Raw genomic sequence first — 60,948 nt, forward strand, 5'->3', positions numbered from 1 at the left:
TTCACTTTCATATCGATACTTATGCCAGGAAGGGGAAATTATTAACAAGGTCTACCACAGAATAGATGCCTCTAAGACGCCGCAGCCTATAGATGTCTATACCGCTTTGAATGTGCATATGTACAGCAATGCCATGCTGTATTCTATTTAGTTAATTTTAATGTGTTCAGTAATAACTCATAATTTATATATTTTTTCAAAATATTTTATTTAAAACGCTCTGTCAACTGTTGTGGTGCGTGTTTAAATGCTTTCATTTGCCATATATTTTTCAATTAATATTGAGAATGTTGATATTATACTGTAGTAGTGAATCAAGGTTTTAATAAACCATGATAAACTTGTTTGGTTGTAATTTATTTCCATCAACTTTTCTGTAACCAATGCTTATGGTAAGGGTTAGGTAACCCTTTTTTTTATTGGTGTCATTTGTTTCATGCATGAATCAGATGTGATTTCCAGATCACTATTATTTGTATGTTATTTGAAATATAAACTATAAATTGTAAAATTCTGAATCCAAAATGCCATCGAAGACACGAAATGTTTACATGCAAAGTGCACACAGCATCAGATAAGGCGATTAGGAGCTAGAGAAGTCGAAGTTGACGTTGCTTTTGGCTTTCAATTAGGCTGAGAGGATGTAGCACTAGAGCGTTTTCCCGGTCTAACTTGTTCGGTCTCTTACTTCCAATGATCTTTGCGTATCAGATAGCAGATCCCGGAGCGAAAATTTCACGAAAAATGTGACGGAAACGGACCCCCTCTGTCGGAAGTACCTCGCGCTCTCGCTCTCTCGCTCTCTCTCTCTTTCGCTCTCTTTCTCTCTCTCTCTCTCTCTCTCTCTCTCTCTCTCTCTCTCTCTCTCTCTCTCTCTCTCTCTCTCTCTTGCTGTCGCTATCTCTCGCTCCCTCTCGTTAATAACGCCAATGTGGAGCACCCCGTCCCATTGGTTCTCCGTGGGTCGGGGACGCGGTTCTCTCTGAGGCCCCGCCCCTGAGTGAATCACCAGGAGGAACCCTTCAGCTGCTCACATGTTGCCTATCACAGTCACAACTACACTGCAGCGGACACTGGGAAGTTCATCACATTTTGAGCGAGAGAATACTTACTCAGTTATTTGTCTGCACTTGGCATCTTTAATAGTGGAGCACAACAATGACTTTCAGGAGGCTGAAGAAGGTCAATTCCAACAATCCTCAGGGTGGATTATCAATTCAGGATAATGACATTTATTTCCCTTCATCAAAGTCAGATAGTTGCAAAACGGTGGAGTTGCGACCAAATTCCTCGGAGGTTTACAACTACAAAACTTTAGCGTACTCCGGCGGGACATTGCCCCGGACCTTCAACAGGGTGAGTAGTTCCCCGGATCCTGGGACCAAACTTTCTCTGTAGCTGTGAAGTAAGGGCAGGAGTGTGGTGGCCCCCATCACCATGTTAAAAAGTGCATTTGCAATCAGGTGTTTCCTTTTGGACCGACTTGACACGATTTTTTATTTTATGAATTATGCATAAGCTTAATAATTATGTTAAATGTTGCAAGCATCAACACGTTAAAATTGTCAAAACACGCAGGTGAAGAAAAGATAGATGCGCATGAGGAGCAACAGAATATCACTTGACACGTGATGCACTTGTAGCGACCATCGGGAGGCATCCTAACCAAACCACTGTATGTTGGGTGTCCACATCACTATGTGGACCCCCAACATACAGTGACGGCGGGGTAGGACCGCCAACATACAGGGATGTGGACCCCCAACATACAGTGATGGGGTAGGACCGCCAACATACAGGGATGTGGACCACCAACATACAGTGATGTTCTTAGACCCCCAACACACAGTGGAGTCAGTCAGTGTGTCAAATGCAGTTTGATAAGCATCTGCTAAGGATGATGTTCAGAGCCATCCAGTCCCCCATGTTGTACAGTCTGTTTGCGCAGACATTTAAAACAAAAACGAGTTTATTCGTCAACATATTTGAACAACTGAAGAGTTAATTTGCTCACATTCGACTTGGAAGTAAACGGAATTGCCTGAGGACAGACCTAACAAACCTTTGGTGAATTAATTTAAATGAAATTAACGTATCCGTTGTGGGTAAGTTAAGTGTAATGTTTTTCTATTGAGCATATTAACTGTCTTCTAAACTCAAGTATCTTGTGAAGAAAATATCTTATTTATTCACGCAAAGTTCATGCAGGCAGATGTATCCTAAACTTTTAGTGTATATTTTTTTGTTTCTCAACCCATAAATGGATGAGAATCCCCTACTATGCGTAAGTGTGTGTGTGTGTGTGTGTGTGTGTGTGTGTGTGTGTGTGTGTGTGTGTGTGTGTGTGTGTGTGTGTGTGTGTGTGTGTGTGTGTGTGTGTGTGTGTGTGTGTGTGTGTGTGTGTGTGTGTGTGTGTGTGTGTGTTTTGGGGTGGGGGGGGCGGTGTTTAGGTGTTCTCGGGCCCAAGGGCTCATTGACTTGGGATCCAGTCTCCGGCAACAACACTGTGCATTGTGTTCAGGGACCGGGAGTCCACTGTGCTCTCATTGGTCTCTTGGGGTGGGGGGGGGTAAATGCACGCATTGAGAAGGGCTTGGGACAATTCTGTAAGTGTTGGGGAAATAAAGAGAGCAACATTTACAGCCCAGCCAGCAGCTGCCCCACAAAGCGGCCTTTCATATGAGCAGCGGTAGAGGACATGGAGGTGGAACAGAGGTGAATGGACCGGACTGATTAGGCGCAGCTCAGCTGAAGAGATATCCCTCGTATTTACAGTAGGGTGGGGCGGGGGGGACCCCTGCCCTCGCACGTTATTTCCCCTGGGTTCCCCCTCAATGTGGCAATTGTGGGTATAGGCCACGTCTACTAGTGCTAGACCTATGTCAATGGTGTAGCTTTATGAAGCTGGATAAAGATGTATTTTCTACACAGAATATATCAGTTTTAATAACAGGCCTATGGCAAAAGCTCCATGAGGTCATCGTGTTTGATGTAATCGCTCTAAATAGCTCCTCCTCCATGGACTGTGTTGTTTACCAACAGGTGTGTAAGGTCAACAAAGATTTGCCCGACTGGTAGTTCTGGTTTGAGGGCCTTTTTAATTGTGCCGCTCAGACACAGCCCCATGGCACGTGTACACAGGCGTCCTGTTCAAAGACAGGGCGTGCAGACGTAGGTATACGTCCACGAAAGCGGAGAGGAAAGCCCCGGTAAGTCTGACGCGGATGGCGTCTAAGCCCTCGGAGGAGGTGTGGTGTTGTGGTAACTTACGCACGTTTCCTTCCCCCTCTCCGTTCTCACAGGGAGGCGGACTGCAGAAATGGAAACCGCTGGCGCAGTCCCCCGAACCTCAAAGGTACGCCCCCCCCCCCCCCCCCCCCCCCCCACCTCCTGCTCTCTCCCGTGTCTAATCTTCCCTCACTCCCACACCGGATCTCCTGGTGCCGTGTTCATCCATACTTCTTTTTAATAATCATTTACATTCACATTCAGGGCATTTAGCACACACTTTTGTCCATAGGGACTTACAATAAGTGCATTTGTCAGAAGAAGGTGAAACAATATATCGCTGTCGGTACAGTAAGGATGTTCATAGAACCAAGTGCCAAGCACTAACAATCGCTAGGTTGACCCATTCCCTGTATACAACAAAGATGGCTTGGATAAGATGCTACACAACTAACCCTTTTTTTGAGTAGCAGGACGTACGACATACAATAAGTGTGTACATTAAGTATAATCACTCCCTTCTGCTACCTAATCATAGCCTGTGATGGTAAAAGTTGTGTTTCTTAATATCAGAGAATAAGCAGGCTGTCTGGTGTAAAGAGAGTCGTTGTTGTGGCTTGCAGACATCCATAAGGCCTCTTGACTCTCATGGCTAGAGTCAGTAGCCGACTCTCATCACAACACTAATCTCTTCGTCTCCCTGGTCATTACTATGTATGATATTCTGCCCCAGAGCTGGGATAAATTGTGACGACCACGGAGACGGTGGCAGCCCTGTACAGTTACAATCGTGACGTCCACACGCTACGGGCTACAAGGGAACTCTTGTCCACTTCTGTCGCTGCACTGGGATTTGCATAAAGTTGCACTCGACCATGACGCTCGCTTATCTGCTGTTTTTCCGGGTCTTCCAGCAGACCTTATGCTCTGTGTTATTGTATCACAGTATCACTCTGGTTCATCTTCGCCTAATCTCTCCTCACTAGGGGTTTAAAGGCCCACGGATGGATCCAATCTCTGTTCATATTACCAGTCTCCAGAATGGCTTTCAAGGCTGCGTCTCGCATATTTTAAATCCCTTGGCTGATAACCCTGAAAAAGGTTTTTAAACCCAGAAGGATCACAGCAAGGTTCCTCATCGCTTCCTCCACTTTAGCTGACGATCCTGTTATCAGTCGTTCTGTGAATGTAGAGATTGGCCCTGGGTCGATGAGGCAACAAAGGGCGGAGTTCTCATAATGAAAATGCAGAACTATGTATCAAGTTCGCTGTTTTCCAGCCTTGTCAGTAAGCCATCACTTGAGGTCAAAATTGAAAAAATGAAATGATGAAACAAAATGAGACTAGATAAAGCGTTAGAAAAGGCTATAAATTGAGCAAGTGGATGTGAGGGAACATTGAAATGATGATGACATGCTGTATTCATGTGTGGTGTCTTGTCGTGTCTCCAGGAAGGTGGTCGTCCTGGAGAAAACGGAGGAGGAGTCCTTTGGTTTTGAGATCCAGGTAAGAGGACCGATACGGAGTGCGCTGGTGGAGGTTTTACCTGTTGCTCTCCTAGAGACGTCAAATGGGACTTCTGCAGACGAGTTGGCCTTCCTCATGACACCCCCCCCCCCCCCTCCTGATACTCTCCCTCTGATGGGTGTCTGGGCCGTTGGTCACGCATCGGTCCCACCCCCGTCGCAGCGCTCCCACGCCGCCACCCAGTCCTCCTCTATTTCGAGCCCTGGTTCCGGTACTTTGTCTGCTTCTCATGGAATACCTGTGTGTTTCTTGTTGCCGTCGTGCCCTCGAGACGCTCTCAGCAGACATAACTTTGTTTGTCGTTTGCACATTCGACCTCGACAAGCGTGTCCTCTCCTCCGCGGCCCCGGGCCCTTCAGGGCCGCCGCACAATCTCCCCAGTGTGGAGCTGAGGTCGGCGCATTCCTGCCGGAACAGCCGGAACACGGACCGCGGTGGGGCCGGGCCTCGGGCGCCCGTCTGAAGCCCTGGCGGTGCGCAGTCACGGCCCGCTCTGTGGTCGGCCCTCTGCTGCTGTTCACAGAGGTCTGGTGTCGCTCGGCCCCCAGAGAGAAAACATTTTTGCGGTCTAGACCGGTCCAAACTGAAATATTGTTCTATTTATTGCGCGGCTGGATGTTCCCCGCCCTTCCTGTCGTGTCGCGGCCGACAGGAAGTGAGGCAGTCAGAGATGAGATGGATGACTGCAAAGCGTCGCTGCGTGCCGTGGGCTCTCGTGGTGTGACGTCACCGTGTTGGCATCGTGTTTACCGCCATGTCCTCCATGGTTCAAGTAATCAAATTCATAGAATAGTTTGCATGCAGTGTTGCCTCACTGCCCCACCGCTCAGAACAAGAAGCTTGCGTTGAAACTAACTGGCTAGTGTAAACCATCATCCTAAATACTACGGCGCTTGTATAGAGATATGTTTTCCTTTTCAAGGATGAAGTGTCCTCTATAAGCATGAGACATATTCTATATTTTGACAACAAAATGAACCAGATGGTATTCATAGGTCTATTATTTATAATCTGATGTGTGCGTAACTTTGTCAAAGTGCACAAAAGTATTTTCCTCTCAAGGAAGCATGTTTTCCTGTCACCATGGTTACAGAGGAAGGCGGTAGGCCCGCTGATACCAGTTGACTGACTGTTGTAGCTGCTGGGATGAGGGTGGGTTTTACACGCCTGTTCCGTGCTCATAGAGGAACAGAAACTGCGAATGATTACTTGGCAGCGCATGGTTACCAAAAACAATAACCAAAGGTTAAGGTCGGACATGTTTTTTTCAACTACACACCATTTTATAAAGACTGGTGAACCGTCTGCCAGATGAGGGAACTGAAAGACTTGCTTTGCATATCAGCAATGTCTGGTTGCTAATTATCAGTATTATATGTTTGTCTACGCCTTTGCATCGACTATCGGCGTCTGTTTCAGTGGTTTATTGGGGAACCATGCATGTTTTTCCAAATGGTTGCATATCCTTAAACATTGTGGCACCCACCAGTAGCTGCCGAGTGTTAATGGCGTCCTGTGTTTGTGTTCCTCCAGACCTATGGGCTGCACCACCAGGACCAGAACTCGGTGGAGATGTGCACGTTTGTGTGCAAGGTGCACGACGATAGCCCCGCCCAGCAAGCAGGACTCAAAGTTGGTGAGTGTTGACCTTTTAGATTTGGCCATCTAAAGCAGAATTGAAAATCGATCTCTATTTTAGATTCTTCCTGCCAAGCTCCCGATCTTCCCTTTTTTGTGCACACACACTCTGGTTTCAGCCTGCTTTAAGGAAGTACAAATATAACAATGCGTCAACTAATTTTCCTGTCAGCAAACACTAAAAGAGAGGCTAATTTAGTCGACAAACGCTAAAAGAGAGGCTGAAAGAGGGCCATCCAACAGGAGTCTGCTAGCTCTCACTAACGTGCCAGACTGGACTAGTAAAAACACTTTTTTTTATTGCAGTGTTACTTTCTTATGGCACACATTTGTTCTTCTAACTCAGAGTTGGATGGAAATGGCCTGCTTATGAAACAGTACTGCACTGATAAGTTTAAGGATTCATATGATGGCAGATGCTGTAAACGTTTCTGGTTAGTTGTTGGGAACAATGCCACGAGCGTCACGCGCTGCTGTCCCCATCTGTCATGCAGATCATGTGACTTCTTCCTCAGTCCAACCTGCACATGTCATTCCAGTTTCACTTCCCTCATTCCTCGCATGCCCTCCTTCGCGGCTTTCCTCACTCAGCGTGACGTCAACAGACGACAATGATGAGCCAGTGTCTGTTGACTCTAAAAATATCACCAATGAGAAAATGTCTGCCTCTCAAAGATAATGTTTGAACCTCGTCTAATTGTTCTATTTATTTGTTTTGGATAAAGTACAAGAGCAGTTGGGTCATTGTGATATGAATGTCTCACAATTTTATAAAGACAAAAAAACATTCTCAACTTTAAAGGGTGAATAGTGGCTCTGATTCGGCTATTGAGAGGCCTTATAACAAGAGTTGGGTCGAATATACATAGAAACAAATAAAAACAAATGGTTTTAATTAATGAGTGCAAGGAGCGGTCAAATGCCACGAGTGCACATTCGTAGTGAAACATTTGTATCGCATGTGGAGGGGAAACGCTTGGTTCCGGCCAACTCTCATTTGGACTTGGCCTCGTAGGCCTGAACACCAGCCACAGAGGAGCACATCTGATGGTGGTTGGTTCACAGATGTATTTTTTGCTCACGCAGGGGACACCATCTCCAGCGTCAACGAGGCCGCCGTTGACGGCTTCCGCCACAAGGAGATCGTCCAGCTCATCAGGGCCTGCGGCAACTCCATCAGGTGTGTGTGTGTGTGTGTGTGTGTGTGTGTGTGTGTGTGTGTGTGTGTGTGTGTGTGTGTGTGTGTGTGTGTGTGTGTGTGTGTGTGTGTGTGTGTGTGTGTGTGTGTGTGTGTGTGTGTGTGTGTGTGTTTGATCTATCATCATAATGGGATGATTGTTGGTTTCGGTGTCGTGACAAAGTGAATTGTATCAGAAGTGCATCTTTTCTAAGGAAACAGGGGTTGAGTTATGCCAACTCATGCTACATGTCTCGGTTTGGTTGTTTTGGCGATGAAAGGAGCTCAAATTACATGCTTTTGTTATACATTTTGGTCAGTTCCTCTAAGTATGTCACACAGTGCTTAAGTATTTCACAAAATATGTATCTATATAGATATATCTATAAAGATCTATTTTTCTTTTTCTTTTCCTTTTTCTAAGTTATAAATGTAAGGAAGGTTGTGATGTTTTGTAAGACTGGGATGTGTTAGCCGAAGTGGAAGCAATTAAGGCCTTTCAACACCCGGTCTTCTAATTAGTCCAGCCCTCGGGTGGGTGTTCAACTGCATTCTGACTCTTATCTCATAAAGACGGACCGACCAATTAGTCCAACATCCTCCTCATGCTGGCTTTTTGAAGACGGGCTGTGAACCACATGAGAATCATCAGAACGTTTTATTGGAGCAATCGGGCGTCCGTATTAGCTAGAGTTTAACTAGGCATTGAAGTTGAAAGCTGCTCTATAAAATAGGAAGACCTCAACTGTGATCTAAAAGACACTCGACACCAAAGTGTGTTGGTAGAAACATCTGTTTTTTGTATTTCTTTCCTTGTGAAGTCACTCTTAAGACTAGAGACTCAATTTTGGGTCCATTTCCCGTGTCTCGTGAAGCAGTGTTTTAACATGGCTCAAACTAGCGTTTCCCTTTTTTAATGGGCCTATTCCATGTGGAACCTTGTAGCATTTACTGCCTTCGTTCCAGCATTGCAACTAATCTGACTGCTTTGTTGTTCTGCTGCAGGCTGGAGACGGTGTACAGCGACTCCATACGGAAGGCAGAGCTAGAGGCTCGCCTGCAGTACCTGAAGGTAACACACACACGCACGCACGCGCGCGCACAGCTAGCACGCACAGCTAGCTAGCTCCCTCAGAGTTCAGAATGTATGCACGGCCAGCACTTTAAACTGCCAAGAGAACACGGATTCCCCACCACCACCGTGCTTGCACGCTGGATATAGAACCCGGGACCAACCCCCCGCCCCACCTGTTATTGACAACCCCACGCCTCAACCCCCCCTGGCTACAACGCTCCCACCTGTCACAAGGCAGCGGCTGTAGCTTCTTGCGGCGCGCTAGCGGCCGTGCGTGTGCGCGGGGTCTGAGCGGTGGACACGGCTGCATTCTGTCGCACGGAGCAGCCTGTCCAGGGCGTCCCGGGAGAGGCAGCCCCCCCCCCCCCCCCCCCCCTCAAAATTAGCCCATCTGCTCCGGGCTTAGCCCATGTGCGCCCGGTGTCGGACAAGCTTTTGTTTTGAGATGCATACCCACGCAAACGCGGCCATACGACTTTAAGTAGATGTGTGATGTCTTCTCAATTTGTGTAGAAGAATTAACGCCGTGTTTGAACTTGGACTTTCAGCAAACTCTGCATGAAAAGTGGGACGAGTTTCGATCACTGATGGTGCAGGAGCAGCGGCTGGTTCACGGTAGGTCCTGAGACGTTCCACATAGTTCTATAGATATAGCTGGATAGATATATTACTGCTAGAGAATGTCGACAAATTATTCCACTGCATCTTCAGTGCTACATCCAGACAGCCCTCTTCCAGGCGTCCAACTTCAGTAGCTCGTCACCACGTCTCTGTGCGCGACATGTCCCCCCGTCCCCGTCCCCCAACAGTGTCTGAACCTCTCCCCCCCCCCCCCCCCCCCCCCCCCCCCCCCTCCCCTGCTGCAGGCATCGTGCTGAGCGACGCGGCCGTCTACGAGTCCCTGGAGTCGGCGGGGATCTATGGCAGCCTGGGCGCGCCCAGCCCGGCCGTGCTGCGCGCCGCGCGCTGCACGGGCGGCGGCGGCGGCGGCGGCAGCACCAGCAGCAGCGCCAGCGCCCTCAGCACCGCCACCGCCGGCGAGGAGGACCCCCTCTACCAGACCTGCCTCTACCAGGCGGAGCGCACCGGCACCGCTAACGGAACAGGCAACGGCAAGGTGTGCGGCGAGGAGCAGCAGCAGCAAAAGAAGAAGACGGAGGCCCCGACGCCGCAGAGGAAGTTGCGTCTGCGGCCGGCCAGCGAGCTGTTCTCCACGGCCAAGACGCAGCTCACGCGCAGCGCCAGCACGCGCAGCTACGTGCGGGAACCCTCGTCGACCACCGCGTCGACGACCATTTCCTCGGGCGAGAGGCCGAGCGTCTTGGGGCGAGGCCCGCTGCCCCAGAGGAAGCCCAAGCAGAAGAGCTTCCGCAGGCGGCTGCTCAAGTTCATCCCGGGGCTGAACCTTCCCCTGGAGGAAGAGGAGAGCAAGCTCTGAGCTCCGAGCCCCATCGCCCCGTCGCCTCGGCCGGAACGGTGTGAACGCGCTCAGAACTGCGTTGCAAAACCGTCCGACTGGACGCCAAAGACTTGCCAAAGAATAGCCATTACAAAACCCTGCCAAAGACTAGAGGCGGAAAGGAAATGAGACCAAAGTCTTGATTGTTCATCTCAATTGCACCTTATTTTCCTACACGTGCCTCTGGAGGGTGGGGGCGGGGCTTCGTTCCGGATGGGGGGGGGGGCCTTTACACCTGTATATTTTGACATTGTACGTTTTTTGGTTGTTTTAAGTTATTTATTTATTTTACTTAATTGTTTTGATTGCATGCACCAAGTTTTATTTAGTCCTTTTGAATGAATGGTGCCTTGTTAAAGTCAGTTTTCAAGACGGAATTTTGTATAAAACATTTTTGGCTGGTTCAGTTTTGTCCTGATTTATCACCAAAGTCCATTTTTTTAAATAAATATGTTGCATTTTGGTTACGACTTGCTTGTTTGTATCCCTGTAGAACTTGTAAGAATGAGTCTTTTGTTCGAGACATTCACAGCGGTTCACTAAAACTAAAACCAACTCCTTCCCTTCTTCGCGTAAACAGTTTTGGTAGAGTCACAGTGGAGATTCCCTCACATTCCAGTTAAAGACTAGTGCCCTTCAGCTGCGATGGTGAACTCTCTGTGGCTGCAGAAATGTTGTTGGCTACGCGTGATTTCAAGGCTTTTATGTGCGGAGGCTCTTGTGCTGCGCCTGAACAGAGATGATTGTTGGGAGAATGCAGAGGAATGTGTGGAGAAAGGCTGATGCCTGTATCCCATACAACACCGCCTTCTTAATGTCGCTGCTGCATGCTGACACTGCCTAGCCCTTCACTTTCAAGCAACCATGTTCCCATGGGTGGCTCGGATGACCACTGGGTCTGTGTGTGTGTGTGTGTGTGTGTGTGTGTGTGTTGAGAGGGTGGTGGAGGAGAAAATGGGGGGTTGGGGTCATCTTTTCACTTCAGGGTCACAGCTGACCCTTGAGGTCACCCGTGGTCACTTGCTCACTTTTCTTGTTTGTCTGCTCCACGATCCCCACATTGTCCTCCGTCACTCATTCACGCTCGCGTCAGGCGTGCTGATGATTGGGGGAGGGGGGGGGGGGGGGGGGGGCTGGAATGTGAGCCATGTGCTGGAGTTCAGCCGTGTTGTGTTGTCCTGGGTGGGGAGGAGACTGCTGGGGGTGGGAGAGGAATCTGACGTAAGGGTTTGTCATTCACATTAGTCGTTGCTTAAAACATGGTCTGGTAACAAATGGGGCTTTCAGGGCCAAGGCATAACGACGGGCTAACCAGGCGCGATGATTGTCTTCTAAAATCAACGTGTGAAAGGGCCATTTAATGGAGGTCTGAGACAAAGGCTTTGCACTGAGCATTTGGCAATTCTTACAATGGCAGATTAGAAGAGTGGGAGGGCGGCCAACAGGGCTTTAAGCACCAGCCCGCAGTAAAACGCCACTGTTTGTCCACAGCTATAGGGATGCGTTTGTTCTGTCTTTGCTCCAACAGGATAGGCCCGCACTGTCTACAACCGCTGCGATGAGTCCAAACAGTCACTCCTTTTGTAAATATACTCGTGAGTACAAATCGCGACTCACTTATCGTAACTCCTTACATTTTCAGTTATTAGCACAACCATAGACTTTAATCGTTTTAGTAAAAAAACTGGGATATTGTATTTTGGATCATATCAAAGCCAGGAGATTTCAGGACTGACCCCCTCCCCCCCCCTCCCCGCTGTGGTCCATTTGCTTCTCATTTGCATTTCAGGTGTATGGAAGTAGGAACTGTCGAATCTAATTTGACATGCTCCACCAGTGCTGGCTGCTCCTCTGCTCAGCGGAGGGGATTCTTGTTGGGGCAATCGTATCCCAGGCACACCATAATACAGGCCTTTAGATCCAAGGACCGGGCTCACGTGGGCTGAATGTGGGTGGCTGTGCGTGCGTTGATGTGTCTGAAGATATCACGAACAACGTTAGCGCAGGATGTGGGCAGAGCTGTGAGGTCATATACCAGACGCTCAATTTTCAGAATGAAAGATCAACTAAAATAGACGTCTGTCTACTTGTGTGTGTGTGTGTCTGTGTGTGTCTGTGTGTGTGTGTTTATGTTAAAGAAACACTTCACTTCACATGATTTGTGCCAACAGCCAACGCAATACAAGGGACACCTGGCGGAGCGACAGGTGTGAGGACAGGCTGTGGGTGAGGGTGGACTTGGAGCAGCGTGTAAAAACACTCGGTCTCGTTCAATCTCTTAACCCCTCGCAATCGATCCGCTCACTCGTGAACATTGTTCAAATGTTTCGTTGTGGATCACCATGGGTGCAGTTCCCGTTCATCCTTCTGATTAAAGGGAAGGCCTTGAATGAGACTGACAGCAAACTGCCAACAAGCTCAGAGATATGGACCGTGTGTTTGTGTGTGTGTGTGTGTGTGTGTGCTTGTGCACACATGCAGTTGTGTGTATGGATGCCTGTGTGTGTGTGTGTGTATGTGGGGGTGTGTTGGCAGAGGCAATAACTGTAGGTAAAGATGTTTGCCAAGATAGCAAGCATGAAAGATAATGAAAGACTTTCTTTCTGCTGCAGCGGTTGAATTGTGCTCAAATTACCACCACCAACACACACACACACACACACACACACACACACACACACTGGCACACACACACTGGCACACACACACTGACACACATACACCAGCTTCCTGCTCAACGAAGTGACAGGTGGGGCTGGCTGTTAACGGACATGGTTTTATTTCAGTGTACAGATGGGCAGGTTCCTTCAGCCTCTGACCACAACAGCTGGCAAGGAGCAAATCTCAACAAACCCAACTCTGTTTAGGCCCAACATGAAGAAAAGGATCAATCATTAAATGATGTGCACATGAATATTTCAGAATCACCTACCCCACATTAATCATGGACCATTCAGGACCATTTTTGAATTAAACTTCTAATATATATATTTATCTATCCTGTGAATCATTTAGTTTCCCTCTATTACACTGAGGAAGTTAGGGTCAATACACAGACCACAGCTGGCGCATTAAGAAGGCTTGTTGCTTATCGGACCAGTTCCTCTTTTATACCTGCTTTTATGATGCGTGCGTACACAACTTTGTTAGATAGGGAAGCTGTGGGGTGACGCTTTTCATTTCCTCTGTCACACATTTAAACAGCAGACATGATTAAATACCATATATCTGTATAGCAGCGCTAATAATACTACAACTACACCTTCTAAAAATAAGTCAGTTGGTGGGGGCTTTCATCCAAAACGTCACGTAACGCCGTTACATCCTAACCCCAAGCCGTTGGACATCGTTAATGCTCAGTATTCAAGAAAAGAAGAATAAAAAAGGAACAAGATAATGAAACTAACAACACAACATGCAAAGATTGGAGAATATTCAGGTAATCAGTAATGGTTGCGACGTGCGTGTGAGACAACACAGAGAGAGAAGTCCTCCTGGACACAGGTGTCACTCATTACTCAAACGATGCGGCGGCCCCCTTCATGACGTTATCCGCAAATGAGAAGACGGAACAGAATGACAGAACAGAACTCCGGGACCGGGCAGCGGTTGGAGAAGCCTTGAGGCCGGGCTGCCCCTGGGTTAACCCCGTCCCTCAAACGCTGTCCCTCCTGCCCACCGGGACAGCCAGCCGGCCAGTCGGAGCGGGAGGTCGTCACAGGACGTTGTGTAACACAGAGCTGGCATGGAGTGGGGCTGAGGACAGCGTGTCTCTACTCTAGGAACACTACAAAGAAAGAAAAAGCTGGAGGAAACAATAGAAGGAAATGACTGAATGACTCAAATTATACGCCTCAACCCGATCTTAAAGCAACAACAATGTTTATGTAATTCCCCACCAATGACCTTGTTGGTTTCCCTACATGGCCCTGAGTGATTAGTCACCAGCTAACCAATTCTAGTATTTCTACCACTCATATTCACTCGTGTAGAATTGACGTATGAGTTGGTATCTACGCCTCGCCTGCACGAAAGATAACAACACGCAGAACCTCTTCCGGTTTCCAAACAGAGGAAGTGGTCGGGATCAGGCTGTAGCAGGCAACTGGCGTTTTCCGGAGCTGTTAAAGCAACAAAACACAGGGTTTACTCTAGTATAGGATAGGCTACAGTGGGCTCTCCTAAGCCCCCACCAATATACACCCCATCAGGGTGGCCTGATGAAGTTGATTCTCAATGAAACCATGATTACTCACATATATGACAACATGAGGCGAGTCTTGGACTCACCGTTCTTCATTTCTAAGAACTCGGCCCTGGAGAGTAGAAAGGAGGCAGCAGGACGAGATACTGTTCTGAGTTCCAAGAAAACTAGACAATGGCACTGCAAACGCACACTCTGAGTACTGGGTCGGCTTAGCTCAGGAGATAGAGCAGTTGTCTTGTAACCAGTTGTCTTGTTGCTAGTTCGATCCCCAGCTCCTCCTAGCTGAGTGTTGATGTGTCCCTGAGCAAGATCACTTAACCCTAACTGCTCCTGACGAGCTGGCTGCCTTGCATGGTTGACTCTTCCGTCAATGTGTGTATTAACTGATTTAAGTCGCTTTGGATAAAAGCGTCTGCTAAATGTAAATCTACTGGGAACCAGAAGAAAGAATGCACCCACACAACGCCTTTGAAACCTTATTCATATTATATTAGCATTATGTTCTATATTATTATTTGAGGCTTGACGACTCCAGTTTCAGCCTGACTTTGGGTTCTGGTTGATTCGGTGTAGTTCATAATACACACACATGGTCTGTACTGTAATTAGTTTAAACTATTCAAACCACTCATGTTGTACGGCCCCTCTCCTCTCCACACACAGAGGAGGTTTGATTGAAAGATGCCATGGGGTATAATCACATTATTGGTCGCTATAATCTTAAAGAATGTCAACTACTTCAGGGAGATTCTGAAGCATGTCGTAGGTATTGGAATGAGAAAGAGAGCGGGGATGACAAGCAACGTCAAGGCTTCTGAAGGGCTGAACCAGCGTGAAAACAGACCAGCAAAGGAAGGGAAAAGAGGAAGCCTACGTGTGGTTTAGCTCTGTCTCACACAGGCATCCTGCTCTGGTGTCATTGTCTGTGTTTCCACTGCGTTCGGATCTCACGATCTCTACGTTATCTCGAGTAAGGTGGTTGTGAAGAAATGCAAAGTGCACGTATCAGGGACCTCCTTTCATATGGTTCCCCGGCATCATTAAACACAATACCCTAGTCGGTTTGAGCTTGGGCATTGATCTTTGAAAATTAACACCAGAGGGGAACTCTCTCTCTCTCTCACTCTCACTCTCTCTTTCTCTCTCCCTCACTCTCGCTAGCTCTCTTACTCTCTTTGCCTCTGTATTTCTCTCTGTCCCTTTCCCTCTCTTCGTCCCTCTCTCTATCTCTCTTTCTCTCTCTCTCTCTCTCTCTCTCTCTCTCTCTCTCACACCACACACACTCACACACACACAAATACACACACACACACACACACACACACACACACACACACATAGACAGTGTATACAGTTCCCTACTCGCTGTTAAACATCAGCCCTTGACCTTGGGCCGGTCCAGGAAACTTTGAGACAATAACACACTGCTATTTCATCTGCGAGCTGTATCTGGAAAAAACAAGAGGAAATTCATCCAACACTAAGAGAAAGAGAAGAAAAAAAAGGATAAGAAAAAGAAGCGAGGCCAAACACAGCGGAGAGCCAACATGTGTGTGAGTCACCGATGGCCAGAGTCCCAGACCTGGAAGAGAATCAAAACACAAGCATGCCATGATCGGCCCACAAGCAGCTCCACTGCTGGGCCCTTCCAGAGAGAGAGCGAGAGCGAGAGCGAGAGAGAGAGAGAGAGAGAGAGAGAGAGAGAGAGAGAGAGAGAGAGAGAGAGAGAGAGAGAGAGAGAGAGAGAGAGAGAGAGAGAGAGAGAGAGAGAGAGAGAGAGAGAGAGAGAGAGAGAGAGAGAGAGAGAGAGAGAGAGAGAGAGAGAGAGAGAGAGAGAGAGAGAGAGAGAGAGAGAGAGAGAGAGAGAGAGAGAGAGAGAGAGAGAGAGAGAGAGAGAGAGAGGTTGTTGGAATAGCTCCAATGCTAACCTTTCCTGAGTTGACCAAGTATTTGGGCCTCTCATGATGCTTCCTGACTCTGTTCCTGTGGGACCTCTGGGAAAACAGCCCATCAGAACACTTTCCAACCCTGGGGCCCTCACCTTCTCTGCTGCTCACCGGCCCCCAGTTCCGTGGAGTTCATCCACAGGACTTCTTCATCCAGCGGCCATCTTGGCTCTAAACGCTTTTCAGTTCAGCGAGCATTCAGAACAAAGATTTAATGCATTCATTTTATATGTATACAGTGTTTTGATCTCCCTGGTATCAAATCCGTTAATCTCAATCCCATTATAATGCTCCCGGCAGATATATATATATAAATACATAAATTATTATGTATATATGATTAATATTTTTCAGCCATATATTTCCTGTGTTGATCACATGATGTCCCATCTGATAACTATATAGGATTTATTATAGTCCTTCTTTGTTCCCGTGAAGAATAACTCTCCCATGCTATAAACATGCAGACCAGTCCTTCAAGACGCAAAGTGTGGGTCTCACACACGCACCCCACGTCCCAGTGTGGGCGGCCCTCTGTTTATGGTCAAGGGATGGAGGAGGAATGTGTGAGTGGGTTGTCTCAAAGGCGACATTCTCGTGACCTTCACTACAATGACAGTAAAGAGTGTGTGTTCCCCGAGGGACAAAGCCCAGCGTCACCATTCCCCAATGGCGGATGTGGGGCATTATATGTCGACCACATGTGCATAGTGAGAAGGTCCTCTTCCAGTGTAATGTATTGCACCCCTTAATATATATATATGTGTGTGTGTGAAAGAGAGAGAGAGAGACAGAGACAGAGAGAGAGAGAGAGAGAGAGAGAGAGAGAGAGAGAGAGAGAGAGAGAGAGAGAGAGAGAGAGAGAGAGAGAGAGAGAGAGAGTGTGTGTGTGTGTGTGTGTGTGTGTGTGTGTGTGTGTGTGTGTGTGTGTGTGTGCGTATGTGTGCGCGTGTGTGTGCGTATGTGTGCGTATGTGTGTGTATATCGTGATGTTGTATTGTATTATAGCTTAGTAGTATGACTCCATCAAGGATATCAGTTTCATACCTTGAACTAACCAATGCACCTTTGTGACCTTTGTTATATGACCTAATAGTGCTTGTGATCATTCATTAACGTAATGTCTTCATTGCTACAGAATCATGAACAATTTGTAGCCAGTTTTATTAGCGCCTGTGCTGGTAGTTTTGTCAGCAGGTTAGTTTTATATGCTGCGATGCTGCCATCTGGTGGTATACAGAGCAAACTAGTTTAGTTGATATTTGCTTGAAATGTCGGGAGCCCCTCCTGATCTCGGAGCTAGGGCTAGGGCCAGATAGCGAGGGCCAGGCTAGGCTAACCAGCAGTTAGCCCCAGCCCTAGTCCTAGTCCCGGCCCCAGTCCCAGTCCAAGCCATTCCGCCACTAGCTAGCCCTGATTTACTAGTGGCTCTATCTATGGCCACTAGTAAATCAGGCTCTTATAAGTGCCAAAAAAATAGTGTGAATGTGTGAACAGCCTTTTGGCTGATATTGATACAGGTAAGGATATGCACAGTTCTTAACTTTTGTAGTTGTAAAAGGCGTATGAATTTCAATCCTCACAGGCCTTCATGATGGTGATAATATGCGATAATATGTGCAGCTATAGCTTAGCACAACTCTATTCAAATATGACTTTTCCTATCGTGGTTAGCTTAAACAGTGACCTGACCTGCTCTACTTCTCCTGGATGTCCATTCACCTGGATTTGAGGAAAACATTGCGGGAGGAAGCAACACACAACACAAGGGTACCTGTTGGGAGCCGCAGGCATCTCTACCTTACCTCAGATGGACAGACGTCATGGAGCTCACTCTGATTGTTGTGTGGTTTAGCTCGCTCACTCGAACTGCAACACTGGGTATTTAGTTCATCTCAAGCAGGAAGTTTACAATTTAAGAGAGCCATAATAATGAACTATTTTACAAAACATGTCTAATTGTCTCAACAGTTTTTAGGCTATATTGATTCTGTATGTTATCCATAGGCTTATATCTGTCTGTATGTTATCTATAGGCTTATATCTCATGGCAAAAAAAAAAAAAAGCCTCCTGAATATAATGGAATGCTGCTGTCTGGGGGCATCGCACGTGCGGGCAACTGCGTCCGCTCTGCAGGGGGCCTCACTCTGCTGGCTGTGATGTGATGCAGTCACGAGTGAACTCTGGTAAATGGAAATGCCTGACATCTCTTAGTCAATAAAGTGAGCCATTTGTTGTGAGATGTCTAGCGTTTCATTGTGTAGTAAGATTAGGGATTGAGCTAATTAAGTGAACGTCTAGACTCTCTAGACATGCAAATGCAAAAGACCCGCTTGAAATGCGTAGGCTATAGCCTAATAATAATAATAATAAATGAAATTTATATAGCGCTTAATATGGTACACCTAAGACGCTTTACATATTGCCCTATCTACAAAACTCCTATAACAAATTAAAAATATAGATATTATGATAAACTAAACGTCGGAAGCCTTAACTGCCTGGCTTCAACTTTCAATGATAAAAATCCTTTGCCGACTAAAATAACCCAAATCATATAAATTAAAAGCTGACTGATTTGTATAAGACATTTAAAAAATAGCAGTCGTCTCCTCTTTCAAGTTTGTTCTATGAAAGTGAAACGTGATCTAAGGACAGGGGCGCTGACCGGGGTGCACATAATGTCCGCCAGTCTTCTGTGAAGTTGTAAAGAACCGCATCATAAATGTCACGTTCGCCAGAGCTATTTTCGTAACTTTTTTAGGCGGTTATGGATCCCATTGTGATCAACCAGTCACATTGCAATGGCTCGTCAATGGAACACAATGCACGAAGCTGATTGACATATCGACGATTTCATTGGATCGCTATCAGTTTGGACGAGGCTCGGTTCCAATTGGCTAAGAATTTGCCAACAAGTACAGTCCCAATAATCCTCCTCGACCAACTTTATTCTATCAACAATAGGGATTCATTAAGAGGCTTGCCGTGCGCGATCGATTGTGCACGTGCAGTGCAAAGTGCACGTTTACGTGCAGTGCAAAGTGCAAGTGCACATGCACTTTAAAGGCAGGCTAAGCCTTTGAATGAGTCCTAATAAATCCTTTAAATGAATCCTAACACACCCCTCCTGATCAGAACCGCGCGCTACGAATGGTCCGCGCTGAGCAGCAGCAGCAGCCCACCGGCAGACAGCTGTTCACACAAATATAGACGAGGGACAGGTGGCGGTGCAGCTCGACACGGAGACACGTGAGGCAATACGGAACGTGCGGGCTTGAACCCGCGGTTTTCTGGCGTACGTGCTCGCGTGAGAGCGCGCCGAGCTGGGTGTACGTCTTCGAGGCTAGACTTGCGATACAGAGGATGGTTTGGTGGAGTCTGAAGGCCATAAAGGCCCTGTGAAAATATGTAAATTCTGTTTTAACCTTCACAATATGCGTGTGGATCTCAAAATAATGTATATATTATTTAGCAATACAGCGAAACAGACACTTGGGGTATGTGCATTCTGATTGTGATCTACTTCAGAACATAAAGTTGTAGGGGTAAGGTATATGCTGTCTGGGTAGGCCCACGGTATAAGTGTGACATCACTAGGGGTGCCGTGACATCACATGCATCCCTCAGTGGAATAAAGTTTAAACAAAGAAGGAGGGCACCTCACGCACAATAAGAGAGAATGTCCCTTTTAACAAGAAGGCAATCTCATTTGGTTATTTGACTCTGTGTGACCGAATGTGAAACCATGTTCCGCTTCGTTCGAATGGCTGATATGCAAACACCAAAGCCCACTTCCTCCATGTGCACTGTGCAGAGGTTCAGTTCTTCTTCATATCAGCTCCCCGTGAGCCAGTAGGGAAGAGGAGATTTCGTATGTGTAAGTTAAAAAGGTGGTTTATAGCCGTTTTAGGAACCTGCATTTATTTGACTGACAATGGTAATCATATTAATATTAATAATAATAATTATAAGTATTATTATAAAATATCGTTATAATTATGCATTGTTTCAATAATATAATAATATTCATCGTCCTTATAATAAACATGTTTTTTTTATTGTACACAAATAAGGTTTAGTACAGCAGATAAATTACACACTTCAAAACTTCTTGTAAAGCTGTTGCACACAAATGATTGAGTGACAGTTGTGTCATTTTATGGTAATTTACACAGTAAATGCATGAGTTCGCCAGACAGGAAGTATTCGTGTTATATGTCGAAACATAGCCTAAAGTAGCCTAATGTATTTGCTACTTTAAGCGACATTGCAAAGTAACTCCTCCTTCCGCTTGAACATCCGTAACGCCTCCTCAGTCATAATTATTAGCGTGTGTGTGTGTGTGTGTGTGTGTGTGTGTGTGTGTGTGTGTGTGTGTGTGTGTGTGTGTGTGTGTGTGTGTGTGTGTGTGTGTGTGTGTGTGTGTGTGTGTGTGTGTGTGTGTGTGTGTGTGTGTAGAGGGAAGACAATGCTGCGGTTCTTTGCAGTCTGCGCGTCATCGGAATCCCGCTAGTGCGTCATCAGGCGGGTATTCTTTAAACTCGCAACACGATTGGCCACGTTGTGGAAAGCTCCCCACCCCTGCGCCGCCTTGTATGGAACATCCTTCTGACGTAATGGTACAACTCAACTGATACCGTCTATAAATGTCTTAGGGCGTTCAGAACAGAGGGATAGCACCTCATTTCAAAAGAGCAGCGATGAGGACAACTTCTCTCTTTGGATTATAAACTGTTTCAAACTCTGAGAAACAACATTACAGGTAAGAACTTTATTATTGTTTATATTTAAAAGTTATATAATTATATTGGCATGCACACACATACTAATGCAATCATTTTAAATATAAACGATTTTTACATGAAAATATCAGCGCACAGTTAACTTTTGATGCACAGGTGTAAACAATATCCTGTACCAGATATTGTCTATGTTGTTAATGACATTCACACCTGCTCAATACAGAGCAATCCATCCAATCAAAACACCTGCCTGCAAAATGCATGAAAAAACAAGTATAATTTTGAATATTTTAACTAGTCAGTGTTATATTTCTATCTCTAACATGCACACCTTTGAATGACAGGAAGTACTCCAAGACGAATCAAAGAGAGTCAACTGAGATCCCCCCCCGGAGACACTTCAGGCTATCTCTCTGACCCAGCCATGACCTGCGTCCACCCCCAGCACGCCACCCTGCCTTACCCTGACAACTCCTTCTGCATCCCAGAGTTTGAGAGTTTGGACTTCAGCTCCCGACTGTCCATGGACATGAGGTGCCATCCCTCCCCACCACCCCAACCGGGACTGGGCTTCCTGGCAGGGCCCTTCTCGGGTGACCTCGATGCCTACTCATGCCAGATCACCACCGCCGCCCCCGCAGCGGCCCCCGCCGACCAGGAGTCCCCTTTCCGACTGGACGACCTGCAGGTGTACGGCTGCTACCCCGGCTCCTTCGAGGTGAGCTACCTGGACGAGGCCCCCTCCCCCGGGGGCTCAGAGTACTTCGGGAGCCCGGCCTCCGTCCCGTCGCCTTCCACCCCGGGGCTGTATGCACAGCCCCCCTCAGCTTGGGATTCCTCGGCCTTCGGTCCTTACACCCCCTCCCCTGGATACTGGGCCGCCGAGGAACCACAAGCGCCCCACTGTGCCCCGTTGTACTTCACTTTCGGCCCGGAGGCAACGGAGGACCTGTCGCGCTTTGCTGCCTTGCAGCCCCGGTTAGGGGAGCAGGAGTCCTTCACCCAGCAGCAGCAGCAGCAGCAGCAGCAGCAGCGGCAGCAGCAGCGGCAGCAGCAGCAGCAGCAGCAGCAGCAGCAGCAGCAGCCGCACCCTTCTGCCTTGCCCTACCCGCCCATGGCCTACCAGCAGCCCAGGCCCCTAGGAGTGAGCAGTGACCCGCTGGAAGACAACCTGTCGCACAAGGCTGGAAGCAACAGCGGGAATGAGGGGCAGTGCGCCGTGTGCGGCGACCACGCCTCCTGCCAGCATTACGGCGTCCGCACCTGTGAGGGATGCAAGGGCTTCTTCAAGGTAACTGCCTCCTTACATTACTGGCCTACTGCTGCTCAAAACGGGATGGGGCATGTTCAGAAATTAATCCTATTCATTTGAATCATAATAATAATAGTGGTAATAACATTTGGATCTGTTTATGCAGCGCACTGTACAAAAGAACTCCAAGTACGTCTGTCTGGCGAACAAGGACTGTCCAGTGGATAAGAGGCGGAGAAATCGTTGCCAATTCTGTCGTTTCCAAAAATGCTTGGCGGTTGGCATGGTGAAAGAAGGTATGTTTCCATCTCTGCTCTTTCATTTCACTATTCATTCATTATTCTGGTGGCTGTGCATAGATGTAACTGTGTACCTGTGGTGGCTGGGGATTGCATTACAAATCAATTTGTGATAATTGGGACATTAAGTAGGAAAGTAGTTCTTTTAAATGTTAAAAGTTCTGAACTTTTAAGTGTAACTTTTAATGTCTCTGTTTTCTCAGTGGTGAGAACAGACAGCCTTAAAGGACGAAGAGGCAGACTGCCTTCGAAGCCTAAAGCCACATTGGACGTCTCAAACACTGAAGCTCCGGTTAAAATGATTGCTTCTCTTGTCAAAGCACACGTAGACTCAAATCCAGGCATCGGAAACCTGGATTACTCCAAGGTGAGAAGAACAGTATATTCTTACTCAACATAGGTCAAATACATTTCATGATATGTGTGTGTGTGTGTTTGCGTGCACTTTCACATATACTGACCGATCCTCCCGTGTCTGTTCCATTAGTACCAGGACGAGGTAGTCACTCAATCCCAGAAGGAAGATGCTAGTGACATCCGACAGTTCTATGAGCTGCTGACGGCGTCCATGGAGGTCATCAGGAGGTGGGCGGAGACCATCCCGGGCTTCTCTGCCTTCTGCCCCGAGGACCGGGAGCTGCTGCTGGAGTCGGCCTTCGTCGAGCTCTTCATCCTACGGCTGGCCTACCGGTGGGTGGGCTGTGATGTGCAATTGGAAATCTAACGTTTAACATTCATCTATATCTTTAATTATTGAATGCGTCGTCATTAATAAATGAATGCTGATCTTTGGATCTTTTGGTTGACAGATCTAACCCAGACACCGAAGAACTTGTCTTCTGCAATGGCCGTGTGCTGCACAAGAAACAGTGTGTAGCAGGATTTGGGGATTGGATTGACTCCATCTTGGGGTTTTCTCAAAGCCTCCATCGCATGAATCTGGACGTTTCCTCCTTCTCCTGCCTTACGACGTTGGTTATAATAAGTGGTAAGCTTTTGGACTATCATTATAGATGATCAAGTAGAGATCCTATCATGCATTAGCCTTCAATCTGATAGATCGTGTTATATTAGCCTTCATCAGCGACAATGGGGTTTACTGTAGAATCTTCTTTAACATTGCTCATGTTTTAGACAGTGATCGGACCGTGCGTTGAATGTGAACATGAGCTCACGGGCACACCACTCGTTCTTCCCTCTCGACAGACCGGCACGGCCTGAAGGAGCCGTCGCGCGTGGAGGGCTTGCAGAATCAGCTGATCGCCTGCCTGAGGGATCACGTCTCTGCCTGCACCTCTGATTCATTCCCGCCCAACTTCTTGTCGAGGCTCCTTGGCAAGCTTCCAGAGCTTCGGACTCTGTGCACGCAGGGCCTCCAGCGCATTTTCTACCTCAAGCTAGAAAATCTCGTGGCACCACCGCCTCTAGTGGAAAAGATCTTCATGGAAACCTTTCCGTTTTGAAAAATTGTTCTGTGCCGAAAAACCTTACCGTCTGCTAGGCTGTGATTTCCTTCCAAATTTGACAATCGAGAGGAAGAAAAAGAAACTGGACCTATTTAGCACACATGGAGATGGTCTATTTGGGTCATAAATATCTGTGTTAAACATTTTTGTTCTTTTCAATCCCATGAACACGTGTGCAACATACAATTGGTGCATGCACATTTAAAAAATGCTGTCTCATGGGTAAAATTGTCAAAGACACAAAATGATATGTTTTCAGATATAATTATTACTGATAAATGCTGCAGTTGTCAAGTTGTAGCGGCAGACTGACCCCCATGTGGACCAAAGGGAGAGCATTTACGTTTGCAGCACAAAGTGATAGGAGTGGAAGCTGGAAAGGGAGAAATAAGCTTAACTGTTACGAGTTTATAGTACAACAGATAGAAATACATATGTACTGCTCCATTCTCTCTAAGGTGTCTGAACACAAGGTTCTCCCAGCTTTACTGGGACTCTGGGTACGGACATTATGAGGAGCACATGACTCAGCTGTTTTCTATTTGGGAAAGGTGGTTTAGATTCTCTGGTAAACACCCTGGCGAAGCGGCCCTTGCCGACAAGGGCTCTTTTTGTGAGCCAAGTTTATGACGAGAAATGTTTGTTGAGTGGTGATTAAGAAATCAGGATGGTACTCTATTGGCAGTCATCAGTAGTACATGATGCAAACGTTTGACAGGTTTTCAAGAAGCAGCTATGCATACAGTTTTGAATATAAAGTCTTACGCACAGTCCTCCATTTAAAATTGGAAGGCTATATCTGTTAGCAGTGCACATTGCTGTTATGTTTTGATTCAACTTTGTCTTGGGCATTTTATTTGTACATTCTAGAGACATGTTATGTTACATTTGTATTTTAGAATAAATAAATAATTTTACTTAACTTGGTACTGTTAGTATATATTTTATTTATGAACACGTGACATGCGCAAGCGCATACAATATGGCCGGATTGAAACAGTTTGAAATAATACACTTTTATTGCTTTATGTATTTCGGCACTAGTAGTAATTCATTAAGTAGTGTTCATCATCATTGTGGTGTTTCCAGACCAAAAGTATACCAAAGAAGCCTGATCCATGGACTGTTGAGTTGTTGGACGTAATACCCAACATAGATGGCCTCATGTGAGACCACACTATTCACTCCTCCAGCCCCCCCTGCCACTACCATCCAGCTATGCACTGCACTCTTTTTAGACGCCTATGGAATTCCCTTTGCAGTCTCATGTAACACAGACTACTTCGTCATTGTATTGTATTCCCCCATCACGCGCTGGTGTATGACAAAATGCAAGCAGCAAATCTCACACTGCGTGAACATTATAAGGAGGGCTCTATAAGTCAAGGCTGTAAAAGAGTATTTATAGATTGTACAAACAGGTGCACATGCTGACATGGAGACTGGTTATTTCTATGGGAGCCATTTTTCTTCTGAAACTGATCATCTATCCCCCAATTCAGTATTTGTTTATGATTATAAAGCAGGTGTGTTTATGATGTAGGCCTACATGGACTTTGAGGATAAAAAATATTGTATTCATGCTACAAATAGAGATATGCGTTAACTAATTACTAACTACATTTAAAAGCAATATTTTGTCTGCACAGGTAAACCTTTATTATGGATATAATACAACAATTCAAGGAAATAATACATTCCTAGATTTTGGCTTGAATACCACTTTTTGAGTGGACTGATTTATTTGTTTACTCATCGTGATATTTAAAAAGATCCTTGTAAAAGGATATGTGTAAATATTAAGTGAAGAGGTGAAAAGTATGATATGTTTTGTATCTAAACTGATACAACGCGTACCAGCCTAGTGACAACACATTATATCTTATTATAGCTTTAACTTCAAGTATAGACTTACAATCCCTGTTAATTGATTACATACTGTACGAGCAGCTAGTTATTTAAACTAAAAGACAAAATTGTTCATCAATATCACCCAAAACAACCTATATGAGCGTTTCATGTAGAGCGCCCCCTATCGACTGGTCAAAGAAAGCAGCTGCCTGAACTCTGTGGAAAATGTAACATTTAACGACAATTTCGGCATTAAAATACGTTTTGATAACATTTTCTGGCGAGCTGCTCCGGCGGGGGGAGCTCGGCGGCAGTCCGGCAGCTCAGCTCCGGGAGTGCAATCCCTTTCTCCTCCATGTCGCGGTTCAATATGGACTTCAGAGAGTCCAGGCCAAAGTTCCTTTCCCCCAATTCTTCTCAACCATGGCCGAGATAACCCCCACTACGAGTCTTTACTTGTTGTGGGAGTACCAGACGTCAGACGTAGGCTTTATGATTCATAATATCATCCAAGGCGTAAATATCTTCTGGCCGTGATATTAGATATATTATATAAATACATATATATTATTATGTTATATATATAGGGATCTGGGAGTCAGAAAACGGCAACAATCACTTCCGCTCCATTGTGTGGTTCACTCTGACAGCTCAATCGGCAGCAGCTCATTTGCAATAAAGCTACAGACACCAGAAACAGCGCATTCTGAAGGGACTGAATCAGAGGGGAAATGGGGAATAACATGTTTTCTGGAACTTATAAACTATGTTAACTTGTTGGGAAAACACCATAATATGCCTCCTTTAAAGCAACGCATCATTCGGGAACGAATAAACTGAACACATCAGTTCACTCAATTTAGATTATGAAAATGAAATGCATATTTCTAGTACCAGTTAACACCCATATGGGTCGTAATGGCTACTGACAACACCATATTCTGTAGTTCAGATGGGAGATAACTGTACCTCTGTGCAACAGTGATTGATGGGGTACCCCACAACAGACAGGGTACCCTACCACAAACAGGGAACCCTGCCACAGCCAGGGGACCCCTCAACAGACAGGGGACCTGGGTTCAGTTTGGGGGTAGGGCCACAAGAATAATCCGGTGGCCTTGGGCCAAACACTGAGCTATAGAGACGGAGGACATAGCAACTTATTACACTGAGATACAGATAGAGTAACCGGATAAAGTCACCGTCACTCTGATTACAAAAGTTTTGTAGGCTGAGGTCAGATCAGAATGCGTTTGAAGTGTATCCATTCAATCTGAGACAAGAATAGCGGTTCGGGTGTGGATTCCTGCAAGGAGTTCAACTTACATTTAATATAAATACATCTTTATTGATGGACGATTGCTGAAACCTAATAAAATGCGATAACAGGTGACTATCATCTGAGAGATCGCCACAGCACCCAAAATGTCTGCTTGGCATCAATGGCTGTGAGAATATGTTACAATTATACAAGTGACAGGAAGCTTTGGTTTCATTCAGGCAAAGGGCCTCAGAATGCCTTCCTGGAGCTGGCGGTGTGTCTCACTACCAGCGTGACAGGGAGCCTTACCACGGATCACAACACAGCACACAAAGTCCCTGCAGTTGTTGCTAAATGTAGGCCTAACTTATCTTTTAAGTTAGCATAACTAACACGAATTGATTGTGCATTATGTATTTTTATTTGCATGCGCGAGGACATTAAAATATGCATCAATATATTTAACTTGAGATTTCTTTATTTGAAAATGCATACATTTATTTCACCAAGAATGATAAAATCAGAAAATGGACTCCATAGAACAGTCCTGTCTTGGTGATGTAGACCTATGGTATAATGTATATTAAACGTACATCATAAATAATTAAAATAACAACTTCCTAAAACAAACTATAGTTGGCAAATAATTATCGTTTTTACAGATACGTGTGTGTAAAATTGGGCCATCAAAACATTGGACCATAAGCAAACAATTTGCCTTAGATGGGTTATGGCCACCAAGCTTAAATCAGATTAAGTCCACTTAAACTCAATACAATTTAATCACGTGAAATCTATGGTAGTGAGGGAAGACGTGTTGCCATGTTATAAGGCGTCATCTTTCAGAACTCAAAAAAAGTTGGCAAGATACGTCCCAGATTCATGTCACCAAGTTGGATCTTAAAACCTTTGTTGAAATTAATCAAAACCCCACTGACATTGACCTTGGTAACTGCACTGGAAACTAACAAAAACAATAAACACTGCCCCCAAGTGGTGCACAGCAAACGGTTTTCCTTCAATACTAAAATAGCATGAGGTTCCACTGCTTAGTACATGAAAAAACAGCATTCCTTGAGAAAAGGAATTGGTGGGCCTTCTGTTCTTTAGCAAAGACCGCAGGCAAACTAATAAAGAGGGGGTCAAATTTTAAATTCCTTTTAAGACATTTATCCAATGCATTATACAAACATTAAAGGGTGACATATTATACCACCAGGTGTGATTGTGATTAGCAGTTACAAGCTGAACGGCAAAAAATACTCACACCTAATTTTACAATGAAGGAAGGAACGCATGCATATATATATATAGAGAGAGAGAAAAAGATACAAATAGATAATAACATGCAGAATGGCCAAAATTTGGTTTGGATTTATCTATTGGTCTACATCAACGGGCCAGGGGAGAGTCCTCGGAGCTCTCAACCCCGCGCTAAGGTTGTGCTCGTAGATCAATCCATCCGTCACCTCTGGTCTGTAAAAACAAAATACAGTAGCCTTGAATGAGTAAGAATGCCATTTGAAATGGAATGGGGAAGTGAGCCACTTACTGTAAGAAGGAGGTCGAGGCGGTCCCCCACACAAAGGGAACGGCAGCATCGTCGGCTTCTGCAAGAGGCAAAGCGGGGCAGAATCAAAATAATGTTCCATCATCACAAGTCCAGGCCACACAAAATCCACATTCAGCCATTTAATTAATTAAGATGGGAACGTGTCAGTGCCAGCCCTGAAGATGCATTTCCATCAAAAGGATTACAGTTTGTGGAGGACCTGATCATTTAAAAAAATGACGATAACCGCTCCACAAAATATCATGTGGTCATATTCTCTCTGCCAACATTTGTACACATTATAAACAAGCGGGGTGGTCCCTTCTGGTCATGAAAAACTAAATTGTGGCAGCTCTACAAGTCCCTTTTTTCCAATGATATCGTCACGTGATCCAAGATACCAGTATCGGCACCTTGAATTAAAAAAAGTGACCCTTTCTGCAGAGTGAACCCAATGTTCCTTGGATTAAAAAAGGAGAGCCCAACAGTATTTGGATCCCATTGGTGACCCAATAAAAAGTGACCCTTACAGTATGTAGACATACACTAATCAATGACGTAGAGCAAGCCTAAACACTCAGACCTAAGGTGCAAGGTTTGAGATTAATTTGATTGTAACCTGATTCCCAATCCTCGTCGGTTTGGGGGTTGGTCCATGTGCTAACAGGGACCTGCCATTTCCGCTGCACCTCTGCATTAGACGCTGTGAACCAAACGGTTTACAAATAAAGCCCCTCATCAAGATTTGCATCAAAGTGAGAAATGTGCAGGTTTCTTATTGTTTCAACTTCATCTGGAAAAAATAATGGCCCTATTGTAAATCGCTTTGGATAAAGGAATCTGCTAAATGCTCTAAATGTAATCCAGGTGGAAATCCCACAACCTGACTTACATTCATCCAAGCAGACGGACTTCCGGTCCTCACAGGTGGCAGTGTGGAGACTCATCTCATGAACCGGAAACAGATGTCGAGCGTTATACGGGCACGTTTTCAAGTCCCTTGCCAGTTTGGGATGATTCTGCAAGAGTGAGAAATGTACATGGACAAACAACCCTAGGAAAACCTGTCTGATAGTTCTCCTATTTTATTCCTTGAGGATACCTTTCTGCATTTGATAAGGTGGTAAGGGAAGCGGCAGGCACGGATCTGATGGTTTTGGTCAAAAGGACATTGCAGAAGTTTGACCGCGTCACAGTCCTCTTTCTCTTCTACAAAAAGAAAAGCAAGCAAACAAGCCATTGAATGGACAAGGAAGGTAAAACCTACGCCATCTAGTGGTAGTGCTGAGCTATTTACACAAGAAATTGAATGCGTACAAAGATCCAAAAAGATCGTGAAGGTACGACCGAGTATTAGGGCCACACATGAAGAAAAATAATATTTTTGCCGTGACGAGATTAAAGTCGAAATGTCGAGAATAAAGTTGAAATATTTTGTCGAAAACTCGAAATGTCGAGAATACAGTTGAAATTAGTTGGGAGAGATAGCAACCGCTCCCCAGGGCCTGCACTGAGTAGCCTACTACGACGAGTATTGGGCCAAAATATTTTTGCCGTGACGAGATTAAAATCGACACGTCGACTATAAAGTCAACATGTCGACATTAAACTCGAAATGTCGAGAATAAAGTTGAAACATCATATCGACTTTAATCTGGACGGGTCCATTTTCCGTTCCTCTGTCAGCACGCAGACGCTCCGGGCATCCTCCCAAGCGTGCAGCGGATGACACGAAGTAGTCGACAATAACCCTGGGGTCATTGTTTGTGGTGTGGGCCTCCATCCAAACAATATAGCGACTAAAACCGTCAATGCAACCACTGATGGCAATGCCGCACTACTACGCTGCACGCTAGGGAGGATGCCCGGAGCGTCTGCGTGCTGACAGAGGAACGGAAAATGGACACGTCGAGATTAAAGTCGATATGATGTTTCAACTCTATTCTCGACATTTCGATTTTAAAGTCGACACGTCGAGATTAAAGTCGACATGACATTTCAACTTTATTCTCGACATTTCGAGTTTAATGTCGACATGTTGACTTTAAGGTCGACGTGTCGATTTTAAACTCGTCACGGCAAAAATATATTTTTTCTTCACGTGTGGCCCTAATACTCCGTCGTATAGAATCCAATGGCTTGTGTCGAAAATTTGGTAAAATTGTATTTCAGAATCGGGTTTAACAATAAAGAGAACCACGCTGTTTTAGCGCAGAACCACAGTGTGGTGATTAGTGTAAGGACGCTGAAAAGGTTGTGCGGAAAACTTCGTCTGTTCAGGGAGGACCTGAACACACGTGTTACTAGTCGACGTGTCGGCTTTAATCTCGTCACGGCAAAAATATTTTTCTTTCTTCATGTGTGGCCCTAACACTTCGTCGTTAATACTCCGTCGTATGAAGGGCTTGATGTAAACAATTCGGGAAAAGTTATGTCTTTGGCATTACGGCTTTCGCATTACGATTAATTGTCCTCAAAACAAGATTACAAATCTCCTAATACACTAAAAACACAAACACAGTTGAAATAGTTACACATACCCATCTCTTCGTTGGCGTAGGGCTCAACATTTTTCGGAGCCCTTGGACTTGCGATGCTTCCAAAATAGGTGGTTGAAGTCGACATATTTTTTAACAATTAAAACACTGGAGAGACACGGGAGAAGCACTCGAACACTCTGACACGTGAGGACAATGGCAGATCATGGCAGTTGACCGGAAGTGTGGAGCCCGTATCCTGTCATAATTCCAACCTGAAAATAAAAGTTTCAAAGGCTTGTAAGTCTGTGTTTGAAAACTCAACACTTTGTAGAATAGGTTTTGCAACACTGAAAAAAGAGATTACAGCCTGAAAAAAAAATGCAATTATCTGCAAACATGATTTTGTGTTCTATTTTATCTTCATCATTTTCCCCAACACATTTTCAAAGCTAGATTTTTTTCACAAACACATTTGCAAAGTTTACAAATTTTCACCAGCGCATTTGCAGAGTTTCAAATCTTGCACTGTTCTAACAGTGTATTACTTTGTTTCCCCGTTTTGAAACCTTTTAACTGGGATTCTGCTAAGGTGTTCATACATTGAGAAATAACTTTTGAAAGGCTGAATATTTATTTTTAAAAACTTGTAAAGGTGTAAATTTACAACATTGCAATGTATTTCTTCTGAACTGACTTTTCAGAGATTTGTTGGCAGCGTAGAGTGGCGAAGTCACGCCCTTTCCGGTAGAGCCCATGGGACCTATGAGATCGAAAAATATGAATGGGTTTCAATGGAGAGAAAGTAATTATTTTCTGGTCCCAGTCTTTATATGCTCTGGATTACAGATATCTTGTTTGTGGATTTAAATAATCATTTTTCATGCCATGAAAACTAAAACATTTCGCGAAGAAGTTTGATAATGTAAGGTTTTGTGTGAGGCCGCTTTGTGAACTACGCTCTTCGCTGCTCTCGACGCGAATGATTTACGTCACAAACCGCACTTGGAACTCCGGTACAGACATGAAGATCTCACTAGTCCACTTCACCGCTTTATTCCAAGGGGCGGATAAAAGCATCGAAATACGTGAAAACCATTATAAATTGGGGCATGTGGAGAATTTCAGTTATGCCGAGATTGTCGGTCTTGCCCACGCCAGTCGCAGGGAGCGTGAGTCACATACGAGACGAGTAGTCTTTCTCATTGTGTTTTCTCTACAGCATTTAACTGAACAATTGCACAATAAATGGTCAAACTCTTGGCATGAAAAATTATCATTTAAATCCACAAATAAAATATATGTAATCCGGGGCATATAACGACTGGGACCAGAAAATAATTACTTTCTCTCTATTGAAACCATATGGACTTATTATAGAATGGACAGCGGATTCCCAAATGAACCAATTTTTCAGGCTGACCAATGCCATATTACCATACCGACCAAGCTCACCATACCTCCACGTATACGGAAGACTTATATTTCTCAAAACATTCTCTAATCTGCCCATGGCAGTCTACAGTCATACTGTCGAGTGTCGACCATACGGTCATAGGCTACTGTCGTACTGTCGGTCAGACTGCTGGTCATACAGTCAGACTGTCGCTAATACAATCATACTGTCAGTCATACGGTCATAGTCATACAGTCGTTCTGTTTATTTTATTATTTTATTTTACCTTTATTTAACCAGGCAGATCTTTAAGAACAAGTTCTTATTTACAGTGATGGCCTGACAAAAAGCTCAAGCTTCATAAGGGGGGGGGGGGGGGGGGGGGCAGTGAGAAAGGATGGGCTGGAGAGGCAACAGCACACAAACATAGCTGTACAGACGTACAACAATGCAGCAACAGGGATCTGCAGGGTTAACATACAGCTACTCAGACAAACATAAACAAGGCAGAATAGCAAGAATAAACTTATTACCAAGTAACAATTGTGAAAAAACATACATAAAAAAACAAAAAACATATCAGCGGATACGGGCGTACATATGAGACAGGAGACTGAGAGGAAGGTTAGATGGAGGGGAAGCATTTGCAGGAATCTGTTAGAAGGTATGAGATGGTATCTTTGAAGGCCGGGATGGAAATTAATTTGACCAGTTTGAGGTGTTTTTGCAGTACATTCCAGTCAACGGCAGCAGCTGACTGGAATGATGCAAGACCGAGTATGAATCCAACAGATCCTCAATGGATCTGTTTGTCCTACAGTCATGCTGTCAGTCATACAGTCATACTGTTGGTCACAATGTTGCTCATACGGTCATACTGTCGGTTATACTGTCATACTGTCGGGCATACGGTCATACTGTCGGGTATACGGTCATACTGTCACTCATACAGTCAAACGGTCATACTGTCGCTCATACGGTCACACGGTCATACCGTCGCTCATACGGTCACTGTCGCTCACACGGTCATACTGTCGCTCATACAGTCATACGGTCATACTGTCGCTCATACGGTCATACAGTCGCTCATGCGGTCATTCGGTCATACTGTCGCTCATACGGTCATACTGTTGGTTATACTGTCAGTCATACAGTCAAACGGTCATACTGTCGGTTATACGGTCATAATACTGTCGCTCATACGGTCATACTGTCGGTCGTACAGTCATACGGTCATTCTGTCGCTCATACAGTCATACTGTCGCTCATAGTCATACGGTCATACTGTCGCTCATACAGTCATACGGTCATACTGTCGCTCATACAGTCATACAGTCACTCATACGGTCATACTGTCGGTCATACAGTCATACTGTCGCTCATAGAGTCATACGGTGATAGTCATACTGTCGCTCATACAGTCATACGGTCATACTGTAGGACCCCTTCATGTTTTCTTGCAACTTTATTTATTACTAATGCCGCGTTTCCACTGCAGGGTGCGGTACGGTTCGGTTCGCCTCAGTCCGGTAGGGAGGGGGCGGTATAGCCCAGCTCAGTTCCGAGGTCGCGTTTCCACCGCCGACAGTACCCTTTATGGTAGGCCGGATGTCGATCGCCGCGGCAGCTACGTAAACATTGTGACATCATAGCAGCGCGACACAGTGTAGCCTGCTCAATAAAAACAATGGAAAAGTTGAACGCGACACATTAAACCAAGAGCTACCTCCCCAAGAATGCGGAGGAACGTCTCCACCTCCTTGTTCGCCCAAGCAAGCGTTTTACGCGACATGTTCATTGTAAAGAATAATACCTCGAGGCTACTGTTTGTTTGTTTTTATCCCCACGTCGCCCGGAAGTGACGATTCTGTCGACCAATATGCGGAGGGGTTGTGTAGCTCGAATTTTCCGGCACCCTTTCAGGCGCCTCAGTACCCCAACGGAGGAGTACTGAAGACGAGGGAAAAGCGAGTACGGCTCAGTCCGGGTCACGCCTACTTTTGGCGGTGGAAACGCAATCCGTACTGCACCTATGCGAACCAAACCGTACCGTACCGCACCCTGCAGTGCAAACGCGCCATTATAACCACTTATAGTCTTAGTTTCTCTTATTATTACTTTCCTTATATTTAGGGGACTGAGCAGCGAAGAAATGTGCAGGAATGGTTACAATAACCCCTACCCATAACCAAATTCGTGGTACTGCTCCCAAAGGTGGCGCTATTGTAAACAATCATGACTTAGATTTATTTCTCCTCAACAGATTGACCTGGACTCAAAATTCTTTCAGAATATTAATCACTAGAATCGGATGCATTAATAAAACCCTAAATTTTTTTCATTTCCCCACAATTTCATATTAAAGTTAAACATGATAAAAAGATTCACAGGCTACAAAAATTATCAAAAATTCACCAAAATCGAAACATAAAATCATCGCACAGAATTAGTTTTACTTAGTTCCATTTGAGAAATATAGGCCAATAAAGTTGGAGCAGTTAGCCCATTTTTCTTATATGACATATGACTATTATTAGGTGGAACTAGACTTATTTCTCCTTACCAGATTGACCTCGACTCAAAATACTTTCATCATATTAATCTCTAAAATCAAATGCATCTTTTTCACCCTGGTCTTCTCCTCTAAAAATGTTTACATTTCCTACAATTTCAAAGAAAAGCCAAACGTCCACAGTCTCAACCCATTTGGCCTATGTGACCATTTTGTTAGTGTATAACTACCATACGGCTATCATTAGGTTGATACCATTACAGTTTTTCTCAGTCGCTATGGTACATTTCTCAGATCAGAATGGAAATTCTCAAAACTCACGTTCAATCTTCAAATCATTGTGGCACTTGTGCACATCAAAAAAGCAGTTTCTCATTTCTTTGAACAAGTTGCAAATGCTTTAGTACATTCATGAAAATGATTATGCAAAATTCTCTGCTCTTTCCTATATTATCAATTGCTTATGTCTCATCTCATCATCATCATCTCTTCTTCATCCGCTTATCCGGGGTCGGGTCGCTTATAAGAGATTGCTTATGTCATGTTGATCAAAATGTATTGTAATGGGTCTCTAATGAATAGTCTCACGCCCACAACATTTGGGCTTTATTTTATTAAGTATTTTATTGCATAAGTCTTTGCATGAAAAATGGTTGAACAAGTTGTCACAATATGTAAAGCATCTTTCTATACATTTCCATTAGACTTTTTTTCTAAATCTGTCTTGAATTGGTAACTTGCTACCAGGTGAATCTTGGTTTTCTCTAAAGAAGGGAAATGCGTGAAGTGTTCGATCAACGATCAACCAGTTTACTGAAATAGATCAAAGGTTGCATCTCATGAACCATGAACTGGCAAGTATATATATAGCTGGAGCACAACGCAATCTTACATATCTGACAATGGAAGGACAAGGAATTGGGGTCAACAGCCACGGAGAACAATAAGAGGAAGAGGAGTAAGGCTGCATGAGAATGAGAATTTCTGGCCCAACAGACAGGAACGTCAGGAGGTTTAGGAAGACTGCACTGTAATTCCCACAGCAATGGATTTACAGTTTACCCTAAGGAAATTGTCCTTTGTTCACATTTCTAGCAATGACATGACCTTTCAACAAATTACAGTACAAACAGTCAAAGCGTAAATGTGAATCTTGTCCAGTCTCTTGCAATCAATCTCCCACATACACTAAGGCGTAACTTACTATTTACAATAATAACAATGTCTTCAAATCTTTAGCCACAGTTTACATCAGAACATCCCTCCAGGGTACACTGTTATATTGACAGCATGAATAAGCAATTTGACTGTCTTATCCGTACACAATGACACAAGGAGTTGTCATTCTGATCATGGCACTGACATGTTCATTGACACAGATATTTACTTTTGAGAGATGAACTACGGATTTTTAGCAAGAGACTGGCTTTTGCAGGTTATCCATGGTCTTTTGCTATTTGTACGAATTGTTTTGAGAAATGCACTTACTGTTTTGTTGAGGATGATTTAAAAAATGTACCAAAGCGACTGAGAAAAGCTGTACCAGTGCAAATGTTCAGATCTGTACCCTTAACCTAACCCTTAATTATATTGTGAAATGTGTGCTTGGAGTTTTCTTGATATTGTGTGCTTATTAATCGACATTTTCACCATGTGAAGGTGAAGTTGTAATTTTCTGATTCTGATTCAGTCGCAACTTCTTCTCACCACTAGATGTCAGTGATGGATTTTTAGATTGTGTGTTAACGCGTTTAAACCTCATGAAGAAAACACACCCTCCCCAGTCAAAATGGCACTGTCCGGTGGAAGTCTTTGCTGTCGTTTGTCTCTTCAAAGAATTTGTCTATTTCAACACAATTGGAAATCGACCGGGCATTATTTTCCTAATACATATCTTCAATCAAGGTGAACATATGCCTGATTTTCATTATTTGACCATTGTGTGTCTTGTTGTGGCACGCGTGTGTTAATAATGTGCTGATATCCCAGCTCATATCCTAAATCACCATTTATTTTAATGACTTCCTCCTTTTCTAATGATCCAGATTGTCCCCGTGTAGACAGTACAAAGCCTCGGACTCCAGCCAAGGCATCGGTCGACATGTGTCGTCAAGATTGCAGGTGGCAAATGTCAAATATGAGAATTTCCTCAAAAGGAAATTTCCGAGATTTTACAAACTCTATCGCACTTTTACTGAAGGTAAAACTACGCCTGATCTGTATTGACATTGTAAATAAGTGGCTGACCGGTATTATGCATGCATACATTATAAAACCTCCACAATTGGCTTAATCAACTACCATGGTTGTAATTTATGTTATTCATAAAATGTGACCTGTTAGGATTTAAACTACTCTTCCAAGATGGCAAGGAAGTGAGCAGGATCCAAACCAGACTGGTCACAGGGAAGGTGACATGGGAGGACTTGCCATACCGAGAAATGGAGAGGCTGAGGCAGGTAGGTCAGAAGCACTGATGTTATAATAATACATTTCATTTAGAGGCGCCTTTCAAGACACCCAAGGTCGAAGGTGGTATCTATCTAAGGTGGTGTAATGTACACCATCATGTATTGAAACATAAATGGTATGATTGCAATATTAGCATTTGATTTTTGATTAAATAATAGGAACAATTTATGTTGGGATCGAAGTGCCTTTTTCTAAGTATCCCTCCGCCTGAAAGTTACTGAGCTTGATCCCTCGTTTGTACAGACCCCTGTTGGCATTCTTGAACAAGAGGTCTAATCCTCCACCTGATCTTTAATAACATTCGAATCACTCCCTAAAATACTGTAGTTTACATTGCTTAATTGTGGATGTCAATGATTTGCTCGTGTAGTAGGCCCGCTAACAAAATAATCCTAAACATTAGTTAAAAATGTAATGTTTTTACATTTTATATAGAAGCGCATTAAGTTAATGAAGTGTTGCAATAGAAGTTGGCACCTGCCGTTTTTGAAGCATACGAACGTACTGTAGATGTAGCCAAAAGCCTTCAGCCGAATGTCGCCACTGACATTCACCTTTCTCTCACAGTTCCGCAGAGACCTGATTAAAGCCATTCCACTCGTGGTGATATCCATCCCTCCATTCGCCAATTACCTGGTTTTCGTCCTGATGTAAGTTTGCGCCTATCTTTGTGTTGCAGGGTCAGTAAGGCTGTTCCCAAAGACGCGGAACACTCAATGTAACTGAGGGCACTGTGCAACATCTTTTTTTAGTAAATTTTCACCACATTAAATCTGTCATAGAGTAGTTTTCTCCTTCAATCTAACATTGATTCATATTTTCGGTACGGTTTGCACCCCCTCCATTTGTCTTTCCCATCTAACAAAGCATGTTTTCCATGCTTCCCAACTAGGTACTATTTCCCTCGCCAGCTCCTGGTACGGCATTTCTGGACCCCGCAGCAGCAGCTGGAGTTCCGTGGCTTCTACCACAGCCAGAGAGCGGGGCACACCGGGGCTGTGCTCCAGGGCATCCAGGACACCAGCTACCAGGTCAAAGACAGCCGCCTCCAGAGTCGCCTTCAGGACCTCTGCACCCAAGTAGGTCAATGTAATGAGGATCTCATGGTACGGATGTAGTTCTAGTCATGGTGGCATGATTTGTCAGACTCGAAACAATGTGCGGAGGATGGTTCCTGGTAGTAATCTGAAAAAACATTGTGTTTTTCAGGTGCAGAATGGAGCGCACCCAAAAGTGGCTGATATCCACGGGGTGCGGGCGCTGTTCTCCGGACCCCCTCTGGGTATGAAGAGGATGAATGTAGAGCACATGGTCAGTACAATTTTTCAGTAGTCCTCACTCCGCACTCTTATGCTGCGTTTCCACTGCAGGGTGCGGTACGGTTCGGTTCGCCTCAGTCCGGTAGGGAGGGGGCGGTATAGCCCAGCTCAGTTCCGAGGTCGCGTTTCCACCGCCGACAGTACCCTTTATGGTAGGCCGGATGTCGATCGCCGCGGCAGCTACGTAAACATTGTGACATCATAGCAGCGCGACACAGTGTAGCCTGCTCAATAAAAACAATGGAAAAGTTGAACGCTTTTTTTTTTTTTTATTGAGTGAGAACGCTGCAGCTATAATCCTCTACAATGGGCTGCAACGTAATCCTTTGGTGCAAGAGCACCCTGTCAATGTACATCCTGTTAAAGGGCTGTTTTTTTCCACTGACCGGCAGGTTATATAAAGATATACAATATGGAAAGGATCCCTACACAGAAATGCAAAGTTTCTTTACCTTTTGCGTTTTGCTTGATCTGGTCTATTTAGGGGTCCGAGCAACGAAGCATCATGGACCCCGATTTTATTTTTTTCCTGTACCGTACATTTTTTCCCCAAATTCTGTTAAAGTCATACTGCAGCCTATACCGTAAGTCGAAAACTCTTGACATTTTCAGGTATGGTTACCAATAATCCCCACTACCCATAAACCCAAATTTGTGGTACTGCACTCCAAGGTGGCGTTATTTAAAAAAATAATGAATTAGTCTTATTTCTCCTCACTAGATTGACCTGGGCTCACAATTCTTTCATCATATTAATCGCTAAAATCAGATGCATCTTTTTCACTTTTGAAAGTCATCGTTGAGTGTTCGAATCCCGATTAGAGCATTAAGAACAAGCTGTACATGATATTCGGCCATTGCTCTGCAGCCCACGAACCTGAAAGCCGAGGCACAGTATGGCATTAAGGGGAACATCTTCATCAGCATCTTTCCTTCATAATTATGTCATATTTAGATATCTTCCATTAGTGTGTTCTTGACACACTAATGGAGTCTCCCTTCATATTTTCCAAAAATTTGATTGTGTTTCTTAACAATGTACATCACCCTTTCCTCGTCATAAGAATTGAATTGTTCAGAATCATCTTGTACTGCAAATTTCACAATTAAAGGAAACATTGTTCCTTTGTACTTGACAGTTTGATCGTTATCAAATTGAACCCAGGAAGTATGTGTCACTACTTAATTTTCAAGTCTTTGAAAAAGCGCAGGTTCATCAGTGTAGTGACAACAGACCTCTCTCTCTCTCTGTGGCCAACCAGAGGCATATCTGCCCCCTGCTCTTCCTGACGCCCCGCCTCCCAGGCTTCATGATTGGCAGGCGGCTCAACAGTCACGCTCTGGAATTGCTCTTGCTGGACCGTGCCCTGAGACGCCTTGGACCTCATCAGCTGAGTGACTCTGAACTCAAACAGGTCAGGACATTTAATCAATGACTGGGCATCGTTGAATATCCCAGGAATGCGCAACCCCTCCCATGGCGCAGTATAGAGCAGTGTTTTGTTATGGTAGTTCAAGAAACTGAAAGAGTTCTTGCATTCTTTGTCATGGTGTCGAGTTAAGCCTTTTACCCCCCCCCCCCCCCCCCCCTGTCTCCACAGGCCTGTTATGTCAGAGGACTCAACTCAGACGATCTCGATGCCAACCAGTGTCGTGAGTGGCTGTCCCAATGGCTACAGGTCACAGCTCCCTTGAAGGGTATCTATGTTCTTTACTCCTCACACAACCAATGTAAAGTGCCTTTACTGTTGTCGATGTCTCACGTCCGGCTTTCTGTTTTTCTACCATAGGGAGCGAGGGCTCTCTGCTTCTTCACAGCATGGTTTTACTATCGGCCAACTACCCACGACGCTTCAGTGGCCAATGAGAAGACTGCTGCCTGCGCAGCAGGCTTGGTTTTCTACATTATAAAAACCAAAAATGCTTTACAAATATGAAAATGCTCCAAGAGAGGATCCATTGTCTTTGACATCCATATCCTGAACTCCAGGGATCGTGATGTTTAGAGTAAAAGATTTACAGTGGATTCAAGTGAAGGGTGGTTGCAGTTCTGAATAATTCAGGGCATGTATTGGCATCTACCGCTTTTTCTCCGAACCAGTCACGGCTCATACCTCAACTTAGATTGATTCTAACGTCAGACAGGAGTAACGATAGACCAACACAAAACAAGTAGCCCTGCTCTGTATGTTTATAACTAGCATGTTTTGTTTGAAGTGTGAACATTGCAAATTATATTAGTTTTAATTTATTTATTATTCCTTCGTTGACCATGTCTTTCATGTTCTACTGCACATAAGCTTTCACTATTAAGTTTAAAATGTATAGAACATAGGCTTAAGGTTTAAAAATACAATCTAAAGTTATTGAATATCGTCCAAATGATGTTAGACATGCAATGTGGTCATCATTTGGGGAATCGACTCCCAGATGTTTCCGCTCTGGTACATCGTAGATAGACCCACGTGGCTTCCCTTTGGGCGTAGCACAATAACACTCCGTCTTACAGAGTTGTGATACCCCTTTTTTGATGGCCTTGTTTACTTGATGTGTCTTTGAATGAGAGGCTTTGCAGTGGATCTATTTCTGTTGAGCAGAATATACTTGCACTGAAAAATACAACGACCTGGCTTAAACCTTTTTCTTTTTTTACAAAGAACTGCACAACATCCTTTATGGTGCAGTTCAAGCGCTTTGTCACTCGTAAATTGTGAAAGAGGAAATGACTTGTTTCCTAATGTAATACCAGGAAGCCTAACACCACAGTTCATTTTAAGTACATTTTCTCAAAGATTATGTTGTATTGCTTAAAAGAAAAAAATATATAAAGATATTCCTATACCTACATATATATATATCTTGTTTTGTTTGATTCTGAAGTGCTTTTAAATATGTTTTGCCAAGATTTGAAAGAAAATGTGTCCTAAATAAACTGAGACAAAGAAGGATTTTTCTTTTAATGTGTTATATTGTTCAATCATAACAACCAGAATAGTATTATTGGAGTGGAACACAAAATACAAGAACTTACTTCCTAGTTTTTGGAATTCTGTCCCTAAATATGCATGGTGCTGTGGCTATTGCAGATTTCCAATGATATGATATAATCAATTACAGATCATAAAAAGTAAACATTGTTCTATATAAGGCGTCAGCGCCAAGGAAATGTGAGGGGTAAATATTCTAAGGTGAAGCTTCCCAAGGTGAAGAGGTGACCTGAACAGATACCTACTGCTCAGGCTAAGGCAAAATCACATGACTTCATAGCCACTGCGGATGGCCTTCATCAGCATGCAGGAGAACACAATGCCCATGATCTACAACAAGCACAAACCCCACATGTTTTAGGTACTGCACTCTGATAAGAACCAATATAATACATGCCATTAAAGCTAGGGTATGCTTTTTTAGGTCATGTTAGAATTCTCTTTCATCCCAACGGAGATCAGTAAATCAAATGCTAAACCTAATAAAGACAAATCTGCTATCTGTGGAGGTTGAAGCCCGTCCAATGATTGTGTTCGGCCAGAATGAAATGATTGGAGGGCTACAAGGCTAGGCAGTCCTATTGCTAAACATGCAAGCTTCTCATTCTCATTCTGTTTTGAGGATGTGTTTAATAATAAATGAATGGAAAATACATACCTGTATTATAGCAATAACGACAGCAGCAATAACAATCCACATCAGATTCTTCATCAGCGATTCCTCAACCGCAGTGTGGCAGCCCTAGTTAAATGAAGCAAAACTGTTCAAACCTGTTCAACAATTAATTCGTTTAAAAAAAATGTCATATTGTATAGAATACTTAAAATGTGAAACAGATTTCACTTTATAGCACCACGTTAGACTCATGTGAACACACAGCCCTGCTTCTCATGAATAATATCGGCCATCAACTTAACCCTTTTTTAATGCAAGTATACAATGAGTTTGAGGTTGGATGGGCTTCTGTCTTAAAACCGTTTGGGATGCACACAGCCTGGGAAGGTGTGAAGAGGTCCCCAAAGTGTTATAAGGTCAAATCCCCATTAACTTTGTATACAAATAAAACTTCTGACTATATTATCTTGTGTTGAGTTCCATTAAAAGTATTAAAACCAAAAACTAAATGTGGGTGTTTACCTGCTGGTGTACTTTGAGAACATCACTGAGTTCCCCGACCCCGCAGCCCTTTGAGATGTTCACACAGCAGGAGTCAGGGACTGTGTTTTGATCTGCCCCGAAGTCTTTCCAGTCTGACGAGCTGTTGGCGCCACAACACTTCAACTAAGAACAAGATGAGGACAATAGAAACACCACATGGGAATCAATAAAGGGTCGGATTGAACATTTGTATCGCATGCAAGGTTTCTACAGTTTGGTGACAATAAAGAAACATGATACATTCGCATGATATCAGCAATGATATTTCTACGGCTTTGAAAACTGCTGCGGTCGATGTTTTCCAGAAACCCTCAGCAGCAGCAGCAGCAGCAGCAGCAGCAGCAGCACAGGTGACCTGATAACATCAAGTATTTATCTATGTGTGACCTCAGAACGTCTGTATATTCTGCTTGTGCAAATAAGGGTCAGGGGGTAATAGATGGGCTTGGTTCCTACGATCTCAACCTTGTGTATATAATACCAGCTGAAGTCCATTGTGTACCCAAGCTCTGCAAAACAAGTCCAATATCATGACGTAAAAGTGAGCAACATATGTCCAATGTCAACATCAGGACCCATTTATACAATGTCTAAGCACAACAGGCAGCCGGATGTGGCTGTCGGATGAGGGTGTTGTTACACTGGGTAAATACTGAGTGGCGTGCACTTGACTCACATCCTCCTGCATCTTGTCCACAGTTTGTTTGATTTCATCCGTGGTGTTGTACTTTGCGATCAGTTGGTTGAGACCCTCCCGGACCTCTCCTTTAATCTATATGACGACACCGTGCAAAGCGGAACGAGTTAAATGAGCCTTGAAACACATTATAGTCACATCACAGACCGAAGTGGTCACCCTAGACCGAAGTGGCCGACTCACATGACCCCTGAAGATGTATCCGGCTATAGCCACTCCGATCTCGACGAGGATGATCAGTAACAGGAGGACGGCAAACTGGGAGAATAACACAAAAACCCAACGTGAGAGTCGTGTGTGAGTTTGATGACAAAAACAACAGTTTAGTCGTGAGGATGGTGGCCTACCGTGGTGACCATGCAGTAATTCTCCTTCCAGGCACCGCAGCAACCACAGAAGGCAATGAAGAAGATGACGACACCCACGACTATCAGAATGATAGGGATCGCCGAGGCTGTGGCGTCACTGATGGACAGGGATTTGTGCAAGGCTACCTGCACCAGGATCCCCACCACAATCAGCGCCAGGCCACACAGCTGCAGACAGACGGGAGGACACAGGGTGGATTAGGATACGGTTGTGGTTGATATGAAACAAAGATGAATGGTTGATGGTACAGTATGATGTGCATACAGTATGCCATTTGGTGGACACTTTCATCCAACGCATTTTACAACACCCCGAGTGCAGAGGTTTCTTAGCGTCTCCAGTGAGAAACAGATCCCTTACTTGGCAAGGTAATGCCATGCTCTACGGATAGGACTTCACATTTGGAGCGGTTCTTCTTTTCAGCTTAAAGCCGCGTACATTTAATGTCATGAGGCGCATATTGAAAACGGCCAAGTATTTTAATTGTAAAAAGGAATTCGATCAGACATTGTAGGCCTACTACGGTCTTTCTGCTAGGACCACACTGGCAAAAGTATCAAATAATCATAATGTTGACATTAAATATTTTGACCCTAAATCATTGTCAATTTGAAAATATTTACTGCACATTTCAAGACATATATGCTTACACTGCTTCAGAGCATGGATGTATTTTATGAACAGTGGTAATTGTTGTGCAAACCTATGACATACTCAGAAGGATACAAGTGGAGTTACCCGATCCGTCCCCTAGCATGTTTTCCTTATAACTGCGAAGGCCTAAACCAAGGGACGTTTCCTTATTGGTAGGCCACACCAATGTAAATATTTGTGTAACACTCAGGTAGCTGCCCTATATAGTGAACAGTGTTAGAAAAGCATGGAAACCAATAGTGTTTCAACGAAAACTTTAATTACTCAGCGACTCACAGAATCGAAATCCAGTTATTTTGGTTTCCTTCCACATGAATTGAAAATAAACGTATAGTGTGCTTTATTGCGGCTTATGATTAAAATGTCATAGAAGCATTAATTAATGTGTGAATTAAGTAAAATGTATTGATATCAATAAGTCACATGACCAAGTTACACATTGAAATATGGTCACGAGGTTCACATTCCACTATGCACTGCCACCTCTCCATCCCTCATCCTGCTATAACACAGGCACAGCCCCACACGCCATCCGGTCCAGATGATGCATGAACCTAAATTAGATATCAAGCGGAATGTCAAATTGTTTGTGCTGTTATGACTTATCTATTTGCCAATCGCCCCCACGTCACTTCTAGTAACCCTTAAACACATCACTACATCATGACTCTAAGCGTGGACGTCTACGGTTTCCTTCCTCCTTCAACAGCCATTGCAACCGCTTCAACGACTTCCCTAATTCCCATGTTTATCACACACAGACCATGTCCGGAAAGCACAATCTTTCCGAAATTAAAAATATAATTAAAACCAAGAAACTGCTACTCACCCAAAAGATGAAGTTGAAGAAGAATAGCAGGTACTTGACACATCTGATTCCCCCCTCTACACCCATGATGTCGAGGAACACAATCCTGAAACACAAATAGCGCATATTAGGAAAAAGCAGAACCATGCCCACATATTGACATATTCCAGTCGGTTTCATCATATTACCACGGAAATCGGAAATGTAAAATATATCACAAGATATAGTTGCTCAGTTTATGGAAAGATAATCGAGAAGTCTACAGTCATACGGCGTAGCAATGTACACACTATTTAAAAGTGACATATTTATGGGTTGGAGGCTGGATTTGAAGAGAAATGATGGGACATAAAAGCAGCTTTGACGAACTTGTCGCGTTTTACTGCGTTTGTTTTTCCATGACTTCACGTCGTCACGAACTATGAAAGAACATGTAAAATCATGTAAAATGAGGTTGAGGTTGTCCTCACCACTTCACCTTCTAGTAATCACAGTAACAATAGGATCTGAATGAGGAACAATATTGGATCCACGCTTTTACTTGCGTAGGCCTAATCTGTGGTGCGGATACAAATAATATTTACGATACAAACCACTATGAAAGTCTGGGGGCATCCTTAATTGTTAGTTTTTCAGCCTATGTCTACATAAGGCTAAACTTCAACAAAAACATTGAATACGATATCGGCCTGTAAATCACTTATTTGTGAACCTACCTTTTGAGGAAAACTCTTGCTTGAAGGGTCGAATCGGAATAACGTTTCTACTGAAAACTAGATCAACTTATCGGTTCGGTCAAGTCCCGCCCCTCCGCTACCGCGGTCTGAGTCTGAGCGTCGGCGTTCTGCGCAGCCAGACATTATTGGAGTGTTGAGAAACCAGAAGACGAACGAACGCTATTTCAAGCGCGCTTCTATTAGGGTAATTACCGGTAGTGTATAGGAGCTGGAGTTGGATCTGTAAAAAAAAAAGATCCAGGTTAACCTCTATTCTGAAATAACCCCGTTGAATGTGATATTGTTTTCTTTTTCGATTATTCGTCGAAATATTCGCTTCTATCTGCCACGTGGATATCTGGTTATGTCAATCCACATTATTACAAAATGTGCGGACCTAAGAACACAAGTTGACGCATTCAATGCAGTACGTAATAAATGCTAATGCAAGAATTCAGGGATTTCTATGTTTTCTATAGTTACTGTAGCTAGAAGCATAGTTTGAAATGAGGCCTAAAATGCACAGGTTGTTTTAAACTGCTCTGCCATTGCACCTATTACAACTTGCTATAGTCTCTCTCTCTCTCTCTCTCTCTCTCTCTCTCTCTCTCTCTCTCTCTCTCTCTCTCTCTCTCTCTCTCTCTCTCTCTCTCTCTCTCTCTCTCTCTCTTTCTCTCTCTCTCTCTCTGTCTCTGTCTCTGTCTCTCTCTTAAAAAAAACAAAAAACTTATTGGCATGAAAAACCAACCTTTACATTACCAAAGCAGATGAAACATTAGGAGGTCAAGATATAAAACATTAAACACAAAATATGTATACTTATCAAATATTTGAATATTAAATACTAAATATATAAAAAGATAATTGTGGAATACTAAAAATTCCAGAACAAACAGATAAATTAAAGATACTCTGTACATACACTGTATTTACAATTTAGAGGATATGTGCATAATCCAAACAAAGATCAACAAAGGTATGCCAGTGGTTCAAGTCCAGTGTGATGAGTCTGTTTATGGAGAGTTTACAACAATGTACGATCACAGAGGCAAGATTCGTCACGTGTGACCAGTGAAGGACCGAATCTGGCCTCCGTGATTGTCCATTTTTGTATTTCTCCAAACAGATATGACAGTCTGTCACCTCTTGGGAGCCGGGTCTGTCTGTGAGGTCCCTTCTCGATGGCCAGTCTGTGTCCACTGAGTCTGTACCTGGTCAAGGGTTTTCTTAGTTTTGGGTCAGTCACGATGGTCAGGTATTCTGCAACTGTTTATTCTCTGTTAAGAGACAAGTAGCAATCCAATTTACCATACATTTTGGTGGATTCGTCTATGTGTGTGTACAAATAAAATTTAATCTTTTAAGAGCAGATATTATATGTTTTTATTTTATTCTCATTATTATTATTATGGACTGCTAATTACTACACTGGGTATTATTTACACTGTACAGCCCCAGCATATATATATATATATATATATATATATATATATATATATATATATATATATATCTGTCTGTCTGTCTGTCTGTCTGTCTATCTATCGATATGATGCTTCATTCTTGCTCACCAACATTCAAAACATAATTCAATATTTGACACTCAAATGGATATGTTTTTGGATAACTGTTCGATTGAAACTAAAACCACTTCCACCAGCTGTCACATTTCGAGTCGCGTTGTGATTGGTTAAGTTCTCCCTGCTAATACGGAAGGAGATGTAAAACGAGGGCGGGACCATTGTACATCATGGCGGGACACATGAAAAAGACAAGCAGGGTCCTAACATCAAGTGCACACTTGTTCGTTTTCGTGATATTGGTATTTTCGCTTCCCCCGAATCTGTGCCAAGACGCAAGTAAGTTAAACTGTAGGCTACCATCAAAGTGAATTGATCTCAAATCAAGCACGTTGTTGCATATTAAGGCACAGCTAACTTATTGGCTAACAAATGTGTGTGGACTTGAACTTAAAATGTGCTGTATCGAATCTCAAAGTAAACGCAACTTCAATTTGCTAAGCTACTACCAGTACAAGATTTATGACATACCTTGAAGCCTGCACACATCGTGTCCAACCGGACGATTCTAGGTGCAACAAATCTGTGATTGTTTACAATTTTGTTGCTTCATGTTCAGCTAACACACCTTAAGCGATCTTCAACAAACTTTCCATTTTCTGGTTAACGTTCAGTACATGCTGAAGCCATTCAATAGATATGTATGATGCTGAAATGACACTGAAAACCTTGTTCCCACCACAGGTACCAAGCCGCGTATAATCAGTATCCAGAATGGGAAAGAACTGGTTAAGTCGGGGACTAACCACTTCTGCTACACCAATCAAAGGGTGCCTGACTGGAGGCAAACATGGACAAGCATTCAGGTAAAGTTAGTAATGGTTAAGTTAATTTCCTGTCGGTTTTTAAGGGATTGGTCAGTTGATTTAAAGGTGGGCCTATTGTAAATACCTCTGATAAAACTGATTGGGTATTGTTGATATAGGTCCGTGTCTGGAGTTCACAACAACTCAAGGTGACAGTGGCTGAGGATGAGGAGACGCTGCAGGAAATGGACGGTCTTAATTTCTGGGGCCTCGTACAGCGCTTCATCAGCGAGCAGTCCAACGACACCACGCTTGCCATCAGTCTGTTCAGCAAGAAGACATGTTTCAAAATTGCCCCCTCAGATGAGGCTTCTTCCTACACCGTGAAAGCAATCTGCAGTAAGTGGGAACATGGGGCCAAGATATTATTCCTATCCTTTTGATATATATTTTAAACATATCCATTTGTAGAAGATGATAGACAAAATGGAAAGAAACAACAAAATCGATGCATTGTTTAAATTAGCTTGCTAGGTTTGACACACTGCAAAAGAAAAAGCATGTATTTGTTTTAGAATCACTGAATCTTTATTAGTCTTCTCATTAGGGTTAACGATTATTAGAGTACGGACGTCACGGTTCGGTGCATGGATTTACACGGTATATAATCAAATAAAACTGGCGTGCAAATTAATTAATTTAATGCCGAACTAATGTTAGATCCGCGATCTTCAGGGACAACTGAGACGCCTGAAAGGGTGCCGGCAAGTTCGAGCTACAAACGCAGTCCGTTGATTGATCGACAGCACTTCCGTGAGACGGGGATAATAAACAAACACATTATCTGTGAGATATTTCTGCACAAATGCGAAAGCTTCGTTTATTGAAGAAAATGTCGCACAAAAGTTTGCCGTCCTACATGGTGGATCTTTGCTCAGTGTGCGCGTTCTTCTTTTTCCTTGGATTTATTAGGTGGCTGCTATGAGGTCACAATGCTGACGTAGCTGCCGCGGCTATCGCAATCCGGTTTACTGTTTACGGTTTACTGTTTACATCTTAGATTACACAGTTCAGGCTGTTTCAGCTAGCTCAGGGGAGAGACTGTATGACACTAGGTGGTACAACCTGAGACAATAAAAAAAGAATTGCCTTGTGCATTTTTGTTTTGTTTTTTTCCCTTCATTGTACCGAACTCGTACCGAACCGTGATGTCTGAACCGAGGTATGAACCGAACCGTGACTTCAGTGTACCGTTACACCTACTTCTCAGACATCATCTAGTTACATGCTGATGATGGACTTGTCAATGAATCAACCAATTGTTTTGATGCTGAGCTCAAGTTGTGATGTGTGCCTCCTTTGCAGGATTTGACATCTATCTGTTCCTTGTGTTCCTCGCTGGACTGTTACTGTTCTTCTTTGCAGACTCACTGAGCAGGTACCGTTTTAAGCCACTGTTCCATTGCCTCTAAAGCCTGACTGCAGTTACTACGCAACTTGGTAACTTGCCAACAAAATGGGTTATGCAATATTAGATATTGCACTTCATAACACAATAAAAAATGTAAGTCTGATACTTTATATATTTTAGTTATAAAAAATATATAGTTGCTGCGGTGAGCCTATGCAGGATGCATAGGCTCGTCCTAAATGTATTTTTTTTATTAAGGAGTCAGATATTCTACTACTCGGCGGGCATGAGCACAGGCATGATCGCGTCCCTCGCCATTGTCATCTTTATATTGGCTCGGATTTTGCCAAGGGTAAGGGCAGTCTTTTTTTCTCAACGCTTGAATGTACCAAATTATCAGTTTAAAATCATGGAGATTTTTCCCTTGTTCTCAATTTCTTCTTTTTGTTGTTGCAGAAAAGTCCTTTCTATGTGCTGTTGTTTGGTGGCTGGTCCTTCTCAGTCTACGCGATCCAGCTTGTCTTCAGGAACCTCAAGCCAATTCTACAAGAACACTGGCACCTGGCTTTTGGTACCTAGTTCAGAACTTCAAGTGTACCAATAAATGATCGTGTTTGGTTGATAATAGTGGGTGTTGTGTGAGAGATTCGGTTGAACAAAGATGGATGCATTGGGGGAGTACAGCAATTATTAAAAACATAAATTCAAACCGATCGTAGGATCTCTTTTAAGTGAAATCATGACTTTCTTAACGTGCACTTCTCCATAATTCAGGCTACATGGCAGTCGTAGGATTCATCAGCTTTGCTGTGTGCTACCGCCACGGTCCCCTAGTGGAGGAGCGGAGCATTAACATCCTCACCTGGACACTGCAGCTGTTTGGACTGCTGCTTGTATATGCTGGGATTCAGATTCAGCAGGTGGCGCTGGCCATCATCGTGTCAGCCTTCTGCGCCAAGAACATCGAGTACCCGGTGGTGTTCGCACTGGCTGCGTGGCGGTGAGCGTTTCAATAATACACTACACACCCAGAGTTTCATCCCAAAGATCATAGATTGTTGGATTTGTTTTCGATGTCAGCAAGAGGGTGAAACATCTTTAAAAAGATACGAACCAACCAGTTGTGGGATTGCTCTGTCTGCAATGCTGTTCTGATACAATAGTAGCAGAGATTTGTTGAACTCTGGAGTCGAATATAAATGGGAACTCGTATGGCCAGATCTGCCATTTGAAGCCCAGTTTTGTGAGACGTAAACTAATGAGTGATGCTGTGATTCTCTTCAGCCTCATTTCTGGTGTGAAATAACCCATCGGGGCTTTGTAGAGTTGGGCCCCGTTAGCCACGAAGCTGGTTCTTATCTGTGTTTTTTTTCTTTTGCAGGAAACTAGGACTTTCCCACCGCATCCGCTGGAAGCGTGAGCCCCGCCGTCTGCTGACTGAGGAGCAGTACCAGAGGCAGGGGGAGGAGGAGACGCAGAAGGCCCTGGAGGAGCTGCGGAGGTACTGCGCCAGTCCGGAGTGCAGCACCTGGAAGGCCGTGTCCAGGATCCAGTCCCCCAAAAGGTTTGAGAAACGCCGAGCGATTCCTTCCCACTTGCATGGTAGTTGTGAAACCACGTCAGTGATCTCCCCTTAAGATCCTTGTATCGCCAGAAACATTTAGCAGCATACCAAGCCTGCTGATCAGGACTATTGATCTATCGATGATGTTTGATAGTAGCTTTTATTAGCCTAGGAGGAGTTGTTAACCTTATTTTCCTTCATAGTCATATCTGACAAAGCACGCCCGTTTTGCATTGTTGCAATGTCTCGCTGGCGGACACTATCTGACGTTAAAACATAATTTAGTCCGATTTTGTCCCCTATGTCAATCACCAGATTTTATTTTTATTGTGTCTAAAGAAGTAAACTGAATGTATGGAAATGTATTTCAACACTGTAGTGGGATTCCCTAGAGCAGCAGTCGCCAACCACCTGGTATCAGGCCGCGGGACATTCCTAACCGGGCCGTAGGCTGCGACATAGGTAAAAAATATATAATAATCGGATTTAACCGTGACATGGAGGGGGGAAAAAGGGATTTTTGCGTTTGCGGACTCCCGCCGGGTTGAGCTTGGTCTTTGGAAGCTGCTGTCTTTTTCTTCAGCACAAGAGGCGTGACCAATGGGCCTGGTTTAACTGACTCTGTACGCAATTTGCTGCTTGCCGTTGTTTCCCTGTCGTCATTGTGTTAAGTCAGCCCATGGCGCGCCAGAGGGAGCAGCCAGTTTGGTGATTGGCCCCCGGGAAAAAAAAACGTATCGAAACTAGAAAGAAATGTATTGCTCTTCTCCAGTCCCTTCTGCGTCATCAACACGCCCAGTGAAGTGGAGGGATAAATACTGACTTTCTACTCATTCACGTATAAGGTCATTTACACTTCCTACGGAGAAAATGCTACTTCAGGGGTAATATTATTCAGGAGATTTTCAGGGTACAAAACTGTTTCAAGAAAAATGAAACGACTAAAACAGTCCACAGGGGGGAAGGGGATATATCCATAGCGCACGTCATCTGGAGAGGCTCGAGGAATGTTTCGAATTTAACGTTTTTTTATATGACAAAATGACCGACCTGCCGTTGCTTGTCGAGGTCAGAAATAGTATCTTCCCTCCTTTTTTATCGCAATTTGTACAGTCTAAAGACGGAACGTTACCTGGGAGTGTTTGTCGACGGCGGAGCCGTTATGTTTAAAACTTAACGTCTTACCTGGGCGAGTGTCGCTGTGGTTCTTACCTACCCGTGTGTGTGTGTGTGTGTGTGTATGTGCGTGCGTGTTCTTACCTGCGCGTTTGTCGGTGGTGGAGCCGTTATGTTTAAAGGCGAGTGTCGCTGCAGTGTGTGTGTTCTTACCTGGGCGCATGTGTATACTAGTATACCCCAGCAGATGCAGTCTTAACTTAATGGTGGATGCATTTTGTGCTATAATTACCAACAAAAACTTAATGGGAATGTAAAGTGAACTTTAATATAATAAAACTGTAATAAATAAAAACGCTAATAATGTTGAGATATATTATGAAATATGAAATAGTCTAGGCTACTTTTTGTGGAAATCTGAGTCTGGAATCTGCCCTCACCTACGTCAATCAATTAATTGTCATTGATTTCTCTTGGTGTGTGTGTGTGTATGGAAACGTGATTAATTGAAGACAAACTAATAGGCCTATGCGAGTAATTAGGGTAATGTCACGCCTTTCAATTCTCGGAGAAGGAGAGTTAGGATCAGGAGAGAACTACAACGAGGAGCAAAAATGATATTTGCTGCACTGCATTCGAGGTGTTGTGAACACGGTGGAAAATCCGAAGAAAGGCTGTTTGGGATAATCGGCATATAGCCAACATAATAGTCGCCTGTGCAGTCCTCCACAACTTGGCAATCGACTGGGATGAGCCCCGTTTCCCTCAGCCAACAGGCCTTGAACTTGCGGACTTTAATACCTCTGCTGGGCCCGATACTGCTGATCTAGCAGGAAGTGCATTTGGCCAAGTCATTGTCTCTAACCATGTTAGTTAAGCATTGACCTTTTTTATGTTTTGTTGAATGGTACGATCCTCTGTGCGTTCATTTATTTTTTTTACATACAAATAATCTGTTCTTTGTAGAGTTTTTGTTGGGCACTTTAAGCAACTCCTATATTGTAGCCTGTATTGTACTGAAGGCCTATCTGGTGTAATAAGTGTAAATGTATCATACCTATTAATAATACATAAAACTAATTCTGTGTGTCGGTTATGATGGAGCCTTGTTTCATCCTGCAAACTGGTTTTTGTCTCCTCTAAAACCACGTCAGTTTCGAGACTAACGCGCACAAAATACGCCCTCTAGTGTCTGATGTGAATTTCTCTGAAGACACAGCAATTGAGATCATGGTAAAACGCAGCTGCAGGTTAAACCACAAGTACCGTACATATGACACAGCAATGGAGCTTAAAACGTCACTTGACTTCTTGAGTTTAAAACCGTGTTAAACTCTAAAAAGTGGCTAAGCTAGCGACAGAGCAATTGCCCCGTTATGTTTAAGGGCGAGTGTCGCTGCGGTGTGTGCGCGTGTGTGTGTGTGTGTGTGTTCTTACCTGGGCGCGTGTCGATGGCGGAGCTATTATGTTTAAAAACATAACGTCTTACCTGGGCGAGAGTCGCTGTGGTGTGTGTGCACGTGCGTGTGTGTTCTTACCTACACGTTTGTCGATGGCGGAGCCGTTATGTTTAAAAACATGCGTGTGTGTGCTTGTGGTGTATTTATGCGTGTGCTTTTGTGACCTGCTAGGCACCTGAGTAACTGGTGCGACAGGCCTGCTATTATAGTAGTAAGATATAATAAACCGGTATGGCGATATTGTCTCAACTACTCATCTCTTTCAAAAATATACCGGTATAACTCTTACTACCGGTATATCGCCCAGCCCTAACATGCACAACACTATATGGCAATATCAACAAATTGGCAACACCCCTGCAAAACGGGGGGTATCAAACAGGTCCTTGGTGCTGAAAAGGTTTGGGATCCCTGCCCCAGAGAACTAGGCCAGAAAGTAGGAAGGAATAGAAAATGGCTTCACATTACTAATGCATTATTTGGAACACTAGAGGGAGACGGAGCCTGTGAAGTGAAGCAGTGTTGTGCTCATTCACAGTAGAGAACACGCCTTCTTGGGTTTAGTTACTTTGGGAGGGCTCTGACTATACCTTTCATTCATTCTAAGTCGCATTGCTAATTATTGTAAATATCTCTTAACTTTATTTTATATGACCGTTTTTATTAAGGTTCAAAGCGGCTTGTCACATGATACAAAAGTTACCGTCGAACACTGCTAAAGATGGGATGTATACCTTGTTTCTGATTGGCCATTGTATAGGTTTGTTTGGTAAAAAAATAATCATTTTAAATGTTGTATAAAACTGAATGTTTGCTCCACAAATCCTTATGCTTATGTTATTGTTTCATTGACCAACAGATTTGCAGATTTTGTAGAGGGCTTGTCCCACCTGAGACCAAATGAGGTGGCTGTCCATGCACAGGAATATGGGTTTGGAGGATCTTTCCTGGAGGATGAGTTATTTGACAGTGATGAAGAGGAGGAAGATCCAGATGGGAGAACTTTTTCGAGAAGACTTTGACAATGGAAAAGTATTGCACTGTAAAATACGGAAAGAAGACTCCGCTTGGTCTTGTGAATGTGGTCGGAAGACAACAGGAGTTCACTGTGTAGCACACTGACCTGGTACTGTGGTCCAGGGGGCGCTGTCGCAGGAAGAGAACGGGCCCTCTCGGGTTCCAGTGGACCAACGATGAATCAAGCATCTTTCTTTCTTTTAAAGTGCTACACAATATATGCAGAGCAAATTGTGTTCAAGAGTGGCATCAGGCCTTCATTTTTATTTTTTTTGGCAAATCTCTGGGTAACGTGTTTTAGTAATTTGAGAATGTAGCCAACTCTTGCGTCCGCCGACCTTATGAGTTTGTATCAGAATGTTTGTGATTAAGTATTTTGTTGACTTCTTTAAAGGGTTACTGAAATGTGTGCATGGTTTAATTCTTGGCAAACATACCTTCAGTGAACTGTTTACAGCGTCTAGGTTTATGCATTGTTAAATGCTCTTTGCATTTCCAGTAAATGTTTGAGGGAATGTTTTTTTTGGAAATTATTGACTGGTGTTTGGATATGTAGTCCATAAAATTTATTTTTTTATTCTGTTGCGGCAAATTAAAATTTAATATGAACCAAAGTATTTTGTTCAACATTCAAATGTGTCACTGTTGACAACTTTTCCAGTTTAAAACAGTATTTGGTTGCTGTTTTGAAATCTGCTTGGTAGGTAAATGGTATACATTTTTTGGGGTACACATAAATCAATTATATTTCCTAGAAAATATATAATACCACAGACCGTGGGCGGAAAATGGTTAATCGCACCCATTTTTATTCGACTCGCTACCTTTAGTATGGTCAATTCTATTTTCTGTTCTTGATTTGCCTGCATCTTTCATCATTATTCATCTTACAAATTATTGGAGATTCCATATCGGTCAAAAATACATGGTATTCACATATCTTAAATATGATCATGTGCTGTGTTCAGTCAAATGCATGAACCCTTTAGTCAGCAGCAGTAGCCTGGCAGACGGTGAAACTAAAAAGTGGAAGCAGAACCTGGGAAAAACAAGTGGACGACCTAATTCCCACCCCGGGTTAAATGTCAGTCACTAGGTAGATCAATTGATTTGAAAGGGATTACCATGTGGTCCACTAGTTTCACTATGTCCGTGTGGGCATTCTCAAACTTCCTCATACCTTTCCTACCGGCTGCACTTTATAGTTGAATACAAATACGCCCACAGACAAATTGTTGCAAATGTTTATAACCTGTGTGTCGTAAAGATGAGCCTATTTATTGCTTAACTCTCTTCACTTGCGGGAGATTGGCATGCACAGCAGTTGTTTTCCCATGGGTTACTTTTTCCCCAAACACGTCACCGCTGAGACCACTGAGTGCAGGCGGACACTGGCTAAACTAACGGAAGGAGGGGGAATCCCTTTGGATTCAGCAGAATATCAAACACATTGCGGTGGCTACCACCATGCAAAGTGCTTGGAGTTCCCCACAGAAATTAAACCGACTCTCACTCTAGCAAAATGGCATAACTGATAAGAAATGTCAAATACTGACAATTAATGCTGCATGAAATGCGGGACAACATAATAAAAATGTACTTGATTATGGTCATCACTGCATGCATTGTTCAGCGATTATTTTCAAATAAGCACCAACTACTGTAAGTAAGCATAAGTACTACAGGCAATCAGCCCTTTTCCCTGTCACAATACTGTTTATATCTAGCACATACGTAACTACACCGCAGCAACCAAAATCATATGCATAAATAATTGTGAGACTAATGAGTGACACGATTTGAAAAGATAACCGCAATGCTGCCTTTAAAGTGTAGCTTTATTGATCCTAAAAAAGAATCTGTAACAAACAGTTTTTTAAAGAGATGCAGCCGGTCAGCTTCTACAAGAAGAAACATTTGCCGCCACATCACCGGAGAGAGACGGATATTCCAATGTCTGACAGCTTCCAATCTTAGATAGGGAATGCTTATAGAAAATAAAAAGTTCACCTAGATCTTCATAAACCTTCAGCTCAGAACAGCAGTGTGTTTTTCCCCCCCTATTTGTTAAGCAGCAGGAAAACTGTCCATTCTTAAGATGTTTCCCCATCCCGGCATCTGGACAGCGAACGCCCCGTCCGTCCATCGCGACCTTCCAGACCCGCGGGTGAACGAGCGCCTCAGTATTTGTTGATCCCAAAGATCCGTACTCCATGGAGCTGAGGGAGCTTCGGGAGGAGGACACTGAGCAGGGAGCTCGTGTTCACCATGAAATGAGTGGCGTCGTATTTTGTGTAGAAACTGGCTAGGATATACCTGCGGTGAGGTGAGAGGTAAACGGTGAACAGTTAGCAGCAATTGTTGTCCTCATAATGACCATGTGGTTACTAGTTGAAGTTTTAACGTGTGAACTGTTGCGAGTCAGATGTAGAGTATTTTTAAGGGGGCTGAAACCTTTGTTGATTTCTCCTTTTGGAGAAGGGACATCCTGTTCTATTTTATCTTCTCACACTGTGTGAAAGTAATAACCCACTTTTCGATTCCACAAGTGTCGAGGTTTGAAAAAGTTTTGTCATACAAATTTGACTTAATTTGCATCTCCTGCATTTGTGGGCTAAAATTAATTTGTGGGCTAAAATGCAACCAAAGTTTCCCTGTTTATTTACAAACAAATGTGTGACGATTTTCACTGCTCACTTCGTTAAACTACCTCACCACAGAACGATAATGCTTTTTGCCATAAGCAACAACAACAAAGGGGAAAGAGCATACTTACAAAATGATGGGTGAGATAGTGAGGAACTTTCGAGAAGACGTGAACTGGATGCCGTAGTCCATCTGTTCCCAGTGTGTCAGCAGACGAGCTTTACCTTGGTCTGGGGTCTCAAAGGGAGTGCCCTTTACCGTGTGTAGGAACAAGTACATTACCTGTGGAGTCAAGATATATACACTCTTAAACCATTGCTCAGTATTTGCACAATGTCACATATCTGGAAACATTGGTGGTGTTTACTGGAAACCCCAGTTGGAGATCGACCCATAGACGGTGAGGGAGGAATGTACTCATGCAATTCGTCAAGGGTGCACAGAAATAAGAATGCAGTGGCTTTGCACTGCATGAAGAGAACCATCAGAACAGTTTGTCCCTTAATGTTTTGGAAAGATTTAGGGGCCTGTCAGACAGGTGTGCAGCGGATTCAGACCACAGTATTATTACGTGTGACTGAGTCCCTGGAATACCCTCATCGTTCACACTCTCCATGGCCTAGATTTGATTAGACATGATTTTATTGTTAATGAGTCAAGAAGAAGGAGCCAGAGAATAGTTTGTCACACTATCGAAATGGACACATTCCAGTCGTTAAAGGTGCACTGCTCAATAGTTGACGGATCATTTCCCGATGTGGAGCGGTCCTCACCAGGTTGTGGATGACGTTGGTGAGGGTCCAGACCAGCGGCACGGTGATGAAGGGGATGCTGAGCAGCACCACGTGCAGCACCACGGTCAGCAGCAGGTAGCTCAGCCAGATGCCCCTGCTGTTCATCACCCGCGTGTTGGGGTTGACCTCGCTGTGAGCTACGCCCACGTTCATCTGGAACCATTCAAATAGATAGTCACAAGGAAGCTTTCCGGCCATATGCATGAGAGTTAATAGACCGAGTCAGGACCATAAATGCAGGAGCAGATGTACACACATGTACACACTCGGTTGTCCTTGTTGTAATGTATTGTCTGTGCTAGATGCCTGGCTGTTCGCGCATGCCAAGGGTGGGTATGGGAGCTCAACACGCTGCTGCCCAGGCCCCTCACTGTTTGGGTGGGTATGGGTGAGCGGTGGCAAGCGGCTGGGGGTTTGGTGTTAGGGGTTTGTGATGTTTTGTGATGTTCATTATGTCTTTATGTTTATGCACACATGCATACAATGTGCTGCTCATGTAATGAGGCCATGAATCTGTGTAATGTTGATCTTGATATCAGCGGCATGACTGTATTCCTCCCAATATGTAGTTCTTTTAAAAAATATATTTGGATTATCTTTTTTAGAAAGGCCTGAACAGGGACTGTGGTTGCAAATTAGCCAACTGGCTAGAAACCTTCTATGCAACACATCTACACACGTTGTTATGGCATTGACTGTGATAATTATGTAATAATTCTCACAAATTATTGAATAATTAATCATCCCAAATTATGTAATAATCTGCTCTGCATGGTCCCTGATAAATAACTACTAATAAATAACTGTAAAAAATAAAAAAAACTTTAAGAGTAAAAGAAAACTGCAGAATCTATCATAAGGAATTAAACTTGCAGGATCAATGCATGAAAAACCTTAATTTGAGTGAAAATGTGTTTTTAAACAAATAAAAAGGAACCCGCTTAATGTTGGTGCTTGATCTGAAGTGGGAGATTCAAATCATGTTGAGACCACAGATGGTTATTACTGTTTATCAGTAAGGAATGGGAGTAGAATGCAGTAGAACTTATATAACTTATATTTTGCTATATAGATGAAGGTGGTTAGGTGGGTTGAAGGACAGTCATGGAGCAATTCCTTCTAATGCCTCATAAGCAGAGCTTGAACTACAGGAATGCTGTGTTTTTCTAGAATAAGGCCCGGAGCTCCGCCCGACTTAATCGCAATGTATAACAAAACATGCGCTGACGTTACGACTCACAAGACTGACATCACCATTGTTGCAACGCACTTTAACGATTATAGCCAAAGAAAGTGGCGCACATTACGTTTACAATTTAATCACGTTTACAATTGGACAATGTAAGTGGATTGCCTAAAAGTTTAGAAACTTGTACATTTTCTAAGCAAACGTTCTTAAACCAGCTAAGTTAGCTGCAATGTTTGTTGCTATTCGCCCTATAGACATACAATTAAATTGCAAAAATATGCCAATAGACTCAATTATTTTCAAGGAACATAAATTCGTCCGAAAATAATGTCTTCGACGACACGATCAATTATATTAAACACTTTGTAAGTATACAGAGAGAACTCACCTTCCTGTTGGAGCGCACCAGGAAATGACTTCGTTTTCGACCACGCCCACTTTGGTGTCATCACAAAACGCTCAAATGCTAATTCTGAAGCCATCCTATGAAGTCTCACCGGGTCTATTATACTTTTTATTTCTACTGGTTTTGTACAGCAATAACAATAATAATGATCATAATGATTCCTTATGATGATGATTAATAATGAGTACTATATATTCATAATTATTAATATTTGTAATTATTATTAGTTATTGTATGGTACTTTGTGTCCGTAATTGAATGGATGACCAAAACAATGATTTATTCATATAATTACGTCATCTCCATTGAAAAGATAGATAACCTAGGTTAATCATATTTACATTGGTGGGAACAGGATTACCCTGAACACACCTGTTTACTGTATGTGCGCGCGTGGGTGTATGTGTGGGTGGTTGGGTGTGCACGTATGTGTTTGTGTGTGTGTGTGTGTGTGTGTGTGTGTGTGTGTTTGTGTGTGTGCACGTGTGCGTGTGTGTGTGTGTGTGTGTGTGTGTGTGTGTGTGTGTGTGTGTGTGTGTGTGTGTGTGTGTGTGTGTGTGTGTGTCTGTGTCTGTGTGGGGTACGCATAACAGCTTCCTTGTTGTGGTTACCTGGTTATATGTTTGTTTCCCTTCAAGTTCCCTTTATATGTATTAACATACGGTCGTGCTATAATAGAGACCTTGATATTGCATGATGTAATACAACCTCTAGATTCTTCCCAGTGTGAGGAATGTTTTATGGAAAGCACGTCTTCCTTATAACTTTG

At 43.7% G+C, this 60,948-nt stretch overlaps 8 protein-coding genes and 1 long non-coding RNA gene across 9 annotated transcripts in view; 6 read left to right on the forward strand and 3 right to left on the reverse strand.

The window, feature by feature from the left end:
• The window catches only part of dgkaa (diacylglycerol kinase, alpha a), an 11,927-nt gene extending 11,583 nt beyond the window's left edge, over window positions 1–344 (forward strand). The window contains 1 exon segment of the mRNA XM_060047966.1: window positions 1–344. This exon segment is cut by the window's left edge and continues 790 nt beyond it. The gene's annotated coding sequence lies outside the window, so the exon portion shown is untranslated.
• Window positions 345–962: 618 nt separating this feature from the next.
• Window positions 963–10,599, forward strand: tamalin (trafficking regulator and scaffold protein tamalin). The gene is made up of 8 exons (XM_060048087.1): window positions 963–1,356; window positions 3,303–3,355; window positions 4,680–4,734; window positions 6,289–6,391; window positions 7,480–7,573; window positions 8,576–8,642; window positions 9,194–9,260; window positions 9,512–10,599. Exons 1-8 carry the CDS (start codon window positions 1,159–1,161, stop codon window positions 10,081–10,083), a joined length of 1,209 nt encoding a protein of 402 aa, XP_059904070.1. The 5' UTR covers window positions 963–1,158; the 3' UTR covers window positions 10,084–10,599.
• Window positions 10,600–17,035: 6,436 nt separating this feature from the next.
• Window positions 17,036–18,500, forward strand: LOC132464308 (uncharacterized). The gene is made up of 2 exons (XR_009527230.1): window positions 17,036–17,777; window positions 17,932–18,500. It is a non-coding gene; the product is annotated as an uncharacterized LOC132464308 (long non-coding RNA).
• Window positions 18,501–20,886: 2,386 nt separating this feature from the next.
• nr4a1 (nuclear receptor subfamily 4, group A, member 1) lies at window positions 20,887–24,947 on the forward strand. Its single transcript, XM_060048205.1, has 7 exons — window positions 20,887–21,023; window positions 21,348–22,294; window positions 22,422–22,551; window positions 22,758–22,921; window positions 23,042–23,244; window positions 23,364–23,542; window positions 23,761–24,947. The coding sequence occupies exons 2-7, from the start codon at window positions 21,428–21,430 to the stop codon at window positions 24,015–24,017; spliced, it is 1,800 nt and encodes a 599-aa protein (XP_059904188.1). The 5' UTR covers window positions 20,887–21,023; window positions 21,348–21,427; the 3' UTR covers window positions 24,018–24,947.
• A 2,587-nt stretch (window positions 24,948–27,534) lies between these two features.
• On the reverse strand, window positions 27,535–31,415 carry zgc:56699 (uncharacterized protein LOC405758 homolog). Its single transcript, XM_060048331.1, has 6 exons — window positions 31,225–31,415; window positions 29,787–29,893; window positions 29,577–29,703; window positions 29,304–29,387; window positions 28,685–28,742; window positions 27,535–28,608 (listed from the first exon to the last, which is right to left on the reverse strand). Exons 1-6 carry the CDS (start codon window positions 31,307–31,309, stop codon window positions 28,512–28,514), a joined length of 558 nt encoding a protein of 185 aa, XP_059904314.1. The 5' UTR covers window positions 31,310–31,415; the 3' UTR covers window positions 27,535–28,511.
• Window positions 31,416–36,831: 5,416 nt separating this feature from the next.
• On the forward strand, window positions 36,832–42,098 carry letmd1 (LETM1 domain containing 1). Its single transcript, XM_060048409.1, has 9 exons — window positions 36,832–36,974; window positions 37,115–37,269; window positions 37,413–37,528; window positions 38,109–38,191; window positions 38,434–38,620; window positions 38,751–38,852; window positions 40,123–40,275; window positions 40,462–40,558; window positions 40,651–42,098. Exons 1-9 carry the CDS (start codon window positions 36,859–36,861, stop codon window positions 40,725–40,727), a joined length of 1,086 nt encoding a protein of 361 aa, XP_059904392.1. The 5' UTR covers window positions 36,832–36,858; the 3' UTR covers window positions 40,728–42,098.
• Window positions 41,804–46,395, reverse strand: cd63 (CD63 molecule). Its single transcript, XM_060048536.1, has 8 exons — window positions 46,251–46,395; window positions 45,556–45,640; window positions 44,051–44,239; window positions 43,887–43,961; window positions 43,683–43,778; window positions 42,986–43,129; window positions 42,506–42,589; window positions 41,804–42,177 (listed from the first exon to the last, which is right to left on the reverse strand). Exons 2-8 carry the CDS (start codon window positions 45,619–45,621, stop codon window positions 42,112–42,114), a joined length of 720 nt encoding a protein of 239 aa, XP_059904519.1. The 5' UTR covers window positions 45,622–45,640; window positions 46,251–46,395; the 3' UTR covers window positions 41,804–42,111.
• Window positions 46,396–47,939: 1,544 nt separating this feature from the next.
• On the forward strand, window positions 47,940–57,129 carry nemp1 (nuclear envelope integral membrane protein 1). The gene is made up of 9 exons (XM_060048651.1): window positions 47,940–48,109; window positions 48,515–48,636; window positions 48,756–48,975; window positions 49,942–50,014; window positions 50,246–50,339; window positions 50,444–50,558; window positions 50,762–50,987; window positions 51,369–51,551; window positions 54,987–57,129. The coding sequence occupies exons 1-9, from the start codon at window positions 48,001–48,003 to the stop codon at window positions 55,147–55,149; spliced, it is 1,305 nt and encodes a 434-aa protein (XP_059904634.1). The 5' UTR covers window positions 47,940–48,000; the 3' UTR covers window positions 55,150–57,129.
• ormdl2 (ORMDL sphingolipid biosynthesis regulator 2) lies at window positions 56,965–60,236 on the reverse strand. Its single transcript, XM_060048771.1, has 4 exons — window positions 60,162–60,236; window positions 58,564–58,737; window positions 57,921–58,072; window positions 56,965–57,460 (listed from the first exon to the last, which is right to left on the reverse strand). The coding sequence occupies exons 2-4, from the start codon at window positions 58,735–58,737 to the stop codon at window positions 57,325–57,327; spliced, it is 462 nt and encodes a 153-aa protein (XP_059904754.1). The 5' UTR covers window positions 60,162–60,236; the 3' UTR covers window positions 56,965–57,324.
• Between the last annotated feature and the right edge of the window lie 712 nt (window positions 60,237–60,948).

Source organism: Gadus macrocephalus, chromosome 1 (assembly GCF_031168955.1).
Source record: "Gadus macrocephalus chromosome 1, ASM3116895v1".
Taxonomy (NCBI): Eukaryota; Metazoa; Chordata; class Actinopteri; order Gadiformes; family Gadidae; genus Gadus; species Gadus macrocephalus.

Coding starts and splice junctions, on each gene's coding strand:
- ormdl2 (XM_060048771.1), bottom strand. CDS start 58,737: ATGAACGTGGGCGTAGCTCACAGCGAGGTCAACCCCAACACGCGGGTG. Junction 58,073..58,563: donor CCAACGTCATCCACAACCTG/GTGAGGACCGCT, acceptor TTGACTCCACAG/GTAATGTACTTGTTCCTACA. Junction 57,461..57,920: donor ACTATCTCACCCATCATTTT/GTAAGTATGCTC, acceptor ACCTCACCGCAG/GTATATCCTAGCCAGTTTCT.
- cd63 (XM_060048536.1), bottom strand. CDS start 45,621: ATGGGTGTAGAGGGGGGAATCAGATGTGTCAAGTACCTGCTATTCTTC. Junction 43,962..44,050: donor ATTACTGCATGGTCACCACG/GTAGGCCACCAT, acceptor TTATTCTCCCAG/TTTGCCGTCCTCCTGTTACT. Junction 43,130..43,682: donor TGGACAAGATGCAGGAGGAT/GTGAGTCAAGTG, acceptor TCTTGTTCTTAG/TTGAAGTGTTGTGGCGCCAA.
- zgc:56699 (XM_060048331.1), bottom strand. CDS start 31,309: ATGTCGACTTCAACCACCTATTTTGGAAGCATCGCAAGTCCAAGGGCT. Junction 29,388..29,576: donor GTCCGTCTGCTTGGATGAAT/GTAAGTCAGGTT, acceptor TTTGGTTCACAG/CGTCTAATGCAGAGGTGCAG. Junction 28,743..29,303: donor CGACGAGGATTGGGAATCAG/GTTACAATCAAA, acceptor TGCCTCTTGCAG/AAGCCGACGATGCTGCCGTT.
- nr4a1 (XM_060048205.1), top strand. CDS start 21,428: ATGACCTGCGTCCACCCCCAGCACGCCACCCTGCCTTACCCTGACAAC. Junction 22,552..22,757: donor GGTTGGCATGGTGAAAGAAG/GTATGTTTCCAT, acceptor CTGTTTTCTCAG/TGGTGAGAACAGACAGCCTT. Junction 23,245..23,363: donor ATCCTACGGCTGGCCTACCG/GTGGGTGGGCTG, acceptor TTTGGTTGACAG/ATCTAACCCAGACACCGAAG.
- letmd1 (XM_060048409.1), top strand. CDS start 36,859: ATGGCACTGTCCGGTGGAAGTCTTTGCTGTCGTTTGTCTCTTCAAAGA. Junction 36,975..37,114: donor AATACATATCTTCAATCAAG/GTGAACATATGC, acceptor CTAATGATCCAG/ATTGTCCCCGTGTAGACAGT. Junction 37,529..38,108: donor AAATGGAGAGGCTGAGGCAG/GTAGGTCAGAAG, acceptor TTTCTCTCACAG/TTCCGCAGAGACCTGATTAA.
- tamalin (XM_060048087.1), top strand. CDS start 1,159: ATGACTTTCAGGAGGCTGAAGAAGGTCAATTCCAACAATCCTCAGGGT. Junction 1,357..3,302: donor TGCCCCGGACCTTCAACAGG/GTGAGTAGTTCC, acceptor CCGTTCTCACAG/GGAGGCGGACTGCAGAAATG. Junction 7,574..8,575: donor GCCTGCGGCAACTCCATCAG/GTGTGTGTGTGT, acceptor GTTCTGCTGCAG/GCTGGAGACGGTGTACAGCG.
- nemp1 (XM_060048651.1), top strand. CDS start 48,001: ATGGCGGGACACATGAAAAAGACAAGCAGGGTCCTAACATCAAGTGCA. Junction 50,340..50,443: donor TGGCTCGGATTTTGCCAAGG/GTAAGGGCAGTC, acceptor TTGTTGTTGCAG/AAAAGTCCTTTCTATGTGCT. Junction 51,552..54,986: donor AGGATCCAGTCCCCCAAAAG/GTTTGAGAAACG, acceptor ATTGACCAACAG/ATTTGCAGATTTTGTAGAGG.